This window comes from Giraffa tippelskirchi, chromosome Y, assembly GCF_054371585.1.
Source record: "Giraffa tippelskirchi isolate mGirTip1 chromosome Y, T2T-mGirTip1v1.2.pri, whole genome shotgun sequence".
Taxonomy (NCBI): domain Eukaryota; kingdom Metazoa; phylum Chordata; class Mammalia; order Artiodactyla; family Giraffidae; genus Giraffa; species Giraffa tippelskirchi.
The window spans coordinates 746,320-814,820 of record NC_137290.1 but is presented as its reverse complement, the minus strand read 5'-3'; the positions used below and the strand labels follow the sequence as shown (position 1 = coordinate 814,820).

The window sequence follows — 68,501 nt, the reverse complement described above, 5'->3', positions numbered from 1 at the left end:
GGTGGCCAAGAGTCTGACACGACTCAGCGACGTCTCAGCTTCTTTTCACTTAGAAATGAAAGACACTTACTTCCTGCAGTTGTAGAAGCTGGATGTCTGAGATCCCGGCGAGGGTGGGTTGAGTGTCCGGTGAGCACACAGTTCCTGGCTCCTCGATGGACGTCTTGTCCTCCCCTCCGTCCCTTGCCCTGTCACCCACACCCCTGCCCATCTGGTCTGCCCCCCTCATCCCGCCTAGCAAGCCCCACATGCTTAGTCGCTCAGTCGTGTCTGACCCTTTGGGACCCCGTGGACTGTACCCCGCCAGGCTCCCCTGTGCATGAGATTCTCCAGGCCACAGCACTGGAGTGGGGTGCCGTCTCCTCCTCCAGGGGACCTTCCCGACCCAGAGACGGAGCCCAGGTCTCCTGCATGGCCCGCGGACTCTACCGTCTGATCCAGCAGGGAAGCCCACGAAGCCCCCTGCCCTCAAGAGATGCCACCTCCAGGCCAGAGCACTGGAGTAGGGTGCCGTCTCCTCCTCCAGGGGATCTTCCCGACCCAGAGACGGAGCCCAGTCTCCTGCATGGCCCACGGACTCTTTACCGTCTGATCCAGCAGGGAAGCCCACGAAGCCCCCTGCTCTCAAGAGCACGCAGAACGTCATCCTGGGTGCAGGACTGCCTGTGCCCCCGGTGGGCCTCTCCTCAGATCCTGTTCCATTTCAGGCCCCCCACAAGCGGAGCACAGAGGCGACCCTGCAGTTCATGAGGGCCTCGCACGGCCTCAGCAAGCTGACTGCCCACCACGTGGTCACGACCTTCGACCTGTCCCCGTTCACCTCTGCCTGCCACCTGGGAGGTACATCCCTTCGCCCGTCAGGAGTCAGGGGCAAACGGCTGCAAGCGTTCCTTCTCTTGTCGGAAGCTGCGGGCGCCTTACCTACAGATAGGCTTCCCCGGTGGCTCAGATGGTAAAGAATCCACCTGCAAGGCAGGAGACCCAGGTTCAATCCCTGGGTCGGGAAGATCTCCTGGAGAAGGGAATGGCAACCCACTCCAGTATTCTTGCCTGGAGAATTCCCATGGACAGAGGAGCCTGGTTAGGCTACAGTCCGTGGGGTTGCGGAGTCAGACACGACTAAGCAACTAACACACAATACCTACTAACAAGACTTGGAAAATGGGTTTATGTCTACAAACCACCTAAGGATGTAAATGTATCCAGCATGGATGCGGGGCTTGGGCTGATATTCCCAAGTGCTAGGAGGTCCCAGGGATGGCTCAGGACCCTCGTAGAGGTTATAGGACCCTTCCTGGGGGCTGCCAAGCAGAGGAGGGGACCATGGAACCTCTCTGCTGTCATCTCATGAGGTCTAATTATGCCACACACACATCCTCCGTGTCATCCCAGCCAGTTCTTCCCCCAGGACGGCAGACAGAGGAGGAGCAGATGCCTTCCCAAGGGATGGAGTGGGATTGGGGTCCTAGGAGGGCTCCTGAGCTACCAGCTTGCGTTTTCCCATTCTCTGCACATCTTTCCTCCTGGTGGCCCAGAGTGGCTGCTGTGGCACCAGCCATCCCATCTGCATTCCCGCAACAGAACATAGAAGGAAAGAGTATAACTCTCTAGAACTTTGCTATAAGGATTCCCCGTGGATCACTCTCCACCCTGCTCACCTGGCTCAGGCCAGCGCTGAGTTTGAGACACCAGAGATCTACCCACTGGCTGACCTCATCTGAGCACACAGGCTCAGGTCATGTGCGAGAGCGCTGATTTGGTTGTGCCAGAGCTGGACCTCTGGAGACAGGCCAGGATGGTCCAGAGTCCACGTTTCTTCCCACAGGCTGCACGGGCGCCCTGGCCCACGAGCTTGTCCAGAGGCACCCGCATCTGCAGGTGACCGTGTTTGACCTCCCAGAGGTCATCAAGCTTGCCGGGGACTTTCAGAGCGACGCACGACCGTCAGAGCGGGTCCACTTCGTGCCAGGTCAGTGCGGCAGCCTTGTGTGCCAGGTGTCACTCTCTGGGCGACCTTATTTATCTCCTGTACGGGGTGAGTAGGGCTTCCCTGGTGGCTCTGCGGTAAAGAGCCCGCCTGCCAAAGCGAGAGACGCGGGTTCGGTTCCCTGGGTTGGGAAGATCCCCTGGAGGAGGCAATGGCACCCACTCCAGCATGCTTTCCTGGGAAATCCAGCAGACGGAGGAGTCTGGCGGGCTACAGTCCATGGGCTCTCAGAGAGCTGGACACGACTGAGCACGCACACACATATGGAGTGTGTGTGTGTGTGTCTCTGTGTATACATTTCTGTCTGTATCTGAGTGTGTATTGTGTGTTTCTGTGCCTGTGTGTGCATGTGTGTCTGGATGTGTGTATATGCATGCATATGTGGTCTGTGTGTGTCTAAATGTGTATGGACCCATGAGTTTATGCGTCTATATGTGTATTTTTCTGTGTCTTTGTGTCTATATGTGTGTGTATCTGTGCGTTGCTGTGTCTCTGTGTGTAAAGTGAAAAACTGTTAGTTGTTCACTCCATGTCAACCCCGTGGACTGTAGCCCACCAGGCTCCTCTGTCCATGGAATTCTCCAGGCAAGAATACTGGAGTGGGTTGCTGTGCCCTCCTCCAGGGGATCTTCCCCACCCAGGGATCGAACCCAGGCCTCCTGCATTGGGGGTGGATTCTTCATTGTCTGAGCCACCAGGGTGTTGGGTGTGCACGTATGTGTACATATGCGTGCTTCTGTGTGTTTATGCGTCAGTGTGTGTCCCTGTATATCTGTGGTCTGTGTATATCTGTGTTTCTGTGTGTGTCTGTGCATCTGTACTTGTGTGTCGCTGTGTGTGTCTGTGTGTTGTGTGTGTAGCTGTATGTGTGTAGCTGTGTCTGTGTATAGCTGTGTAGCTGTGTGTCTGTGTGTTACATCTGTGTGTAGAACGCTGGCTGCAGAAGCAGTCCCTGTAGCCTCCACGCCATGTCTGTGTGTAACCCAGGTGACCTTTCCAGCGACAGCCTCCCGCCCGCGGACCTGTACATTCTCTGCAGCCTCCTGCACGACGGGCCGGACGACAGACTCCACGGGCTCCTGAGCCGGGTCTCCGGCAGCTGCAAACCAGGTGAGACCCTGGACTTGCCTTTTCCTCGTGCACTTGCCTTTCTTCACACTCAAAGACAATTTCCCATCAAAAAAAAAAAGAAACCGAATGAATGTTACTCAGTCAGCCTCTCTACTCATCCAGCCCGCGGGCTGGTGCCCAGTGTACCGTCTGCCCGGGACTCAGCTGATTCCCAGTGGTCGGTCAGAACTCCTCCCACCTTCCCCACAGGGAAGTCCTCCCGCCGGGAGCCCCCGGGGCACCCGCAGGCTGGGTCCTGGGTCGCCTGCCCGTCCCTCCCGCCTTATCTCTGTGTCTCTGTCTCCCCAGGAGCTGGCCTCCTGCTGGCCGAACTGGCCTCCGCAGAGGAGGAGGGGGACGGCGGGGCGGCGCGGAGGCCCCCCGGCCTGCGGACCCTGGGGGTGGGGCGGCCCCCCCGGGGGCCCGGGCAGTACCGGCGCCTCCTGCAGCGGCTCGGCTTCCAGGACGTGCAGGTGGCGCGCGCGGGAGACCTGCTGCACGTGGTCCTGGGGACCCGGGCCCCACCCTGAGGGTCGCCCCGCGAGCCTGGCGGGGGCGATTCCCCCCAGAAGAGGTGTCCGCGCGGGGCTATTATTAAAGGAGGCGGAAGGCAGGCAGTCTCCGCGCGCGTCTGTAGGGGCACCCTGGACCCAGGAGATGCGCCCCCGACCCGGGAGGGGAAGGGTACGTGGGCTGGGAGTGCTTGCTGGGGCGGGGGTCGCCGGGACCCGGAGAGGGGCCTGGAGCGCCCCGGGGGTGGAGGCGACCGACAGGGGGGACCCCCGGGAAAGCAAGGGGGTGCGGTCCTTCTCCTGAGGGCGCCTGGTCGCAGCCGGGCTGGGCCCCTAGTGAGAACGAGGGACGTGCAAAGCCAGCCCTCTGCTCCCCCGGGGGCGTATGGGGGCGCGGCCCCTCCAGACACCAGGTTCCCTAGGATAAACTTGCCCTTCTAACCAGAGGGGTCAGAACACCCGCCCGCGGAGGAGGGGGGTACCCGAGCCCCCCACCCCAGCCCGAGAGTCCTTGCAGCAGTGCGCACACCCACAACCAGGCCCGTGAGCCAAGGACACGCCCGAGCGAGACGCCCAGCCGGAGGCTGACGGCAGCTAACGTCTGCGGAAGCGAGGGACGCCGGCCCGTGGGGGCCTTATTCGCCTCACGCTCCTTATGGTGATCGGACTCTTTGCAGTTAAAAAAAAAAAAAAAACATTAAAAGGCGAGAAGTGGAAATATGACTGACGGACACACAACCTGTCTCTTCATTACTTAGAACATCAACAAGCAGGTGGCGCTGGGGTAAAAAACACACCTGCTAATGCAGGAGACCTGAGACACAGGTTCGATCCCTGGGTCGGGAAGATCCCCTGGAGGAGGAAATGGCAACCCACTCCAGGATTGCTGCCTGGAGAGTCCCACAGACAGAGGAGCCTGGCGGGCTACAGTCCATGGGTCGCAGAGAGTCAGACACGACCAAAGCAAACTGAGCACGCAGACGTCCACAAGCAGTATTTTCAGGGACGTCTGAGTGACACGGGGTACACCTGAGGGTGCACACGCGTTCCTGTGTCCTTAAGTCCATAAGGATTTCTGGGTTAGAATTCGGCTGGGCCTGGCCCCACCCTCCAGGTGCAATTCATTCATTCATTCACTCACTCAGCAGATGACGGACTGCCCACTGCACAGAGGGCTGTCTGGACGCATCCCTGGCTAACATCTGCCCTCTCCACTCGTCTGGGGTGGCTGGGTGGGCAGGACAACAGGCCACAAGGGTGACTCCTGACTCAGCAGTGCATCCGGCCTGCCCACCCCACCAATGTTCCCTCCTAGGGTCCCTGAGGTCTCCACCAGACACCATCACCAAGCGGGCCACCCATCAATCACCAGACCAGGTCCTTTAAAGGCAGGGTCTGATCCCAGTGGCGCTAGTGGTAAAATATTAAAAAACAAAAAAAACCCACTTGCCAATGAAGGAGAACCGGGTTTGACCCTGGACTGGGAAGATCCCCTGGAGGAGGGCATGGCAACCCACTCCAGTATTCTTGCCTGGAGAATCCTATGGACAGAGGAGCCTGGTGGGCTACAGACCATGGGGTTGCAGAGAGTCGGACACGACTGAAGCTGCTTAGCACAGCACGATCCAGTCTCTGGCTGACACGGAGGACTGACTGACAGCGTGGTTTGTGCACCGCGCCCCCAAGTGCCCCCCTCAGCCCTTCCGTGACTCATCCGATCATCTTTAACCACCTCCGCATTTCTTTTAGTTAACCCACCCATCTTTCAGATGTCGCTGAGTCCTGTCCGGCTTTTTTTTTTGCAACCCACACGGACTGTAGCCCTCCAGGCTCCTCTGTCCATGGGATTTCTCAGGCAAGACTACTGGAGCTTCCCTGGTAGCTCAGACAGTAAAGAATCTGCCTGGAATGCGAGACCCGGGTTCGATCCCGGGGTCGGGAAGATCCCTTGGAGGAGAAAATGGCCACCTGCTCCAGTACTCTGGCTAGTCTGTGGGGTCGCGGAGTCGGACATGAGTTAGCAGCCAGATGGCAAAAACCATCTCTCAGATACGCAGCCTCTCATGCTGTGCACGTCGTAATTACCCCTTGGGATGGTGCTGAGGAATGGGGGCCAGCCCTCAGTCTCTGCACCCCAGCCCCCCGGAGTCCCAGAACATAACCCCTTCCTTCCCCACCCCCTCACCCACCGTCCCACCTCCCTTGACCATCCCCATCCCACCCCTCGGTCTACCTGGGTGCACAGTTCCGCGGGTGCACAGTCTTTTCCCCAATACCCGGGGTGTCTGTGGTCCTGCCGCCCTCCCGGGTCAGCCCTTAGTGGAGCGCACGGCCTGGGTCACCGATGCCCCCCACCCGTCCTCCCAGAACACACAGAGGGAGCAGACATCCATCGAAGGCCCACGTTCTAAAGGAGAAACATGTTCCACGCCCTAGTTAGCAACCAGGACAGATGTCACATTCGTTCGGTCCTTCCCGCAGACAGCAAGCTGCTGACCTGGGCGGGGGGCGGGGATGGGGTGGCCCCTGGAATGCTCGTGGGGCCACAGGGAAGGGGGTCTGTCACCCAGGGGAGGAGACAGAGTGGCCCAGAAGTTAACCGCCTCCACCACCGCCACCCCCGAGGCTGCAGAGAGCCGTCCTGGTGTGCCCAACGCCGACTCTCAAAGCAAAGTGCGGACTGCCAGGGCCTCCCAGCCTGAAGGACCAGCTCCAGCTGGCTGGCTGTTCCTCGTTGGCTCAGCGGGTGGTGCTAACCATCTCGGGGTCCCGCCCCGCCCAGACAGGCGGGTGCCCCACTGTGTACAAACTGCAGATGACAGGAGACACACCTTCCTCACCTGGGCGTGCCCCGGAGCCAGTGACCCGCCCCCGCCCAGAACCAGGGGCAGCCTCGCCCTCTCTTCCAACGCCGTGTGGTCGCGGCTGGCCAGAACCGGGCTGGGCCACCACCCAGCTCCGTCCTCCAGGCCCCAGGCCCCAGTGAAGCCTCAGAAAAGGCCAGAACATCAAGGCCCTCCCCACGCTGCGATCCTCACCCGCTGATCCTCACCTTCACCTGATCCGTCCCCACCCCTCTGGGGCCCGGCCACACCTCTTACCTGCCTCTCCTAGGAAGGCTGGCGGGGGAGGGGGAGGCTGGAGAAAGGAATGACCGGCTGGGAGTGGGGGGGCGGGCCTGGGCTCTTGTGGGTTGGTCCCTAGCATCCATCCCTCCCGTGTCACTTGGAGGAGAACCCCTCATGAGGAGGGCGGGGCGGCAGAAAGGACAGAGAGGAAGGGGTGAGACAGCAAAGACAGTGTCAGTCACTCAGTCGTGTCCGTCTCTCTCCGACCCCGTGGATTGCAGCCCACCAGGCCCCTCTGTCCATGGGTTTCCCAGGCAACAATACCTGACTAGGTTGCCATGCCCTCCTCCAGGGGATCTTCCCCACCCAGCGATTGAAACCTGCCTCTTCTGCGCTGCAGGCAGGTTCTTGACCATCTGAGCCAATGTGGCAGGAGGGGCATAAAGAAGAAAGAAGGGGATCGAAAGAGAAAAAAGCAACAGGGCAGAAAGAGGCAAAGTAAGAAATAATTCTTGCACCCGCATTGCTACAAAGACTTTTTTTTTCCTGGACCTGGCTGCTGACACACCCCGGCATTCGGCATTCGCTTTGTGGAAATTCACAGGATGATACACTTAGGACTTGGGCTGTTTAGTTCTTTATAATTCAGTAGAGTTCACAGGGGCTTCCTTTGGTGGCTCAGATGGTAAAAGAAGCTGCTTACCTGCTTGCAGTGCAGGAGATCTGGGTTCACTCCCTGAGTGGGTAAGATCCCCTGGAGAAGGGAATGGCACCCCACTCCAGTATTCTTGCCTGGAGAATCCCATGGATAGAGGAGCCTGGAGGGCTAAGGTCTACGGGGTCGTGTCAACTACAAATTGGCACTTAAAGAGCATTGCCGACGACTGAACAACATCTGCCTCTACGGAGTTTGAACCCCATGCTGCTATCAAACCCATGCTGCTATCGCTGCTGACCTTCAACAATCCCTGAGGAAGTTCAGGGTGGAGTGAGGCACTCTGTGCTCCAGGGAATGTGGTGGGACAGGTCTTTAGTTAGTTGGATGTTTTTAGGAACAGATTTTATGATCTCAATCCTTGCAATTCCTCATATCTAGCCGAGTTCAGCTCAGTTGCTCAGTTGTGTCCGACTCTTTGCAACCCCATGGACTGCAGCACGCCAGGCCTCTCTGTCCATCACCAAGTCGTGGAGTTTACTCAAACTTATGCCAATCGAGCCAGTGATGCCATCCAACCATCTCATCCTTTGTCGTCCCCTTCTCCTCCCGCCTTCAACCTTTCCCAGCATCAGGGTGGTTTCAAATGAACTCAGCTCTTCGCATCAGATGGCCAAAGGGTTGGACTTTCAGCTTCAACATTAGTCCTTCATACCTGCTACTGCTAAGTCGCTTCAGTCGTGTCCGACTCTGTGCGACCCCATAGACGGCAGCCCACCGGGCTCCGCCGTCCCTGGGATTCTCCAGGCAAGAACACTGGAGTGGGTTGCCATTTCCTTCATACCTAGAGAATCACTAAATCCCTTCACGGTGACATCAGATCTTCAAGACTAACAAAAACCTTTTGTAAACTGAGTGCTTCATGGCATTGAACTCCCCCTTCACCAAAACCTCATATGTTGACTTTCCCCCACTGCCGCTTTGGAGCAGTCTCTCAGAGCTACCTGAGATGCCGCCTCCCGGGGCTGCAGTCCTCATCTTGCCCCAAATAAAACTTAACTCACAACTCTCAAATTGTACTTTTTTTTTTTAAATTCCAGAGTCACAAAGGGTCAGACACGCCTGACCGAACACCATATGCACAAGGCCTTCAGGCCTTCCTAACATCAACGTCTCTGGACACGCCCTTGGAGGCAGGCGGCCTATACTGCTGTGTGACGTGTGTGCACACATGTCCGCGCACGGGCATGTGCTATGGCTGCATACGTGTGCATGTCTGTGGGCACACGTATACACACACGTGAGTGCACATGTCAGTGAGCCTGTGACATCAGCACACGGGCTCCTGTTCTTCTAAGAGACCCCCCCCTCCAACTCGCGGTGCCCGGCTTGACAGGGACACCAAAAGTGTGCGCACCACTGGGCCCTGGAAAGCAGCCGGGTGGTGGGGCAGCAGGACACCCCTCCCCCACCCCGGGGCCCCCATGTGCACCCGGAGTCCTCAGGGTTAGGGCTGCGGTGCCCCATGGCGGGGCGCTGGGTCCTCCGAGGGCGCTCTCCTGGGCGGACCCGGGTCTCCCGGGCTGGGCACAGGCAAACCCGGCTCCGAAGTCGGCCCGGGCGAGGTTCGGGGCGGTCTCGTACGCTGGGTCAGAACCCACACGCTGCATCGCTCGTCCAGCGGGGCGACGCAGGGCCTGGAGGGCGCCAGGGGTCATCAGCGCCTCTCGGGGCGGCGGGGATGGGGCGTGGGGGTCGCGGCAGGGACTCGAGGGTCTGCGGCGCGGAGCCGGGGCCTCAACGATCGGACCGGCCGTACTAGACGATCGCCAGGACGAGCCTGGGGACCCGAGCGTCCGGGGCTACGGTGGGGAGAAGAGAGGGCGCGGGGCTGCGCAAGGCCCGGCCGGTCCCCTCCGCCGCTGCCGCCCGTCGCGGCCGCCAGACCAAGCATGACCTTGACAAGGTCAAAGCGGCCCCCGCGCGCCCCACCGCGACCCGCCCCGGGCACGCTCTGCGCAGGGGCCGGGCGCGGCTCCCGACATGCCCCGCGGCGCGGCGCGCGGGCCCCGGGGCGGGGCCTGAATAGGAGCGCAGCCAACAGGCGCTGCGCACGGGGGTCGCGGGGCGGGGCGAGGCGCAGCTCCCGGCAGCCCGTGGGGGGGCGCGGCGCGCCCGGGGGCGGGGCCAGGGCGGCGGCGCAGCCAATGGGCGCGGTGCGCGGGGGCCGCGGGGCGGGGCGCAGCTCCCGGCAGCCTGTTGGGGGGGCGCGGCGCGCGCCCAGGGGGCGGGGCCAGGGCGGCGGCGCAGCCAATGGGCGCGGCGCGCGGGGGCCGCGGGGCGGGGAGCGGGCCCCTTAGCGGCTGCGCGGTGGCCGCCCCGTCTTTTCGGTCCCGGCGGCGGCAGCGCGGAGCCCGCGGCGCCCACCCTCCGGCTGTGTCCCTCTGCCGCTCTGCGCCTCCGCTCCGCTCTCCGCCCGCCGCCATGACGGAGCAGGCCATCTCCTTCGCCAAGGACTTCCTGGCCGGGGGCATCGCCGCCGCCATCTCCAAGACGGCCGTGGCCCCGATCGAGCGCGTCAAGCTGCTGCTGCAGGTGCGTGTCAGGCTGCGGGCGCGCGGCCGACGGCGCCGGGCCCCGGGGCGCTCGGGGGGCGCGCGCGGCCCCGGGGCCGGAAGCGGGGAGGCCCCGGCGCTTTGTCCGCGCGCGGCCGACCCGGCCGGCTTCCGGTGGGTCGCCTCACGTGGGCGCCGCCGCGGGAGAGCGCATGCGCGGGGGGCGGCCGGCGGGGGCGTCCGCATTGGGGCGCGGGGGAGCGCATGCGCGGGGGGCGGCGGGCGGTGGCGGTGTCCGCGCGTGCGCACTGGGGGCCTGCGGCGTTGGGGCGCGCATGCGCGGGGGGGAGAGCCGCGTGGACGGACCCTGCGAGGCTGGGGGTGGGGTCCCGTGCCCTTGGGCGGTGGATGGGGTCGCGCGAGGGCAGATCTCTCTTCCCCGTCCTTGTACTGGTGTTCTTGCCCACTGTTCGCACCTGTTTGCGCGGGTCTGACGCGGAATGAACTGCGCTGGTCTGTTTGGAGCGTCACAAATGGGGAGCCACTGGAATTAGCGTTGCAATGTGATTGCAACCCCTAAATAAAATAGGATTCCCCGGGAAGGATGCTAGGAGAGCCTAAAGGCTCCGTGCAAATGTCTTGTTAAGGACGCATCTGTTGTTGGTGATCTCTGCAGGTGTCAACTGCAAATTGGCACTTGTGGGCACCTGCTGTCTACCTCTGAAAGCGGTGCTACGACAGTCGTGTCCGACTCTTGCGACCCCATGGACTGTAGCCCCGCCAGGCTCCTCTGTCCATGGGGATTCTCCAGGCGAGAATACTGGAGTGGGTTGCCATGCCCTCTTCCAGGGGATCTTCCTGACTCAGGGATCAAACCCGGGTCTCCTGCATTGCAGGGTGATTCTTGACCATTTGAGCCGCCTCTATGAGTATTTTTTTTTTTTTTTATAAATTTATTTATTTTAGTTGGGGGCTAATTACTTTACAATATTGTAATAGTTTTTGCCATACATTGACAATGGATCAGAGCCGCCTCTATGAGTATTAAATCAGGTGCTGCTGACCTTCAAACCCCATGAAAGGACTTCAGGGTGGAGAGCAGGAATGAGGCATGCGGGTTCTGGGAAAAAGTGACAGGCTAGGTCATCAGACAGACGTTTCCAGTGGCTGATTGTGAGCCTGCTTCTTGCTTGCCCACCTCATGTTTCCGTTCAGTTGCTCAGTCGTGTCCGATCGTTTGTCGACTCCCTGGGCTGCAGCATGCCGGGCTTCCCTGTCCGTCATGTTTAGAACAGCACTCAAAACCTTTATGGTGACGAGTGCTCCTTGAGGCTATGAGAACGGCTCTGAAAATCTGTGATTGCTCTGTGAACTTCCCGTTGACCAGAATCTCCCTCAGCTTTTGGAGCAGTCTCTCAGCCTTCTGAGCTGCTTTGCCCCGGGAGCTGTAGTCCTCGTTTTGCCCCAGATCTTAACTTGCCACTCAGGTTCTATATTTTTTATAAGTGGACATGGAGGTCTGCCCGAGGCCCTGGGTAAAGCCCTGTTCCCGCACCACAGGGTGCGGCACGCCACGCTCCATCATGTTTGGAAAAGCACTAAAAACCTTCACGGTGACAGATGCTCCTTGAGACTGTAAGAAACGCTCTGGGAAAATACGTGCTTGCTCGTATGAACTTCTGTTGACCAGAATCTCATCCGTGCCGACCTTGCCCTCACCTCTTTGGAGCAGTCGCTCAGAGCTGTCTGAGCTTCACCAGAACCTCCTCTAATTCGGCACGGTGGTGTGCCCAGGCCCCGGGTAAAGCCCCGCGTCTCCCCCGCCGCCCCCCCAGGTACAGCACGCCAGCAAGCAGATCGCGGCCGACAAGCAGTACAAGGGCATCGTGGACTGCATCGTGCGCATCCCCAAGGAGCAGGGCGTGCTGTCCTTCTGGAGGGGCAACCTGGCCAACGTCATCCGCTACTTCCCCACGCAAGCCCTCAACTTCGCCTTCAAGGACAAGTACAAGCAGATCTTCCTGGGGGGCGTGGACAAGCACTCGCAGTTCTGGAGGTACTTCGCCGGCAACCTGGCCTCGGGCGGGGCGGCCGGGGCCACCTCCCTGTGCTTCGTCTACCCGCTGGATTTCGCCCGGACCCGCCTGGCGGCCGACGTGGGCAAGTCGAGCAGTGAGCGTGAGTTCAAGGGCCTGGGAGACTGTCTGGTGAAGATCACCAAGTCCGACGGCCTCCGCGGGCTGTACCAGGGCTTCAACGTGTCCGTGCAGGGCATCATCATCTACCGCGCTGCCTACTTCGGCATCTACGACACCGCCAAGGGTGAGCTCCCTGCTTGGGGTGCTGGGGGGGTGGCCCCGGGGAGGGACAGAGCCTTCTGCTTCCTGGGGGCGGGGGCCCTTCAGCTCCAGACACCTGTGGGCTTCCAGCGCTGGAGGCTGAGCCCAGGTGTGGGCGGGGCTCTCCTGGGCAGGTGGACGCCCTGAGTCCTCACGAGCTCCTCCCTCTGGGTGTGTCTGTGTCCTGACGTCTTTTCGTAAAGACCCCAGTCCTGTGGGATCAGGACCCACCTCGGTGACCCCATTTCACCGTCATTCTCTCTTGAAAGATCCTCATCTCCAAAGACAGCCACCTTCTGGGCTCCTGAAGGTTAGGGATTCAACATGTAAATTTGTCACCATTGATTAGAGGGATTCCTGACAGGCCTGGGCAGATACCACAGACAGGGCAGCTTAAGCAGCACAGGTTTATTGCTTCCAGTCCTGGAGGCTGGAGTCTGAGACCCCGAGGTGTGGGCAGGGCTGGTTCCTCCTGAGACGTCTCTCCTGGGCGTGTAGACCGCAGGCTGCTCCCTGAGTCCCCTCACCACTCGCTCATTCTTGTGAGTGTCTGTGTCCTGACTTAGAAGGACTCTAGTTACAGTGAATTAGAACTTACCCCTAAGACCTTGGTTTCGCCTATTTTATCGATATTTGATTTCCTGTACATACCTACAGTTACATAAGTAACGTCCCTACACGGGCAGTTACACCCTCTGGTCCTGGGATTTGGGGCTTCACCACAATCTGGGGGACTGCCTGGCTCAGTCCCTGTAGGTGAGCCGCCCCGGAGGCGGGGCCGGGCCGGCTGGCACCCTCTGCAGCGGAGCAGGTGTCAGAGCTCCCCTCCCAAGGCCCTAGGCAGGCCCCTCCCTGCCAGCTACGCCCGTCCCGCTGGCCGGCAGGGTGTGTATGACCCCAGTTCTGCCGGCCAGTGTCCCCCGTGGCGGTGTGGGCGGCCCTGGGGCCTCACCCCCGTGTCCCCACCCCTCTCCGGGCCCTGGGGCCTCACCCCGGTGTCCGCATCTCCCCCCACCGCCCCCCCGGGCCCTGGGGCCTGAGCGCACGTCCCCCCCCATCCCCCGGCCCTACAGGCATGCTCCCCGACCCCAAGAACACGCATATCGTGGTGAGCTGGATGATCGCGCAGACGGTGACGGCCGTGGCGGGCGTGGTCTCCTACCCCTTCGACACCGTGCGGCGGCGCATGATGATGCAGTCGGGGCGCAAAGGAGGTACCGGCTCCGCTCGGGGTGGTGGGGGTGGGCAGAGGATGTGCCGGCTCTGCTCAGGGTCGCGTTCTGATGGGCTCTGGGAAGGGCCGGGGGCCCCGTGAGCGGCCCTGGGTCTTCCTGCAGAGGCCACGGCCAGCGTCTGGTCCCAGAGAGAAGCAGTCTTCTTGGGGACAGGTGGGAAGAGTCCTCCAGGTGTCGGGGGTCTCAGGCCCCACGGGGTTGCCCGTCCACAGCGGGCTTCGTAGGAGCGGGGCAGGCTCAGGCCCCTTCCGGCATCCCGTGATCTGATACGGGGATCCCACCTGGGTGCTCGTCCGGCCCGCGGCTTCCTCGGTCTTGGCCCTGGCGTCCCCGGGCCTCGTGGGGGCTGGAGTCCTGGGCTTGATCCCCTCCCGAGAGTGCGCGCCCAGAGCTCCTGGCGCACAGACGGCTGCCCCGGGCTCGGCAGCTCTGCCGGGTCCCCGGGGGCCGCATCCGAGCGTGCCGTGACCCCGCCATCTCCCCACAGCCGACATCATGTACAAGGGCACTGTGGACTGCTGGCGGAAGATCCTCAAGGACGAGGGTGGCAAGGCCTTCTTCAAGGGCGCCTGGTCCAACGTGCTGCGCGGCATGGGCGGCGCCTTCGTGCTGGTCCTCTACGACGAGCTCAAGAAGGTCATCTAGGCGCCCGGCCGCCGCCGCGACCGCCCAGCGGCATCCCGCACTGGGACGGACCACCGACTTCGAGAAATTCCAGCGCCCCGCCGGGCTGGCCGCCCCGCGCCGGGGGCGCCTCGCCAGCGGACCACCGGCCCTGGGTCCACGCGTTGATTGGGGTGGGGGGAGAGGGCAATCGGGGGGTCTCCGTGGGTCCACAGTCGAGGCAGCTCCGCACACCAGACCTAGACTCCAGGTGCTTGTAGGACCGACCCGTGTTTAAGTATTTATTTAAGAAAATCATGTCTCCATTTGTACTTAAGCACTATCCTCTCTTTTGCACAGCCGAATACTCGCGATTATGTTTCTCCGTTGGGCATTTCCGCTGCGGAACAATAAAATCAGGACACAGCGGCACTGGTCTGGTTTCTCAGCAGAAAGGCCTCCGGAGTGGGAGACACTGGTGGTCAGTGAGCGGGCCACAGGGTCTCCAGCTGGGAGATCAGGTCTCCTTGTCTGTCCCTCACCAACTCCCGGAGCTGGCTCAAACTCATGTGCATGGAGTCGGTGATGCCATCCAACCACCTCACCCTCTGTCGTCTCCTCCTCCCGCCCTCAATCTTTTCCAGCATCAGGGTCTTTTCCAGTGAGTCAGTTCTTCACATCAGGTGGTCAAAGTACTGGAGCTTCAGTTTCAGCATCAGTCCTTCCAATGAATATTCAGGGTTGCTTTCCTTTAGGATGGACTAGTTGGATCTCCTTGCAGTCCAAGGGACTCAAGAGGCTTCTCCAACCCCACAGTTCAAAAGCATCAATCCTTCGGTGCTCAGCCTTCTCAACTGTAGCTGGGGTTTAACCACACAGGATCCCCAAGGTGGTGGCAGCTGTGTGGCCCGCCTGTGTCCAGGGCTCACTGGGGAATCCCCTCGAAGGTGGGCACCCTGGGGCTTCCCAGGTGGTGGTGGTTCAGTCGCTAAGTCTTGTGACCCCATGGGCTGAAGCCCGACAACCTCTGTGCATGGGATTCTCCCGGCAAGAAAACTGGAGTGGGTTGCCAATTCCTTCTCCAAGGGGTCTTCCCAACCCAGGTCTCCTGCATTGCAGGCAGATTCTTCACCAACTTTTAGGGTCTCGGCTGTCGCCCTTGCAATGCCAGAGACCCTGGGTTCGATCCCTGGGTGGGGAAGATCCCCTGGAGGAGGGCATGGCAACCCACTCCAGGGTTCCAGCCTGGAGAATCCCGTGGACAGAGCAGCCTGGTGGGACCACGGGGTGTCAGGCGACTGATGGGCTTAACACACACCCGCCCCCCTCCAGGTGTGCCTGACCCCCCAACCCCACACAGCCAAGTGTTTCTGCAGAAACCCAAGCCCTGATAACTCACTGCGGGAACAAAACTGAGAGTCCACCAGGCGGATGTCAGGGTTGTGGTGAGGGACATGATAGGGATTCTGAGGATGGCTTTGGGGGTCGGGAGTGTGTCTGTGAGGTCATCGCCAGCCTGAGCCGTCAGGACAGTGCACGCAATGTCCCCTGGCTCCACCTGCAGCTGCCAGCACCCAGTGACATTGGGGAGGTCGGGTGGAGGTCATCTGCAGGGCACAGCCGACCCACACACCCCTGCCCCCAGGCCGGCTTATGTCCTTGAAAGGCAGGGCTTTGATAATCTTCAGACCAGGGTGAGGTCACTCTGGGAACAGGAAGTTGGTGCCAGCTGTCCCCAAGGTCACCTGGCCCTCGCTGGCTGACCAGCCCGCACTCACCGAGGGGGTTTGTGCCCGGCGCCCGCCAGGCAGAGGTGTCCTGACTTCAAACCCGGCCGCTAGGGCGGAGTGACCAATTCAGGAACCTGTCAGCCCAGACCTGCGCCGACGGCGGGGGTCAGACCCGGGACACGGTGTTACCGGGTGCCTTCATCACCTCGAGTGGACGTTGCCCGTTAAGCTGGCTTACCTCCCTCGGGCTTGGCAACCCCGCTTCTGCCGTTTGGGGTGAATTCTTTGCAGCCAGAACTTGAAGCGTGGAAACAAGACTAAAGAGATCTGAGGTCCCTCCTGGGAAGCCCTGCGTTCCTGTGGGGGTTGAGTCCTTTCGCGTGGGCTTTCATGGGTGGGTGTGTGTGTGTGTGTTAAGTCACTTTAGTCATGTCTGACTCTGAGACCCCGTAGACTAGCCCACCAGGCTCCTCTCTCCGTGGGATTCTCCAGGGAGGAAAACTGGAGTGGGTTGCCATGCTCTCCTCCAGGGGACCTTCCTGACTCTGGGATCAAACCTGGGTCTCCTGCTTTGCAGGCAGATTCTTTATCTTCTAAGCCCACCAAGGGCTTTAAACGGGGTGGGTGTTTTCCCACGGGGCCATCCCCGCTGCCCACTCACTGTCTCTGGAGGCAGGTCCGCACCCCCAAATCTACCTGCCCCCTGTCCCACAGATTCACACTTGTTGCTGGGGGGCGGGGGGAGGTAGGGGTGTGTGTATACACGTGTCAAGTGATTTAAGGGGCTTAAAAGGGGGAAAGGAGAGACTAACACAGACACAAAACGAGAAATGTAACCATTTAAAGACAGCAGGCAAGCAACACGGTGGACATTTGGGCGTATCCAGGAGGCTGTGCGGCATTGCGGGGCGACCCCCCACCTCCAGAGGGCCCGAGACGAGTCAAAAAGTCCTCTATTTGACAAATAAGCACAAGACAGGTTTTGTTCTTCCGCCGAGGCAAACCTCCAGTCACGTGCACCGGGCTTTCCCACCTCCCCCACCCCCGACCGGGCAGCAAACGTCCGTGTCCAGCCGGGACCGGCTGTGCGCCTTCCTCCCGGGCGGAAAAACCAAGCCCCGGGCTGCGTACGTTTCATGTCTCCCCCAACACCTGCACCTGGACGACCGGACACTCTTCTTGGCTCTCCTGCTCGAGGTCCCAGGCCACCTGCAGGGCGCAGGGGGTGGGGGTGAGTGGGGGCACGGGGCGGAGGGGGTCGGCAAGTCCGCCCCGGAAAGCCTCGGAAAGCGCAGGGGCCTGGGCAGGGCACCCCCGCCTCGGGAGGGGCTCCCTGGGGCTCCCAGACCCGCGCCTAGGGGGCGACCTCCCCTGCCCGTCCCGTGGTTGGGCCACCCGCGGCGGCCAACGGGAAACGCGCCCCCCTCTGCCCCCGATTCCCGGGCGCGGCGCAGCCACTGCTCAGCGCGTACCATCCTCTCGTTCTGAAAGTTGTCGCCGACGGGGTCTTTCACGTGAGGGACACGGGGGAACAGCTTCTGCATCGCCGGCCACCTCGGAGGAGAAGGGCAACGCCGCGGGTGTGAAACGCCCCCCGAGGGCCCCAGCGAGGCCTGCAAGCACTCGGACTCCGTCCTCCGCTGGGAGGGGGTCTGCGTTCCCAAACCGCCCCCCCCCCACCATCCAGACACAGAAATCAGAGCCTTAGCAGAGCGGCGGCGGCGCGGTCAGCTCCCCCTCGGCACCTGCCCCGAGATCCTGTAAGGATGGAGGCCGCCCCATCCCAGCACCACGGCAACCTCCCCGCTCCCAGCGGCGTCCACGGGGAGCGGGTGGTCCCCCTCCTTTGGGGCTGCGGCCCATCCACTCCCAACCCTAGCCCCTGGCTGGGCGGTGTGTGTGTCTGTCTGTCTGTCTATATATGGGGTCATGTGTGTCTGTGTGGCTATGTGTGTCTGTGTGTCTATGTTGTGTGTCTGTGTTTGTGTGTGTCTGTATGTGTGTGTCTCTGTGTGCGTATCTATGTATGTATGTGTGTGTGTGTGTGTGTGTGTGTGAAACCAGAAGCTTCACGAGGCGGGAGACGCACCCGAGCCCTGGAGGAGGACCGAGGGCGGCGCACGGATTAGGCTGAGCGCGCAGACGTTAGGAAGGCTCCGCCGGGGCGCGGTCAGGGGTGAAAGGGCTGCGCGCCGCTGGCGTCCGCCTGCCGCCCGTCTGCTGGGCTCGGGAGGGCTCCCTGAGGCCAGTGCGGAGGCTGCTGGGGGCGGTGGGGTGGGGGCCAACAGCGTCGCGACGAGGTGTGAGGAGCACAGTGCGGGGGGCGTGCGGGGACCAGCCGCGGGGCCTGGCCGCAGACAGCGCGCCCGCGCGCACTGGGGGCCCGGGGAGGCAGAGACCCCGCGCCCCGCGGATGCTGCACGGTGGGCTCTGGGCTCCTTGGCTTCTGCAGGAGGCAGAGAACAGACGGGGGCAACCAGGGTCCTGGTGATAAAAGACCGCTGGGGAGACTGGAAGCGGCTGCCGGAGACCCGGCGGCGCGCGTCCCGCGGCCCAGACGCAGGGCGCACGGGTGCGGGCGGGAGCGCGCGCCGCCGGGCCTCCGGATCGCGCTCCACATAGTTTCAGCCGCTCAAGGGGGCTCCTGTGTCCGTGGGGATTCTCCAGACAGCGGGTACCGGAGGGGGTTGCCCGTGCGCCCCTCCAGAAAACCTCCGGAGCGCAAACCGGGGAAGGCGGGCGCGCGGGGGCCTCACCTGCGACAGAGGAACAGGAGCCCCACCAGGAGCAGCGCCCCGAGCGGGGCCAGCAGGTACACCAGCCAGAACGGGACGGACGCGTCCTTGCGGTCACAGTCTAGGCAAGAAGGGGCGGGCGGGAAACGTCGGGCGGGCCCGGGGACACGGCCTCCCTGCGGGGCGGGGTACTCAGGGGCGCACCCGGGAGCACGATGCACGCTGCGGACATAAGCCGCCTGCGCCCGCTGCCGGGGCCGCGCGGGAATCGTTCCCGAGTCGCCAGAGTACCACTACCCACCCGCTGCCCCCGCCCACTGACCACCAGATGGAGTCTGGCGCACAGACTGTGCCTGCAATGCGGGAGGTCCGAGTTCGATCCCTGGGTCGGGAAGATTCCCCTGGAGAAAGGAATGGTAACCCACTCCAGTATTCTGGCCTGGAGAATCCCATGGACAGAGGAGCCTGGCGGGCTACGGCCCATGGGGTCGCCAAGAGTCGGACACGACTGAGCAGCTGACCCTTTCACAGCACACGCCACTGGGATCCCACATGCAGAGGGGTAGCGCCAGGGCTGGTCTGTTTCCAGGTGAACCATCACCACCTCCTTCCCTGTGGTGTCCTGGGTGCGCCCCTGTGTCAGCCTTTGAATTTAATATATGGTCATCATGGACTTTTCACATCCCTTTGGATTTTTTTTTTTTTAATGCATCAAAAAGTTTATCTTCTGAGAGTTTCGGCGATGGCCGTCTCCAAGTGCACCTTGCGTATCTCCGTGGAACAACTTGGGCAGAGTCCACAAAGGATGGGAGGGAGGTGGTCACTAGCCCAGGGATGGATGCCTGGAGCCCCCAGAAGCTGGAAGAGGCGGGAAGGACCCTCCCCTGGGCCCTCTGGATGGAGCTCAGCCCTGGTACCCCTTGACCTCAGACGTCTGGTCTCCAGGACTCCGGGAGGGTGGGTGTCTGTTGCTTAAGCCCCGGTCTGTGCTCATTTGTTACAGCCGCCCACCACTGCCCCCCCCTCCCGGCCAGGACACTCACACCCACGGCCTCAGCCTGGCGCCCCACGTTTCCTGCTGGGTCAGGTCAGGAATGGGATGTGGCTTGGGGCCTGAGAGGAGGTGGGGCTTTGGAGCAGAGCTCAGGGACCCCCAGAAGCCCATACCTGGGAAAAGCCTTCTAACTGGATAGGAAAACCCGTCCCCAGGGCGACTTTGGGTGGAAGACACAGACCCCGATACCAGCCCATCCCCCACTCGGCTTTGGGTGGGAGATGCAGACCTCGATACCAGCCCATCCCCCTCTCGGCTTTGGGTGGGAGATGCAGACCTCGATACCAGCCCATCCCCAGGGTGACTCTGGGTGGGAGACACAGACCCCGCTAGCAGCCCACACCTCCCGTATGATGGGCTGGGCTGTGGTGAGTGGGGTCGGGAGGGGCAGGGGTGGTTCCCCGGGCCCATCTCCTGTCTCCTGTCCTCCGCGAGTCGGCCGTGGTCCCCGGAGCCCTCTCTGGGGGACCGGGTCGAGGCGGGTGGATGGTCCCCTCTCCCTGGAGCAGGCGCTTCAAGCAGCAGTGATGGTCAGCGTGTCCGGCAGGCTGCTGGCCGCCAGGGATCCATGCCTCCGTGACCCCCACCCCCAACATACACACACACACCCGCCACCCCCCCTGGGGAGACTCGAGGGGCCTCCCCCTCACCGAGGTGCTGCGGGGCACTCCACTGGCCCGGCGGTCTGCTCCTGAAGAACAGGGAGTCCATGGCCTTGACCTTCACTGTGTAGGGTCCCGGGTTCCTCAGCTTCAAGGTCGTGCGCTCCGTCTGCAGTTGAAAAGCAAGCAGACAGGGGGAGACCCCTGCAGACCTGGGGCTCCAGGACAGGGGCTTGGCAAGGGGTGCCGCGGGGCCTCCCCAGATTCACGTGTGTGGGGTCCTAATGCTCGGAGTCTCAGAAGACGCCTTTATTACGGAACAGGGTCTCTGCAGGGGTGATGGGGTGAAGGGTCTGAGATGAGGTTCCTCCTGGATGGGGCTGGCCCTACACCCCACGACAGGGACACAGAGGAGAAGCCACGTGGAGATGGAGGTGGAGACGGGAGGGAGAGACAGAGGCCAAGGAGACGGGGTCCTGGACCAGCACTCATGACTACGGGTGGAAAGGGCTGCCTCTGCAGGTTGAATGCAGTTAATTGGGCGCGATGATGCTGTCACCGAGTCCCGAGGGATGTAGCCGCGAAGAGGGGGTACGTAGGTGATAACGCCCAGGCCAAGCACCGGGGAGCTTCGTCTCAGAGGGTCTGGGCACCGATAGAAATAAGGAGCCTGCGCTTGGGAAGGCAGATTGCAGAGGGCGGGGGGTGGATACCCACCTCCTCTTTGTAGGCGAGGTCCGAGCCCTGTAAGAGAACACCAGGGCGTGGGAGCCTGATCCACACCCGAGAAAGGCTCTCCTTCGTCCGAGCGGTTTCACGGTCACAGAAAAGCCGACACTAATCAGTCACTGAACAGAAATCGTAGTTGTCATACATATAGGACGCTCCAGGCAAGAATGCTGGAGTGGCTAGCCTTTCCCTTCTCCAGGGGGTCTTCCCCACCCAGGGATCGAACCTGAGTCTCCCTCATTGCAGGCGGGTTCTTTACCGTCTGAGCCACCAGGGAAGCCCATGAAAATAGTAAATAGAGGTAACTGAGTATAATGTATCAATGGATGAAAAAGTACCTAGGGAAGGACAAATGAGGAGTTTGACATTTATATACACGAACTGTGTCTGTGTGTGTGTACACGATCATGTCCAACTCTGCGACCCCATGGACTGTAGCCTGCAAAGGCTCCTCTGTCCATGGGATTCTCCAGGCAAGAATACTGGAGTGGGTTGCCACGCTCTTCTCCAGGGGATCTTCCAACCCAGGGATCAAACCCAGGTCTCCTGCGTTGCAGGCAGATCCTGTACCATCTGAGACAAACTCCTTCCCTGTGCAGGCGTTAATATACAATACTTGTTTTTCTCTTTCTGACTTACTTCGCTCTGTATAACAGGCCCTAGGTTCACACACCTCTAGAACTGACTCAAATGCATTCCTTTTCATGGCTGAGTAATATTCCATTGTCTGTATGTGTACCACATCTTTATCCATTCCGCTGTCAGTGGACATCTAGGTGGCTTCCACGTCCAGGCTATTGTCAAATAGGACCCTCCAGTTCCTGGTGGATAGGATTCCACTCTGTGGCTATATTTCAGTCAACCTGTCCCACAAGTGGTGTCGAACTTGGGAACCATTATATACGTAGGTTCTGTAAACGCTTGGGAACCATATTCTGGGAGGCCTAATGATTTCATTTCTCGCACGGGAATTGCAAGCTCTGTAACATGCGGACAGGTGGCTCAGTGGTAAAGAACACGCCTGCCAGTGCAGGGACTATAAGAGACTGGGGTTCGATCCTGGGTGGGGAAGATCCCCTGGAGGAGGGCATGGCAACCCTCTCTGGTGTTATTGCCTGGAGAATCCCAGGGACAGAGGAGCCTGGCGGGCTGCAGTCCTCGGGGTCACAAAGAGTCGGACACGCCTGAAGGGAATTAGCGTAGAGGCGTGCACGTGATGTGCGATCAGAGGGTTTCCCCACTGTCTGTTTCAGCCTTGTCTTTCTCTTCCTATCACGTCATTTGTGTCCTGAAGGACGACAGCCGAGCATGTCTCCTCCACCCCAAACATGACAGAAGACTTTCTCGCACGTGCTGACTTCTTTTCCAAGGTCACCGTTGTCTTTCAAACACCCAAACGCTTGTTTTGTTGTTGTTGTCTTAATTTTTATCTTTTTCCTTGGCGTGGACCATTCTTAAATTCCTTATTGAATCTGTTCCAATTTTGCTTCTCTCTTATGTTCTGTTTTTTATTTTGTTTTTTTTTGGCCACGAGGCACATGGCATCTTAGGTCCTCAGCCAGGGATTGAACCCACACCCGCTGCACTGGAAGGGGGTGTCTTAACCGACAGACAGCCGGGGGAGTCCCAAACAACCAAAGGCTTTGGGTTTCGCTACCACTGTTTTCTTATGGTTCCTCTTTTCTTTGGACGCTTTGACTCCCCCCCAAACTCCAGAGTCCGGGGCGTCAGACCACAAGAGACGCCCACGCGGGAGGCAGCGTGCTTACCTTCTGGATCTCAAGTTCATACTTGATGTCATCAGTAAAGAGACTCCTTACTTCCCACTCCATGAATGAGTAGTTTTGGCTACACCACTTTTTTGTGATGTTTGGGGCAGCTAAGATTTCTAGGGGAGGAAAAACAAAAACACTTCTATGAGTAAAGCACATGAAAAGCAAACAAACAAACAAAAAGATTGTTTCCCAAAGATACTTTCAAAACAGGCCTCCTAGGACTTCTCTGTGGATCCATCCAGTGGATACGAATCCACCTGCCAATGCAGAGGACAGGAGTTCAATCCCTGGTCCGGGAAGATCCCACATGCCCTGGAGCAGCTACGCCCGTGGGCCACAACTGTTAAGACTGTGCTCTGGAGCCGGGGAGCCACAACCACCAAGCCCGTGAGCTGCAACGACTGAAATCCGAGCGCCCTAGAGCCCGTGGAAATCAGTCCTGAGTACTCATTGGGAGGACTGATGCTGAGGCTGAAACTCTAATCCTTTGGCCACCTGATGCAAAGAACTGACTCATTGGAAAAGACCCTGATGCTGGGAAAGATTGAAGGCGGGAGGAGAAGGGGACGACAGAGGATGAGATGGTTGGATGGCATCACCGACTCGATGGACATGAGTTTGAGCCAGCTCCGGGAGTTTGAGATGGACAGGGAGGCCTGGCGTGCTGCAGTCCACGGGGCCGCAAAGAGTCGGACACGACTGAGCCAGTATCACACAACCCCCGGCTTGAGGCGTTTGGTTACAAGGGTCTTGTAAGCAAAGACCCGAGGTGTTACCCTTAGGTTACCCTTTGGTTCCAAGGGTGGGGGGTACCCCGCCGCACCCTCCGCCACAAGATGCCAGCATCGCAAAGGCAAGGGGGAGGGGGGACGTGAAGGAGGTTTTCACCTTTTCTTACCAATTTCTTGTAATCTGTGAATCGTTTCGCGGCAGGGGATTTTGGAACTACCGCTGGTACCATTCACCAGGAAACGGGACTGAGGCTGGCTTAGAGGCTGAACGGAGATGTTGTCAAAATGGCACTGGACGTTTACGCCCTGCTGGTTCTGCATGTACTTGGGACACGGCCGTGTCTCCCTGGAGGGGCGGCGGGCGCGTGGGGCGGGGTCAGAGGGGACCCCGCAGCCCCGCCCCCGCAGCCCCGCCCCCGCAGCCCCGCCCCCGCAGCCCCGCCCCCTGCAGCCCTGGGGGTTTAGGGGGCGGGGCTTGAGGACCGGGCGCGGCGGTGCGCAAGTTCACACCTACAGGGTCTCCTTCAGGTAGAAATAGTATTGCACGTTCGCCGGGGCCTCCTCGCCCACCGCCCAGCTGCAGCTGAGCTGATCCACGTCGTGCACGCGGCATGTCAGGTTGTCTGCGGCCGCCCGGGGGTTGCCTTGGGGTTCGGAAAGAAGAGGGAGGGGTGGGGAAAGTGAGCTCCTCGATACACACCAGGGTCCGACTGTGTAGACCACAGGGAAATGCACCCACTCTTCTGGGGGAAACCCTCATGCAATATACGTATATACCATGGAGTCACTTTGCCGTACAGCAGACATGAACTTGGACGGCCAGGAGAGCTAACCAGTCAATCCTCAAGGACTCAACGGACACGAATTTGAACATCAGTTCAGCGCAGTTCAGTCACTCAGTGGTGTCCGACTCTTTGTGACCCTATGGACTGCAGCACTCCAGGCCTCCCTGTCCATCACCAACTCCTGGAGCTTACTCAAACTCATGTCCATCGAGTCGATGATGCCATCCAGCCATCTCATCCCCTGTCGTTCCCTTCTCCTCCTGCCCTCAATCTTGCCCAGCATCAGGGTCTTTTCCAATGAGTCAGTTCTTCCCATCAGGTGGCCCAAGGATTCGCGTTTCAGCTCCAGCATCAGTCCTTCCGGTGAACATTTGGGACTGATTTCCTTTAGGATGGACTGGTTGGATCTCTTTGCTGTCCACAGGACTCTCAAGAAATGGCCTTTCCCCCACAAAGCTACGTCACTGCAGACCCATGCATCCAAGCTAAAAATCATTATCTCGGTACTCAGAACGCTAACGGGTGATCAAAAGCAAAGGAAACCCCAAGAGAGCGTCTGCCCCTCACCTTGCTTTGGATACAGAATCCAAGCAGAGAACGGCTGACCTTTCACCACCTTCACGGTGTAGTTTCTGACTTCGCATGACAAGTCGCCAAGACTGCAATAGAGCCTCCCTTTTGCCTGAGAGAGATGGAGCAATCTATTCACAATAAAATCAAGTCATCTGGAGATCCAACCAGTCCATCCTAAGGAAATCAACCCTGAACTTTCACTGGAAGGGCTGAGGCTGAAGCTGAAACTCCAGTCCTTTGGCCACCTGATGCCAAGAGCTGACTCCTTGGAAAAGACCCTGATGCTGGGAAAGATTGAAGGCGGGAGGAGAAGGGGACGACAGAGGATGAGATGGCTGGATGGCATGACCGACACGATGGACATTAGGTTGAGCAAGCCCCGGGAGTTGGTGATGGACAGGGAAGCCTGGCGTGCTGCAGTCCACGGGGTCTCAAAGAGTCGGACACGACTGAGCGACTGAACAGCAACACTTTCAACTGGGCCTGTCTGTCCAGCTGCAATATCTCAGCCCCTTTGACACCAGTCCTGACCAGTAGCTACCATTGTGGATGTCTTGAGCTGTGGTGCCCGTGAATGACCCCTGAGCCCACGGGTGGAACCCATGTCTCTGTGATGCTAAGTACAGGGAAGACGGCTTACCTCTGCTAAAAGCTTCGAGTTGACGTAGCACTCGATTTCGGAAACATTTCCGTGCTGGTCCCAGACCAATCTTTTTCTTTCTGGATCTATCCTTAAGTTCTTAATCGGTGGGTCTGGATCGGAGATGGCTACAGAGTCAGAGAGAGACACACAACGCTTAAACTGTCTCTGTGGAGTCAGCCTTTGGGAAGCTGAGTTCTAGGCGGAGACGCGGTTGTCAGGAGCAACCACAAATTTGTACAAATTCAAAGTCTGGAATTTGTAGCATCTTAGTGATCCCACCTTCTCACCCACAAGGAGGCTATGGTGGGGTGGGGATGGGGGAAATGCCAGGAAAGCAGGTCACCTCTCCCATCCTTGTTGTTAGGAAATGCACCTTTCTCAGCCACACACGTCGAAGAAAGTTGTGTTCGTACAGCTGATTCACTTTGCTCTACGGCCGAAAGCAACACGGCATGTGTGCATACTAAGTCTCTTCAGTCGTGTCCGACTCTTTGCGACCCCGTGGACTGCAGCCCGACAGGCTCCTCTGTCCGTGGGATTCTCCAGGCGAGGATACTGGAGTGGGCTGCCATGCCCTCCTCCAGGGGATCTTCCCCACCCAGGGATGGGACCCATGTCTCTTACATCTCCTGCTTTGGCAGGTGGATTCTTTCCTGCTGTGCCACCTGGGAAGCCCAACCGTCTTTAAAGAGGGCAAGCAAAGCAGACCTTCACCAACCCAGCCTCTACAAGATGGGTTTACAGGATGGCACCTGATAAAATGTTACTAGACGCACGGAGAAGCAGGGATATGTTGGCCGTGACCAGAAGTATCAGGGCTTAGAATCATCCCGTTGGGACCTCCCTGGTGGGCCAGTGGTTAAGAATCCACCTTCTAGTGCAGGGGACGTGAGTTCTATCCCTGGTCAGGGAACTAAGATCTCACACACTTAGGGGCAACTGAGCCCACATGCCACAAGCATAGAGAAACTTAGAGAAACGATAGAGAAACTATAGAGAAACTTAGCCACAACTAAGACCCAAATAAACACTAGAGAAAGAAGTCACGCCATAAATGGCAGATGATGAAAGTAAGAGACAAGTCTGTTAAAACAGCTGTTCAGTTCAGTTCAGTCGCTCAGTCGGGTCTGACTCTTTTTGACCCCATGGACTGCAGCCCGCCAGGCTCCTCTGTCCACGGGATTCTCCAGGCAAGAGTACTGGAGTGGGTAGCTAGTCCCTTCTCCAGGGGATCTTCCCTACCCAGGGATAGAACCTGGTTCTCCCGCATTTCAGGGGAATTCTTTACTGTCTGAGCCACCAGGGAGGCCCAAAATAAATAATAATAATAAGTGAATAATAATAATAAAAGTAAACTAGAGACCCTCTAGTCAAAGCTATGGTTTTTTCCAGTAGTCATGTATGGATGTGAGAGTTGGGCTATGAAGAAAGCTGAACGCAGAAGAATTGATGCTTTTGAACTGTGGTGTTAGAGGAGACTCTTGAGAGTCCCTTGGACTTCAAGGAGATCCAACCAGTCCATCCTAAAGATCAGCCCTGGGTGTTCATTGGAATGCTGGGAAAGATTGAAGGCAGGAGGAGAAGGGGATGACAGAGGATGAGATGGTTGGATGGCATCACCAACTTAATGGTCATGAGTTTGAGTAAACTCTGGAAGTTGGTGATGGACAGGGAGGCCTGGCGTGCTGCAGTCCATGGGGTCGCAAAGAGTCGGACACGACTGAGCAGCTGAACTGAACTGAAACTAGACCAATATGCCTATCACATAGATACAAAATTCCTTTACAAAATGCGAGTACATAAAATAGGGCAATATATAAACCTGGTAATACCTCTTGACCCAAGACATTTACTCTAAGAATGCAAGGTTATTTTAACCATCACTATAATTCACCTTTTTAAACAGAAAACTGACAATCTGCTCAACAGAAGCAGGAACTATTTTGACAGTTTTTTCATTTATTTTTTCTCTTCTGGCCATGCCACAAGGCATGCGGGATGTTCGGACCCAGAGCAGGGATCGAACCCGTGTCTCATACACTGAAAACAGGGAGTCTTAAGCAGTGGGCCCCCAGGGAAGTCCCAACTTTTGTTTTTCTTTTCTGAATATTTTGACAGCATTTTAACACCCCTGAGGATTAAAAGCTCTCAGCAAACTAGAAATGGAAGAAAACATCCTTCCCCTGATTAAGCTATGAAAAATCCATGCGCTAATTAAGACTCGGTGGTGAAAGACTAACCACTTCTCCATATGACTCAACAAGAACATGTGTGTGGTCTCCTGCTTGCTTCTCTTCCACCGTCTCCTGTACCCACAGCCCCTCTAATGCAGTTCCACCAAGGTTGTATTTTTAGGGAAGGCTTGAAGGGTGGGTCATGTTACAATGTTGCAGCTTGCAGCCTGCTTCTTTCACTGCCTCCTAGAGAGGAGGTCACTTCCTGCCTGTGGTCATTGACCCCTCCATACCCCCGGTCCTGATGTGATCCCAAAGGGGGCGGCAGGCTCGGCCCCAGGACAGTGGGGGCAGACAAGAGGCAGGACATGGGAGGCAGCATCCTGAGACGTGAAGGAAGCCCCCTTCCCTTCTAGAGCTCCCGCATCTCCCAGCCCCTCTGGTCACCAGCTGCGGCCACAGGACTGATGTCGCCACGGAGAGATGGACAGAGGCAACCTGTGGTCCTTGTGGTTGCCGCCCCTGAAAAACCGCCGTGTGAGGCCTCTACACACTCCTCCGAGGAGACGATGGAGCCGGGGGGGCTGGAATGAACCCCACTCTCTCTCCACCCTCCCCGACAAACCATACTGAAGGCCTAACTCGCAGGGCCTGAGAATCGGACCTTCCATGGAAACAGGGTTCTTTGTAGGTGTGATGGAGTGAAGGGCCTGAGACAGGGTCCTCCTGGATGGGGGTGGCCCTAAACCCCATGACTGGTCCTTGTAAGAGACAGAAGAGGAGAGACACGGACACAGAGGAGACGCCACGTGAAGAGACGCGAGGGAGGCGGCCACCAGCCCAGGGAAGGACGCCTGGAGCCCCCAGAAGCTGGAAGAGGCGGGAAGGACCCTCCGCTGGAGCCTCTGGACGGAGCTCAGCCCTGGGACCCCTTAACCTCAGACGTCTGGTCCCAAGGGCTGTGATAAATAAATCTGTCACTTAACCCCCCAGACTATGGTATTTTGTTAAGGCAACCCAAAGCTGCGTTAGCCAGTAGCCCACAGGGAGACTGATACGTACGCCCCCAACACACATATACACACATACATATATACACACATACAATTATGCACGCATATACACATACACATGTACATATACACATACACACCCAGACACACATGAACACACACACACACATAAATCAGTTCAGTTCAATTCAGTTCAGTCGCTCAGTCGTGCCCAACTCTTTGCGACCCCATGAACCGCAGCACGCCAGGCCTCGCTGTCCATCACCAACTCCCTGAGTCCACCCAAACCCATGTCCATCGAGTCGGTGATGCCATCCAACCATCTCACCCTCTGTCCTCCCCTTCTCCTCCAACCTTCGATCTTTCCCAGCATCAGGGTCTTTTCCAATGAGTCATCTCTTCGCTTCAGGAGGCCAAAGGATTGGAGTTTCAGCTTCAGCATCAGTCCTTCCAATGAACACCCAGGACTGATCTCCTTTAGGATGGACTGGTTGGATCTCCTCGCAGTCCAATGGACTCTCAAGAGTCTTCTCCAACACCACAGCTCAAAAGCATCAATTCTTCGGGGCTCAGCTTTCTTTATAGTCCAACTCTCATATCCATACATGACTACTGGAAAAATCATAGCCTTGACTAGATGGACTTTTGTTGACAAAGTAATGTCTCTGCTTTTTAATATGCTGTCTAGGTTGGTCATAACTTTCCTTCTGATGGACACATACAAACACACTCATACACATATGCACACACATACAGCCATACACATACATACACACATACAATACACACAGGAATACCTAAACACATACATTCATACATGCATGCATGCATACATATACACACAACACACACATACATGTATGGGGTGGGTGTATATGTGTATACAGACACACATGTATACACATACAGACACATATACACGCACACACACGCACACATCCATACACACATGCACATACACGTACACACACGTATACACAAAACATACACATGAAATGTATGGGGGTAAGTGTATATGTATATACACACATGCGGACACATATACACAGATATACACATACACACATGTGTACACATCCACACACATGCATACACATACATACACACAACATGCACATACATGTATGGGGTGGGTGTATATGTATATACACACTTGTGCACACAGACATACATATACATACATACACGCAGAGAGACACATACACACACATATACACAGCTGCACACACCCTCTCCATTCCACTACCATTTGAGGAAGGAACAGACCTCGCAGTTATGCAATGTTGTGGCTGTCACCGCAGGCAGGTCACCCTGTCTGATGCAATCACAGAGCGTCCGTGGTGAGCACCTGGCCCGGCTATGCTCCCGTCTGTCACCCAAAGCCTGATCCCTGTCCGCATGCAGTGGGCGTCGGACAGGAGCCTGAGGTGCACATCGACCCTCGGCGCCAGTGCGAGGTCCGCGGGTCAGCCAGAGAAGTCCGCATGGGATGGGCTTCTGCTGCAGACCCCCGCCAGGGCACACGCCTGCCTGGTGGGCACCGTGCCTCCTTGAAACCCACCAGCATCCCCGGGTTTGCAGCTGGAGCTGGGTGCGCTTACTGCTGGGTGCCAAAGCAATGTACAATCTCTGTGCCTGGGGCGGTTGAGGGCGGGGGTGTCTCCGGGGAGGACGTCTCCTGCAGCAGCTGCCTGGCTCCCCTCACCCCCACTCTGAATGTTCTCCACCAGCCACAACCGCCATCCAAAATCAGCCAGACTGTCAGAGATGGGCACGCGGTGTGACAATCTCCATCACCCATTCTCACGTCTTGATCGATTGTTACCCCTGAGGAGTCTCACGATGGTTTCGTGAAGCGTTCACTATCCACCATCGTCAGTGACGATCCTGGGAACCTGAGACCCTGGTCTGCCCCCTACTCCCTTAAATCTCCAGGAGGAACATCAGAAGAACAGGATGGGGTTGCCCCCAAAGCATCATTTTTTTTTTCATTTTTCGTGTGGACCAGTTTTTAAGTCTTTATTGAATTTGTTACAATATTGCTTCCGTTTTTTGTGTTTTGGATTTTTGGCCATGAAGGCATGTACGATCTCAGCTCCCCGACTGGGGATCGAACCTGCATCCTCTGCATCAGAAGGCAGTCTTAACCACTGGACCGCCAGGGAAGTCCCAAACTCCGTCCTTTAAGCCCCACCCTAGAGCCCATGCTCCACAGGAAGAGAAGCCACTGCAACGAGAAGCGTGCACCCCGCAACTAGAGAGACGTTCCCCCGCTCGCCGAAATTAGAGAAAAGCCCGCGTGCTGAAACGAAGACCCAAAACAGCCAAACATATACATATATATATTATATTTAAAAGGAGCATGCGTAAAGACTCTATTTCCAAACAACTCCCATTCTGGGATTCTGTTGGTTACGACTTGAGTGCATGAATTTGCTGAGGACAGAGTTCAGCCCATCACCTTCATTTTCCCACAGACGTCTCCCGACCCAGGAAAAGGATGACAGGAAATCAAAGGTAAGAGATGGATCCCAGCGCCCCAGCTACAACAGCAGCTCTGGCTGTAGCCTAGTGACCGTATCAGTATGAACATCCTGGCTCTGAGGTCCGAGTTTTGCAAGACATACCCGCCAAGGCGGCTGAGAAGCGGGCTACACGGGAAGCGGCTGATTATGTCGCCCGGCGGCCAAGCGGCTCGGCCGGGACCCCAGCGACGGCCGTTTGACTGAAAAGCAGCACAGCCCCAGGGACCCCAGCACACTGCACGGGGCCATTTTCCCTCTGGCTTTTCCTACCGTGGTCCGTGGTCATCGAGCAGCAGATGAGAGTCAGGAGCGCGGCCGGCCAGGGAAGGGCCATGGGCGAGGCAGTTCCCACAGGAGGGCGGGCGTCAGCTGGAGAAGACAGTGACCAGTGGGGTGGCTGGGGGACGGCTGGGGGAGGGGGCGGGAGGGGACCGAACCCCCTGGGGGTGTCCGGCTGGAAGGGCAGGGAGCCGCTTCGGGAGGGGAGCCTCCTGTGTGTGTGCATGTGTGCACATGTGTGGGCACTGAGTGTGCATATATGTGCATTGTGAATCTCTGTGTATGTGTGTGCATGAGTATATATGCATGAGTGCGCATGTGTGCGTGTGCCTTATAAATGTTTCTGTGTGCACTGCAAATCTGTGTGTGTACGCATGTGTTTATGTGTCTGTGCACAGTGTATACATATATATACATACATGCATGTGTGTATATGCATGAGTGCACATGTGTATGTCTTATATATGCATCTGTGTACACTGTACGTATGTGCCTGTGTATGCATGTGTGCACATACTACTTGTGTTTATGTATCTGTTGGGACACAGTATGCATATATGTGCATATGTGTGTCTCTGTGAATATGTCTGTGTACATGTGTGCACCTATGTATGTGTCTTGTGTATGCATGTGTGCAAACTACATGGCTCTGTATATGTGAGCACACATTACCTGTGAGCACACATTACCTGTGTTTATGTGTGTGCGTGGCATGTATGTATATGTGTGCATCTGTGTGCACACTGTGTGTGCATGCGTACATGCATGTATGCATGTGTGCACACATGTCTGTGTGCTGTGTATGCATGTGTATCTGTGTGCACACATTACACATGTTTGTGTGTCTGTGTCCGTGTGTTTGTATGTGTGTGCTGTGTATGGCAATGGCAACCCACTCCAGTACTCTTGCCTGGAAAATCCCATGGACGGAGGTGCCTGGTAGGCTGCAGTCCATGGGGTCGCTAAGAGTCGGACACGACTGAAGCGACTTAGCAGCAGCAGCAGCAACTGTGTATGGATATGTATCTGTGTGCACATATGTATATGTGTGCATCTGTGTGCACACTGTGTGTGCATGCGTACATGCACGTATGCATGTGTGCACACATGTCTGTGTGTGCTGTGTATGCATATGTATCTGTGTGTATCTGTGTGCACACATTACACATGTTTGTGTGTCTGTGTCCGTGTGTTTGTATGTATGTGCTGTGTATGGATATGTATCTGTGTGCACACATTACATGTGTTTTTGTCTGTCTGTGTGCATGTCTGCGTACACGTCCGTATGTGTGCACCTGTATGTCTGCATGCCTACATGTGTGTCAGCCTGTCTCTACAGCGCTCCCGCCCTGGGTTATACATCGCCCTTGGCACCACCCCATACAGGAGCCCAGACAGCACCCTCCACGCGGCACCAGGAACCGCTGGGCTCACAAACAGTGGAAGGAAGTGCAATTAAAGGCATGAAATCAACACGGACCCAGTTTCCTGCTCACACAGAGTTACGGTAAAGCAATCCGTGCTGTCTCACCGCCCCCACCAGAATTCTTCCCCGGGGTCCCCGTGAAGCGCCCCCCTCAGCAGGCCAGCTCTCCTGAACCTTCCCCAGGGGGGTCCGCCTTCCGCACTTCCCGGGCCCCAGCCATGGGGTCTCCACCCACCCCTCCCCAGCTGCCTGAGTCACTCACGCAAATGCCGCCACCGGCGCCTGCGGGCCAGCGGGGGGCGGCCACACAGATGGAGCCTCATACGCTCCTCTGACTGGGGCCGCCCCTCACCAGGGCCTCAGGATTGCTCCCCCCAAAATGTGCCCCCTGCCAGGGCACCTCAGCTCGAGAATCTAGCCTGGAAGTGACGCGGAGGGGCGAGGACTCTCGTCCCCCATCCTTCAGGGCCTTCTCAGCTGCTGCATCACGACACCCAGCCTGGACTCCAGCCATCCAGCACCTCGCCTGCTCGCCCAGCCCCGTCCGGGGCTCCCACGAGACTCCCCAGGACTGACCTGTGCCCCTCCCCTCCCCAGAAGTGCCAGCTTTCACACACATTTGATCCCCGAGGCTGACTCCTGTTGTAGTTCTTGCTGAACTCGGGGGGGAAGCCTGGAGAGACTCCTTCTCAGGACAGGTCAACAGGGAAGACCCAAGACTTGGTATCACGGGGACGGACGCCTGGCTGTCCATCTGAAGCACAAGGATCAGGGTGTGGAGAGTGAGGCAGGAGGCACCCAGTTTGAGAGGAGGGTAACCTCCAAGCCCAGCGTCACAGTCCAGGACAGCTCAACGCCCTGCCCGTGAGAGTTCTGGCTCCCTGGGTGGCTCGGCGATAAAGAATCCGCCTGCCCATGTAGGAGAAGCAGGTTCGATCCCTGGGTTGGGAAGATTCCCCTGGAGGACGAAATGGCCACCCGCTCCAGTCTTCTTGCCTGGCAGAATCCCCATGGAGAGAGGAGCCTGGCGAGGCTCCCGTCCACGGGACCGCAGAGTCGGACACAAGTAAGCAACAACAAATGGTCCAGGCAGCAAGCTCACGGGGAGAAAATAGAAAAATCCCAGCAGTGAGCAAGCATCAGATGAGGGGCTCAGCTGGGAAAGAATCCGCCTGCCATGCGGGAGACCCTGGTTCGATCCCTGGGTCGGGAAGATGCCCCTGAAGAAGGGAACGGCTATGTACCCCAGTATTCTGCCCTGGAGAATCCCACGGGCTGTACAGGCCACGGGGTCGCAAAGAGTCGGACACGACTGAGCGACTCTCACTGATCACGATCAGATGAGGAGGGCGCGGGGCCCGTCTTCATCTGTGCAGACAGCCCTCGGGGAAGTCCCGGGAGGGGCGGCGGCGGGCTCCTGGCTTCTGCTCAGGTGAGCCGAGCCACCCCCCCGTCCCCACCGGCGTACACAGGGCTCCAGCCCCGTGACATTCATGTCCACCCACAGGCTTCCCTCCTCGCCCGGAGACGCTCACATCTTTCAAGACCCAAATGGCATGAATGTGGTCATCGTCTGCCGCTGACCCCAAAGGACGAAGGGACGCGGCTGTCTGGACAGACCTGGGCCCCCAGAGGCTGGGACCAGGGTTCGCAGAGTTGGGGGAGAGACGGTGGAGCTCTCGACATTAGCAGCCCCGCCTTGCCTGGGTTGGGGGTGGCAGGAATTTGAGCCAGAAAGAGTTGGTGGGCGCTGTGGTTACTGGGAGCCTCTCGTCCTGGGAAGGGCAAGACCCAGCATGAAAGATAGACCCGCTGAAGACACACCGCACATCCAGGCTCATACAAGGGTGAAACCAGCGTCCTCTCCTGTGCTCCGTCATGTCTGACTCTCTGCGACCCCCTGGACTGTAGCCCGCCAGGCTCCTCTGTTTGCGGGATTCTCCAGGCAAGAACGCTGGAGTGGATTGCCATGCCCTCCTTCAGGGGATCTTCCCGACCCAGGGGTCGAAACTGCATTGCATGCATGAGTTAGTTAGACCCTCCATCATTGGTTCTCGGGCATAAAGTCTTTGGATCCAGCCTGTGCTGGACCCCGGACGACACCTCTCAGGGGCCACAAGATGCATTCCAAATCCTGGTGTCCCCCAGGAGGTGGTGCTCAGTCCTGAGTCTCCAGGGGCAGCTGTCTGCCTTCCCCACCTCTTGGGTGAGGGGTGTGGGGTGGTCTTACCTGGGATGCAGAGCAGAGTCCGACGTCAGTGGGAGACAGGCGGCCCCCTCCTGGTGCAGGACCTGCCAGCCTGGGAGTGGATCCTGGGGCTTGATTTCCCGGCCGTGGGCTGGACTCTGCTTCCTGAACGAGAAGCAAAACTGGTATTTTGTTTTCTCTCCCCTATTCAGCGCTTTTATAGCCTCCGGTGGAGGGGGGCGGCTCCACCCCATCGGGAAAAAATAAAAATTCATCAACCCCACGAGGGTGTGACCGAGTCTGGCATCTGGCCCCTCGTCCCCAGCCCTCGAGTCAGAATTAGAATCTGGGGGTCAGGACCCTGGCAACAGTTCTGGGTTTTTCCTGGAAGAAACACTCTCTCTTTCAAAGTATTTCTTTTCCTGTTCTCAGTTCTCATTTGCAGCTTCTGCTTTGTCACGACCCCGGTGGCCGCTCACCCCTCCACCTCGATCTTGGGCAATTTCCTGGAGCTGGCCCCAATGAATGTCAGGGGGGCCCTGGACACCCCCTCTCTGTCGAGGTTCCCGTGGGAGTGACCCCTCGGGCCCGAGGGGACAGGAGGGGGCACCCGGGTGCCCCCACGTGCTGGCTGCCTGAGTCTCAGTCCGCCATGTCCACCTTTCAGCCCGGAAAGCCGACGGGGACGCTCCCAGGCGCCGTCTCTGACTTCCCGGCGCCCGGCACATCCTCCTTGCCCTCGCTCCGCATGGGTCACCCATCCGTCTGTCTGTCACAGCTCCTGGGTTCCAGCCCCGCGCGCCGGTCCCTCCTCCTGATGGACCCTGGACGACACATCTCAGCGGCCACGAGATGCGTGCCAAATCCCGGTGTCTCCCAGGAGGTGGTGCTCAGGACTGAGTCTCCGGGGGCAGCCGTCTGTCTGCCTTCCCCACCTCTTGGGTGGGGGTGTATGTGTGCGGGGGGGTCTTACCCGGGATGCAGAGCAGTCTGACGCGGCTCCACCCCATCAGACCGGTCTGATGTCGTGGGCCGGGTCGTCCCGTCTGCCTCCCTGTCTCCTGTCTGCTTTCCCCCCACCTAAGCCTTGCACGTCCACCTGGAATCTCAGAGTGTGACCTCTTGCGGAAGCGGGGCTCTCTCGCAGGGGTAAGGATGGGGGTAGCACAGAGTCCAGCTCGGACAGGGCGGTCCCCACGTCCCACGGCGTCGCCGTCCTTATGAGCAGACGGCCGCTCGTAAACGGGCACGTAGACAGACAGGATATGGCCGCTTGCGGACGGAGGCAGAGATGGGAGGGGGGCGGCCACCTGCCCAGGGATGGACCCCTGGAGCCCCCAGGAGTTGCAAGAGGCGGGGAGGACCCTCCCCTGGAGAATATTGGAGGGAGCTCAGTCCTGGGACCCCTTGAACCGTCCTGGGACCCCAGGACCTCAGACGTGTGGTCCCCAGGACTGCGGGAGAGGAGGCTTTCCTCTGGATTGCAGCCGTCCAGCGTGGAGTCCTCTGTGACGGCCGCCCGCCAGCCACAGAGCAGGAGTCTTGGTTCCCGAGTGCCCCCTCCAGGAGACGAAAGCCACTGTCTCCCCCCAACCAGGGAAAGGGTCAGATCCCTGATCCCTTCGCCCCCCCTCAGGGATGATGACCATCTTGCTAAGCACTAGGGCGATTCCAGAATGCCTGATGGACAATGACCGCCTGGGGTGGACGCCTCTTGTCTCCGGCCCCTCTTCCCTAGGACGGAAGCAGGATGACTGGGAGCTGGGGGGGGGGGTGGTTCCAGGGAGACGGAGGAGGGGGACAGATGACCCAAGTGAGGGGTCGCCGTCAGTCCAGAGAGGACGTGGCCCGCGCGGCGCTGAGCCCCAGGCGGACCCCTCTGCGGGCAGCGTGTCCGTCCTGCGCCCCGACACTGGGCTCGGGGTGCGGGCGGGAGCCGGGCAGTTCCTGCAGAAGCGGGGGCGGCGGGGTGGCCCGCGGAGACAGGAAGGCCGCGCTCACCTTGGAGCTGGCCCCGCGGTTACGACACGCGCCCGCGGGCCTCGCGCCGTCTGGGGCCCTGACGAGGAAGTGCGGCTGCCTCGGAGAAGGCGGTGCGGGCTGGGGGTGCAGACGCAGGCGTTCCCCGAATTCCAGCGTCAGCAGTGAGGGGGGCCTGGGGAGCGGCCGCGCGGGGGGCTGCCCCGCCTCACTGCTTTCAGCCTCTGTTCCTTGCCCGTCCCTTCTCTTTGCTTTTTTTTTTTTTTGCTTTCTTCCTTGCTTCCTTTCTTTCTGTCTTTCCAACTTTCTTTTCTGTCTTATTTATCTTTGTTTTTTTCCCTTTCTGTCTTTTTTCTTTTCCCCTTTCTTTTTTCTTCCTTCCTGTTTTTCCGTCTTTCTTTTCTTTCTCTCTCTTCTTTTTTTCATTTGTTTTCTTTCTTTCCCTTTTGCTTTCTTTTTTCTTTTCTTTTTTAAATAAGACGTGTTTTCTTTGGACAATGGAACGGGGCATAGTCCCACGGTCATCATTGTTGTTTAGTTGCTCAGTCCTGTCTGACTTTTTGTGACCCCGTGGACTGTAGCCCGCCAGGCTCCTCTGTCCATGGGATTCTTCAGGCAAGAACACTGGAGCGGGTTGCCATGCCCTCCTGCAGGGGATCTTCCCCACCCAGGGATCGACCCCGGGTCTCCTACATTGCCGGCGGATTGTTGACTGTCTGAGCCACCTGGCAAGCCCGGATGTGCGGTGAGGGGAGCACCCAGGGACTGCCAATGAGAGGTCTGCTTCAGGAAATGTACACTCCGAGATCTGCTCACAGCCCTGCCGGCGTCCCCACAAAGTGGGAGGTGCTGAGGTTCAGCATCTGGGTCTGAGGCACAGAGGCCTGTGGGCATGTGCGGGCTGAGCCCTGACCCTCCCTGGCATCGCAGACCTGCTGGTCCCCCGCTCCAGGGGCCCTGGCTCCATCCCCACCTGCCTTCCCTCCACCCACCACGAGCTTCCCCATCATCTGTTCCCTCCCTCCGGCTAGAGTGCCCTCCGATCTCCACTGACCGGCTTCACAAACGCTGGCACAGAGCCAGGCACAGAGCCAGGAGTGCCAGAGACGCACGTGCGGCCGGAATGCGGCCCTGGAGGCGGGGCGGGGTCCACGGGGAACAGAAACGGGGAACCGGGAGCGGGAGTGGGTGAGCCCGGGGCCCCGAGCAGCTGGGCCGGGAGGGAGACCAGAATCGCGGCTTCTCAAGCTCCGGCGCCGGGCAGCTGTGCCCCTGCCGTCCCCACACCCCCCGCCTCCCGAGAGCGCGGCCAGCAGGGCGGAGCGGCCACAGTGCAGGGAGCGGGGGGACCCCTTCCCCGGGGTCCGAGAGCGACCCCGTGGACCGAAGCACGCCGGGCCTCCCGTCCATCACCGACTTCCCGGAGCTGGTTCAGACTCACGTCCGTCGGGTCGGGGACTGCAGCCGCCGAGAGCGTGCGTTTCCAGGTTACCTCCGGCCAATCCCTCTGAATCGGGGTCCCTCCCGTTGCGCAGGCCAGAAGGGTGCCCGCGAGGATGATCCCGAAGGACCGGAGGACACGGGGCGTCTCCTCGTGACCTTTCCTGAACTCTTCCAGCGGGTGGTGGCCCCTCACTTCCTTGTCCCTTCTCAGGATCTCTTGTTGTAAAAATAACTCGTGCACACGGTTACCAGGCTGCCCCGACCAGGGCGGGCAGTTTCCCCCCGGGCATGTCCTCTAACGGGTACATCCTGGGAAGCCTGTGGCCCCACGGGTGACAGACATCAGCCCAAGGCCCCGTGGGCATCGGGAGCCGGACAAGAGCTCTGTCTCTCTCTGAGTTCCCAGGCAGACGGGTGGTTCTGAGCGTCCATGGAGGTGCTGGACAGGTGGGTAAGTTCCCGGGGACGGAGGTGGGGAGGGCTCCCTCTATGTTCCCAGAAGCACAGCCCCTAAACCCCGCTCCCACTCGGCCTCCGGCGGGACCACACGCCCAGAACTGAGACCAGAGGACACACGGCTGGCCTTGCCCCTGGGACTCAGGCCAGCCTGCTCTCTGTCAACTAAAAAAAAAAAAAATACAGTCACGACCTGATAGTAGACAGTGCTTTCTATTCGGGCATGTTTAGGACTCAGAGCCCCGGGAGACAGCATCTTAGGTGGTCTGAGAAAACTGCTCCAAGGAGGCGGGAGGGGAGTCAAGTGCTACACAAGTTTGGGGGGCAGGCCCTGTGGACATGAAAGACGAGATACCAAGTTAGCCAACTGATGGTTCTACGTACGGGAAGGTGCAAGCCTCTGGGCTCACTGAGTTCATTCCTATCATGTGCATCTCAGCTGTCTGGGGCCAACCCTGTTCCCGGGTTCGCCTTCACGAGTCACAGATATCTCCTTCTTGCATTCCCTGCCCCACGGCCCCCAGAGCCATCACCACGGGGAGCGGCGGATCAAAGTTTCCGGAGCCCACCTTCACGCCTGGAGCCCAAAACTCGCTGCTGGCTGGGACGTTTCTTGTTTACGGACATGGCAGGAGATACTATCATTTGGTATCTCCCCAACCGTCGCCCGTGGAATTCCCCTGAGACGAGGGGCTTCCCTGATTAATTTATCCGGCAAATAACGCCACAGTGGCCAAGCCATCTTCCTCGTGTGTGTGTTGGGGGGTGGTGGGTGGCAGTGGGCGCTCCTTGCTCTAAGATTTGCCCTCTGTGACCTCCGGGAACTTGCATACATATGCCCCCCTGCCCCGCCCCCACAGAGTGGCTCCAAGCCCTGCTTCTGGGCATGAGGCACTTACGATGCCCCAGCTCCCTGGCTGTGGAGGTAGATCTTCGCTGCAAGGTTTCCCTCTGCCCTATTTTGAAATTATTTTCATTTACAAGTAGAAAACATCTCGGAAGGAAAAAAAATGAAAGAAAAACATAAAACGCATAAACCAATTTTTGCTCCCTCAGCTTCTGAAACAAGTGAGGACTTGTTCACCAGTCCCCAAGATGAAAGATTACTTTTCTTTTTTGTTTTTAAATAAATTTATTTCTTTTAGTTGGGGGCTAATTACTTTACAATATTGTAGTAGTTTTTGCCATACATTGACATGAATCTTTCTAAAAAGGTACTCAGCCACCAACAATGATGGTATTCATAGGGATATGGATCAGTTTCACAGAAAAAAAAAAAGCCAATGAATCCCATTACAGCAAATCCTATTGCTGCTACGTTGGAAGGACTGATGCTGAAGCTGAAGCTCCAATCCTTTGGCCACCTGATGGGAAGAACTGACTCTTTGGAAAAGACCCTGATGCTGGGAAAGATTGAAAGGGGGAGGAGAAGGGGATGACAGAGGATGAGATGGTTGGATGGCATCACCGACTCGATGGACATGAGTTTGAGCAGGCTCCGGGAGCTGGTGATGGAAGCCTGGCATGCTGCAGTCCATGGAGTCGCAAAGAACTGGACAAGACCGAGAAACTCAACAATAACAACAGTTTTTAAAGGCTGTATGCAGTTTGTTACAGTATTGTTCTGCTTAATGTTCTGGCTTATTGGCCTCGAAGCACATGTGATCTTAGCTCCCGGACTAGAAATCAAGCCCACACCCTCCCTGTACGGGAAGGCAAAGTCTTCACCACTGGACCGCCAGGACAGTCCCTGGGCTCTGATTTTTAACTTACTCATAAACCCATCCCTGTCAACCAGAGCGTCCCGGGGTCCAAGCCCATCTTCAGCCAGAGCTGACGCCTGAAGAGAAGCCGATCTTTCCGAGTCCAGCCCGCTCACAGCCAGAGCTGGGAGGTCTCCAGTCACACCCGCCCCCCCCCAACCCCGGTGATCACAGGTGGCACCTCGTCCCGGAGACCCGCTGGGGTGACCGCACGGCCTATCTCGCGGCTGCAGGCTCCGCGGCCACAGCGATTGCAGGCATTTTTCATCTGATTCCATGACCTCATCTTTCTCTATTTTCTTGAAACTCCGCAAGCGTTTCACAAGACGCTCTTCCTGAGCGCTGCGCCAACCCCAAACGCATAAGTTTCGCAACGAGATCTTACCCGCGGCTTCTGTCTCTTGCGAAACGCATCTTTCTCCGTAGCGTGGACTTGGGACGGGCTCACGGTGTTTCCGGGAAATCGGAGCTGAGTGTCTCTGCTTCTAGCATTGCTGGCCGGCAGCCCGAGCGTGAGATAGCTGTGTCTAGGAGACGGGTCCCTCCTGGACGTGGTTGGAACCCAGCAAGATGCTTCATGTGTGGTTGTTGAGAGACGCAACGCAAGAGAATCGCGCTCAACTGGACATCTTCCATCCTCATCCTGTGTCTGCTCCCTTCGCCCGAAAAACGGATAGAGGCCGTTGATTCACTTGGAGAAGCTTGCTCACTTTCTCCTAAACCCTCCGTCATTTTTCAGGTTGTCTGCTTGGCTGGCACCCTTCAGTTCAGTTCAGTTCAGTTGCTCAGTCGTGTCCGACTCTTTGAGACTCCATGCACTGCAGCCCGCCAGGCTCCTCTGTCCATGGGATTCTCCAGGCAAGAACACTGCAGTGGGTGGCCGTGCCCTCCTCCAGGGGATCTTCCCGAACCCATGGAGACCAGACACCCCGTTATTTCTTCGTCCCCAAGTCTGTGCTGTTATGGGCAAGTTCGGTGCCCATCTTCACAGGGACAACCTGGACCAGAGTTTGAGCCGGACTCTGCCAATATCCTCACCCACCTACGGGGCACATCTGGGCGACGGGCTGGTGGCCGGTCCCTCCTGCAGCTGGGAAAGGTGTGTGTGGCGGTGGCCAGCAGGCGGGGAAGCAGGCGGACGATGTAGCAGAGGCTGAGGCAGGGGGATCGGACGGCAAGCGGTGGGAGAGTCGAATCAGAGTGCTCTCAGTGGCTGCGCAGAGGACGCCCAGAAGGGATGTTTCTGTACAGGTTGGGGGCTGGGGCTGGACCTACCATCTTGGCTGGTCCGCTAGCCAAAGACTGGTTTCCTCCACGGTGAAGATGTCCTCGGGGTCCTGGGAGGCTGATGGTGGGTGGCCTCCGCACGAGGCCGTCTCCTAGAAGAGAGGACGCAGCACACAGGTGAGGCCACACTCTGTGGAGTCCCTGGTCCCCCCAATCAGTGGTACTCGTGATGGCCAGAGGGTGGAAAGGGCCCATGTATCCACGGGTGGGTGAGTGGATGGATTGGTGGATGATGGATGGATGGATGGGTGGATGGATGCTGGATGGATGGGTGGATGGACGGATGATGGATGGATAGATGGATGGATGGATGGATGATGGATGGATAGATGGATGATGGATGGATGATGGATGGATAGATGGATGATGGATGGATGATGGATGGATGATGGATGATGGATGATGGATGGGTGGATGGATGGATGATGGATGGTGGATGCATGGATGCATGTGTGGATCGATGGATGGATGATGGATTGATGGACGGATGGATGATGGATGGATGCATAGATGAATGGATGATGGATGGATGATGGCAGATGATGGCAGATGATGGATGGATGATGGATGGATGTTGGATGGATGGATGGATGGGTGGATGGATGGGTGGGTGGATGGATGGATGGATGATGGATGGATAGATGGATGATGGATAGATGATGGATGGATGATGGATGGTGGATGATGGATGGGTGGATGGATGGATGATGGATGGTGGATGCATAGATGCATGTGTGGATCGATGGATGGATGATGGATTGATGGACGGATGGATGATGGATGGATGATGGCAGATGATGGATGGGTGGATGGATGGATGATGGATGGATGGATGATGGATGGATAGATGGACGGATGGATGGATGATGGATGGATAGATGGATGATGGATAGATGACGGATGGATGATGGATGGATGATGGCAGATGATGGATGGGTGGATGGATGGATGATGGATGGTGGATGCATGGATGCATGTGTGGATTGATGGATGGATGATGGATTGATGGACGGATGGATGATGGATGGATGATGGCAGATGATGGATGGGTGGATGGATGGATGATAGATGGTGGATGCATGGATGATGGATGGATAGATGGATGGATGGATGGATGATGGATGGATAGATGGATGATGGATAGATGACGGATGGATGGTGGATGGATGATGGCAGATGATGGATGGGTGGATGGATGGATGATGGATGGTGGATGCATGGATGCATGTGTGGATCGATGGATGGATGATGGATTGATGGACGGATGGATGATGGATGGGTGGATAAACAGCACGGGGTCCACCCACACAGTGGAATATTACACAGCCACGAAGAGGAGAGAAGCTCTGACACAGGTTACAACGTGGATGGACCTCAAACACACGATGTTCCCTGAGAGAAGCAGACACAGGACACATTGTGTGTGACTCCATTCATAGGAAACTTCCAGAACAGGCAAATCCACGCAGACAGCGCTTGGCTTTGTGGTTGCCAGGGACTGGGGCAGGCAGGGGAGAAGTGACTGGTGATGTAGACAGGGTGTCCTTGGGGGCAATGAGAATGTTCACGATCCAGACAGAGCTGATGGCTGCACAATGTTGGGAACTTGCTAAATGCCCCAAACTGTTACTTTAATGGGTGGATTCTACGGCATGTGAGTGAAACCTCAATAAAGCTGTTTTTTTTTTTTTTTTTAAAATAAAGAATGAACACATCATGGGTACAATCATCTCTGAGATGCCTGCAACCCACGTGGAGGGATGAGTCTTCGCCGGCTCCTGGGGAATCAGAGAGAGACAGCTCCCTATTTTGAACAGACCCTCCCCTGTCTTGGCGTTACCTCTCGTGGACCGCACGCCCCCACCTCGCCGATGTGCCCAGACCCCAAGCATGGAGGTGACCAGAGGGGTCAGTGGCCTGGGGAGCCAGGTGGGTGGCTGACTGAAAACTTGGGGACCCCCACTCCCCCAGTTTAGGTAGTGGGTGATCCTGGCTGGCCTGAGGCTGAGCGTCAGCGCTGGGGGTGGTAAGTTCACAATTCCACCCTCCAGGAAATGAGGACCCTTGATGTCAAGCCACTGAGTCCCACACAGAGGACCATGCATTTGAAGGACCTAGGGTTCGCCTGTGCAGGGTAGGAGGCTTCCCAGGTGGCACTAGTGGTAAAGAACCCGCCTTTCAATGCAGGAGACCTGGGTTCTATCCCTGGGTGGGGAAGATCCCCTGTAGGAGGGCATGGTAACCCACTCCAGCATCCTTGCCTGGAGAATCCCATGGACAGAGGAGCCTGGCCGGCTACGTTTCAGAGGGTCGCACAGAGTTGGACACAACTGAAGCGACTTAGCACGCATGCACGCATGTGGAAGGCAAGGGGGTGAGGTCAGCACGCAACCTCTGGAAGGTTCAGATGGTTGACAATCTGTGGCTTCATCTCATTATCTCAACAGCGCTAAGCACGGTGAACCACGGTCACGCACAGATCAAGAAATGCAAAATTCGGTTTTGGGGTCAACGGGCTCCACCGAAGAAGCCCAGGGGCACTGGAAGAAGGGGGGGGGCTTCCTGGGGAAATGGCTTTGGGCTCAGAACACAAGCCATGCTTTTTATGGGCATCTCTGCTTTCTCACGGGTGCGGAGGCACGTGTGTCGATGGGAAGATGAGGTCAGGGGCGCAGAGCTGCCCCCGGGAGGGTCCCTGCCTCCAGCCACCACGGGGTGGGGGAGTGGGTGGGGAAGGTCATGTGTCACACAGGCGCCCTCCAGCCAAATTCAGCATCCACCCAGGAGCGCACACGGGGAGTCTGGATGGGAAATGCGGTCTTTGCAGACCTCACTCCTGGAAGATCCCAAGGTGAGCGCATCACGGTTTCCATGGAGACCCCAGAAAGGGACAAAAACAAAGCTCTGAGGTTTCTCACATGGAGATAAGTCGCCCTGTGGCGGTTTCTCTACTTCGCTGCAGACACACCTGTAGGTGCAGACAGCTGGGCACCCGTGTCCCCTCCACTGCACGAGCCCTCGGCCCTCCCCTCCCCGCCTCTCCCCTCCCCGCCCGTCCCCTCCCCGCCCCTCCCCTCCACTCCGCTCTCCTAGGCCCCCCCCACTACCCTCCTCTACTCTCCCCCTCCCCGCCTCTCTCCTCCCCACCCCTCCCCTGCCCTCTCCCTATGCCTGCCCTAGGCCCGTCCCCTCCACACTCCCCTCCATGCCCCTCCCCTGCCCTAGGCCCCTCCCTGCTCTACGTACCTCCCCTCCCCTCCCCCTCCACGCCCCTCCCCTGCCCTCTCCCTATGCCTGCCCTAGGCCTGTCCCCTCCCCTCCCCCTCCACGCTCCTCCCCTGCCCTCTCCCTATGCCTGCCCTAGGCCTGTCCCCTCCCCTCCCCCTCCACGCTCCTCCCCTGCCCTAGGCCCCTCCCCACTCTAGGTACCTCCCCTCCCCTCCACGCCCCTCCCCTGCCCTAGGCCCCTCCCTGCTCTACGTACCTCCCCTCCCCTCCCCCTCCACGCCCCTCCCCTGCCCTAGGCCCCTCCCCTCCCCTCCTCACTCCCCTCCACGCCCCTCCCCTGCCCTAGGCCCCTCCCCTCTTCTAGGTACCTGCCTCCCCTACACCTCCACGCCCCTCCCCTGCCCTAGGCCCCTCCCCTCCCCTCCCCTCCCCTCCACGCTTCTCCCCTGCCCTAGGCCCCTCCCCCCCTCCCCTCCCCCCCTCCCCTCCCCCTCCACGCCCCTCCCCTGCCCTAGGCCCCTCCCCTGCCCTAGGCCCCTCCCCTCTTCTAGGTACCTGCCTCCCCTACCCCTCCACGCCCCTCCCCTGCCCTAGGCCCCTCCCCGCCCTCCCCTCCCCCTCCACGCCCCTCCCCTGCCCTAGGCCCCTCCCCTGCCCTAGGCCCCTCCCCTCCACGCCCCTCCCCTGCCCTAGGCCCCTCCCCTCCTCTAGGTACCTCCCCTCCCCTCTCCCTCAACGCCCCTCTCCTGCCCTAGGCCCCTCCCCTCCTCTAGGTACCTGCCTCCCCTCCCCTCCACGCCCCTCCCCTGTCCTAGGCCCCTCCCTGCTCTAGGTACCTCCCCTCCCCTCCCCCCTCCACGCCCCTCCCCTGTCCTAGGCCCCTCCCCTCCCCTCCTCACTCCCCTCCCCTCCCCTGTCCTAGGCCCCTCCCCGCTCTAGGTACCTCCCCTCTCCTCCACGCCCCTCCCCTACCCTAGGCCCCTCCCCTCCCCTCCCCCTCCACGCCCCTCCCTTGCCCTAGGCCCCTCCCCTCCTCTAGGTACCTCCCCTAACCCTCCCCCTGCTCCCCCCTCCCCTCCCCTCCCCCTGCTCTCCCCTCCCCTCTACACTCCCCTCCTCTCCCCTGCCCTCCTGGGGGCACTGACCTTCCCAAGCCGCCCGCAACGCCGCTGCCGCAGAGCACGCTCGCCCCCCCACCCCCGCGTGTCCGAGCGCCCGTCTCTGAGCCCAGGTGGCGCCTGCCCGGGAGGGAGGCAGCCTCCCTCACCTCCTGCAGGAACGAGCCGGTGAGTTCGTGCTTCACCCGCGGGATGGGCGGAAACAGCTTCTTCTTCAGGGAGAACCTGTCGGGAAGAGACGGGAGACGCTTGCGGCCCAGCCTCAGAGCTGCGAGGGGGTCTGTCCTGTCCGAGTGCCCCCGGCCCCGTGGCAAGGCCGGGCCTGCGTGTGGCGCGGCCAGCCTCAGTGGTGAACGCGCTGCCCGAAGAGCTTTCCCGCCTCGCCCGGGGCGCGGTGAGGACCTGGTGCCCACGTGGCTGGCACTGGCCACCGTCCCGAGCTGGAGGGTCGGTGCTAGGGGCGCCCCCATGGGTCTAGGCAGGCAGGCCGGGCGTCCTGGGGACCGGTCACTGCCTGACGGAGCTGCTCGCCTCAGCCCCGTCTGCGGGGCGGGCCCGCGAGGACAGACAGCTGAGACAGGAGACACTGTCCCCCGCGAGCGAGGAGCCCTGGACCCCAGGCCCCACGCCGCAGCCAGAGCGGAAACCCAGAGGCAGGCGGCCACGGGACCTGGACACGCCCGGCTCCAGCCACCCCACCAGCCTGTCTGCGCAAACTCGCTGACAATGTGACCTCAAGACCCTCCAGGGGCCTGAGCCCCTCTGAGCGCCCCAACTGTCCCCCCTCCAGCCCCCCGAGCCTCCTGGATGCCGTACAAACACCACCAGGACATCCCCTGTCCTTGTGTGCGTGCGCGCGCGCTAAGTCGCTTCAGTCGTGTCGGGCTCTTTGTGACCCCATGGACTGCAGCGCGCCAGGCCTCCCTGTCCATCACCATCTCCCAGAGCTTCCTCAAACTCGTGTCCGTGGAGTCGGTGATGCCATCCAACCCTCTCACCCTCTGTCGCCTCCTTCTCCTCCCGCCTTTGGTCCTCGGAGACTGGGAACCCAGGGCTTGTAAACGGGCGAGCAGCTCGCTGCCTCCCTCGTGTGGCAGCTGTGGCCATAGCCGGGTTCCACCACCTCCTCCGTTGAGCCAGGAGGGTGCCCCTGGGAGGCATTTCTGCATTGTGACGCCAGGGACTGCCCCTAACTGGGGCGCTCGCTTTGCCCAGCCACGTGCTCGGGACCCATCTTCCAGAGAGGCTTGTGTTCTCTGCAGAGACGCCTGGCCTCACCTCTCTCTTGGAAGCCTCTTTTTAAAGTTCACTCCTTCAGGCACAAAATCAAGAGTGCCTTTGGCACCAAACAGGCAACCCCCAGGAACACTGGAAAATTAAATTGTGCCGTGACTCGGACCCACGACAGACCAATGTCGAAACACGGGCCCCTTAGTAACAGCCACTCCCTGTCCCCATCCCCTCCACCCTGAGCAACCTCCAGGCTGCATTCTGAGTCTGGGATTCTGGCCACTCCGTGGGGCTGCAGTGACAGGCGTGGGCTCTTTTGTGTGTGGGTTCTGACGTGCCATTTTCGAGTTTATTTAAGTGTGTGTGTGTCTCACCTTTTACAGAGGAACATGACGGCCATGCCAAACAAAACCGCGGCCCCCACCGCCAGCCCGATCGAGACCATCAGGAAATTCGTCTCTGGGACACCTGGTGGGCAGACAAGCAGAGGGTCAGGAGTGACTGGAAGGTCCGCTTTGCACACATCGGTCCTGCCCGCCCATCCCTGGCGTCGGACGACAGGGCGGGGGACGTGGTGGGGGAAGCAGGGCCGGAGAGGAGGAAGGGGGAACTTCCAGACAGAGGGACCCCAGGGAGGTGAGAAGGATGGCACCAAAGAATCTATTTTTGTGGGATCCTGTGCCCACCACACCCCACTGTATGTCACTGTCCCCCAGCCAGTCCATCCTAGAGGAAGTCAACTCTGAATGTTCATTCGAAGGACTGGCGCTGAAGCTGAAGCTCCAACCCTTTGGCCACCTGATGCTGAGAGCTGACTCATTGGAAAAGACCCTGATGCTGGGAAAGATCAAAGGCGGGAGGAGAAGGGGACGACAGAGGATGAGATGGGCGGATGGCATCACCGACTCGATGGACATGAGTTTGAGCAAGCTCTGGGAGGTAGTGAAGGACAGGGAAGCCTGGCGTGCGGCAGTGCACGGGGCCGCAAAGAGTCGGGCACAACTGAGCAACTAAACAGCAAATCTCCCCACCTCCCCCCTTGCCACTCTCAAAAGATGATGCACCAATTACTTTTCCAGGAAGGCACAATTAATACTGCACAATGCCTTCCTGGTCAGTGGATATTAACTTTCCGTTCTGCGCTGCATAGCCAAAGGAATGAATGCATAATTGTGAAACGTCAAGGGCAAGAGAAAGAGGTGTGTGTGAGCAACTGAACAATAAAAATGAAGGTGAACTGGTTTGAAATAAAAGAGAAACTGTAGAAAAAAAAAAGGAGGATCGGACAGCAAAGGAAAGGTCATTCCTATCCCTCCCCAGGCTCATGTCAGGATCCACGGGTGTTTCTGGGGGACTCACCGAAACGGTGCGTGGAGCTCCACTCACTCCAGATTTGAAACTGCACGTGTTGCACCCTCATGCGGACGGTGTGCTCTCCTGTCACACCAGAGCTGGGCAGTCTGTACTCATTTTTCCACTGTCTGCTTAGAAAAACCTTGGACAGTAAAGAGGACCTCGTGATGGCCACAAATACCAGACTGGAAACACGGAGAAGGCGGAAGGTGTGCCCCCGACAGCTGGAGGCACAGGGGACCTGCCGCCTCTGGTCCATCCCTCCCAGCCCACTGTGGGGGCCCTAAGGGGCTTTGCTGTCTCGCATCCGGGGCTCCCATCACTTCATGGCAAACAGGTGGGTAGAAAATGGAAACAGTGGCAGACTTTATTTTCTTGGGCTCCAAAATCACTGCAGATGGTGACTGCAGCCATGAAATCAAAAGACGCTTGCTCCTTGGGAAAAAAAAGCTATGACAAACCTAGACAGCGAATTAAAAAGCTGAGATATCACATTACCAACAAAAGGTATGTGTAGTCAAAGCTACGGTTTTTCCGGTCATCATGCATGGATGTGAGAGTTGGACCATAAAGAAAGCTGAGCGCCAAAGAACTGATGCTTTTGAACTGTGGTGTTGGGGAAGACTCTTGAGAGTCCCTTAGACAGCAAGGAGATCCAACCAGTCCATCCTAAAGGAGATCAGTCCTGGGTGTTCATTGGAAGGACTGAAGCTGAAGCTGAAACTCCAATACTTTGGCCACCTGATGTGAAGTCCTGACTCACTGGAAAAGACCCTGATGCTGGGAAAGATTGAGGGCAGGAGGAGAAGGGGACGACAGAGGATGAGATGGTTGGATGGCATCACTGACTTAATGGACAGGAGTTTGAGCAAATTCCAGGAGATGGTGAAGACAGGGGAGCCTGGCGTGCTGCAGTCCATGGGGTCACAAAGAGTTGGACATGACTGAGCAACTGAGTAACAACAACAGTCGGGGCTCTCAGCTGTCCGTCTGTGTCCGTGTGTCCTGCAGGGCCCCCATGCCCTTGGGATGTGGGCTTGTGGTTATTCTGAGTCTACACAGAGAGGGGACTGTGTGGTCCAGTCATTAAGACTCTGTACTTCCACTGCTGGGGATGCAGGTTTGATCCCTGGCCCGGGAACTAACATCCCTCGTGCCTCGCGGTACAGCCAAGATAAATAAATAAAACAAAAATGCTTTAAAAAAATTGTTGAAAGAGAAAAAAAGGGAAAGGATTCTACACACAGGACTCGGGGTAGGACAGGTATATTTCAGGCACAGCAGGGCTCAGATGCCTCTGAATGCCTCACCCACACTCGGACACTGGACAGTCCTTTTCTCAGAGCAAGGCAGTCCCTGGACGACACCTGGGCTCTCCTGGGACCTGCAAGTCTGGAGAGGCTGGGTGGTCAGGGAGGAGAGGGGGGCCTGGCCTGGGGGCGCCTGGTGGCCACAAGGATCTGGGGCTGAGCTCCATCCAGAGTCTCGAGGGGAGGGTCCTCCCCGCCTCTTCCGGCTTCTGGGGGCTCCGGGCGGCCGTCCCTGGGCGGGTGGCCGCCTCCCTCCCGTCTCTGCCTGCGTCTCCACGTGGCTTCTCCTCTGTGTCCGTGTCTCTCTTCCTTTGGCCTGTCACTGGGTTTAGGGCCACCCCCATCCAGGAGGACCTCATCTCAGACCCTTCACTCCATCACCTCTGCAGAGACCCTGTTTCCAAATAAAGTCCTGTTGTGTGGCTCTTGGTGGACCTGACTTCTTGGGGGACCCTTTCAGCTCACTACATGTGCCCTCAGAAGGTGCAAGGAGGTCCATTCAGGACCATGATGTTATTCCATCCACGAGGAGGGTGACACCAGGCTGCCTGAGCTGAGTCAGAAGCATCTGGGAAACCACAAATTCTCCATCGGTCCCCAGAGCCTGGTGACCCCTAAACGGGGACACAGAGGGACCCGGGGCTGAGCTGAGTGCCCTGCCCGCCGAGGGCGGGGCTCTGAGCATCTATGACCCAAGCCCGGATGTAGCAGAGAAAGGAAGGCATACTTACGGGCTCTCTCTTAGAAAAGCTGCCCTGTAAAGAGAGAGCAAAGGAGAGATGGTAAGTGCCTGTCTTTATGGCTTTGTCTGCAAACGCGAGAACCCCCTGGGAATCCCACGAGGGCTGTGAAGGTTATTTCAAGCTGGAGATAATGGCGATTCCACAGATGCAGGGATTTAAAAGAGGCTTCTTGGAGTTTTCTCTTATCAAGCTGAAAGCAAAAAGCTTCTGGGAGTGAGTGCTAAGTCGCTCAGTCATGTCTGATTCTTTGTGACCCCATGGACTGTAGCCTGCCAGGCTCCTGTGTCCATGGGGTTCTCCAGGAGAGAATACTGGAGTGGGCTGTCATTTCCTTCCCCAGGGGATCTTCCGGGCCCAGGGACTGAACCTTGGTCTCCTGCACTGCAGGCAGATTCTTTAACGTCTGAGTCACATACTCCATGGGATTCTCCAGGCAAGAACACTGGAGTGGGCTGTCATTTCCTTCTCCAGCAGCAACCCTGGTGTGCTGGTGGTTAGGACTCTATGTCTCCACCGCTGAGGGCAAGGGTTCTATCCCTGCTCGGGGACAATGACCACAGAAGGTGTGTGGCCAAAAAGGAAAAGAAGGAATACATTTTTTTTACATTTTCCCCCCAGAGAAGGTTTTCTCTCCTCTTGCTGCCTTTCCTCTATCCATCTGGGAAGGAAAGATGCTAACTTCTGGTATGTGAGCTCCCTGCCGGAATGAATGAAGGCTGATTTATTTTTTTGTTGGGGCCCCTGCTCTGAGGGAACTTGCCTTCCAGCGGGGAGGAAGGCAGACAGCAGACGTGGATGAAAGCCCTAAACGGAACCTCTAGAACCACGAAACCCTGAGACTCACACACCAGCACCCTCTTTATGACCTCGGGCGCTGCAAACCGGTTTCCTAGGTACGACCGCCAAGAGCATCGACAACAGAAGAAAAAAAAAAAAAGCTCGTGAGTGAACAACGGCAAAAATGAATGAGGACGGACTTCCCTGGGGAGGTCCGCGGTTAACGCTCCGCCTGCCAATGCAGGAGACGTGGGTTCGATCCCCGGTTCAGGAAGATCCCGCGTGTCTTGCGGCAACTAAGCCCGTGCATCGAAACGACTGACCCTGAGCAGCCCCCGCTGTCTGCAACTAGAGAAGAAGGCCACGTGTAGCGACACAGATTCAGCGCAGCCAAAAATAAATACAAATTTTTAAGAGGGATGAGCGGCACTTTTAGGACAAAGAGAGTACAGGAGGAAGCACAGAAGAGACGCGTGAGGCAAAGAGGGGCCTCCGAGAGTGAGGCGGCTGGACCCCAAAGCGAGCGGAACAGAGGGGAGGCAGTCCGTGTTTCTCCACGAAGGGTCAGGTCCTCACCATCTTCTGGATGTCCAGTGCGTAATGCAGGACGCTATTGGACAGGCTGTATCTGATCGCGGGGGCATCCCAGCGAATCATGTAATGCGATCCGTTGTCCCTGACCGTGATGTTCGCTGGCGGGTTATACTTTTCTGAGAAGAGACCCAAACAGGAAACAGGGTTAACAAACCTGCAACCCACAGGAGTCAAGCGGCTGAGAGGCGGCGGAAGGACATTCCCCGGGCACCTGGTCCTATGTCGGTGTTGTTGCATAAAACCAGACAAAGCCTGAATCTGGAGGAAGCAAGACCTCAGGTCGGCTGAGCGTGCATGCTGGGCTCGTGGGCTCCTGGCCGGGTCCCCCGCCCTCTGTCTCTACCTGGCAGAATCGCTGGAGCCCCAGGCAGAGATGCTGGCATGCGAGCTAAGTCGCTTCAGTGGGGTCCGACCCTTTGTGACCCCGTGGGCTGTAGCGCCGCGGGGCTCCTCTGTCCATGGGGATTCTCCAGGCAAGAATACCGGAGCGGGTTGCCATTAGGACAATAGTGTCTGGGCGCATCCCCTGCCTTTTGCAGGATATCATATAAGCAGGAAGTAGAGTCACCCAGCACATACATGGACCAACCAAGCAGCCAGACTTGGTGTCAAGTCTTGGAGTCACTCGAGATTCCCAGGGGGCTCAGTGGTAAAGAATCCTGCTGCCAATGCAGGAGACTCGGGTTCGATCCCTGGGTCAGGAAGATCCCCTGGAGGAGGGCATGGCAACCCACTCCAGTGTTCTTGCCTGGAGAACCCCACGGACAGAGGAGCCTGGCGGGCTACAGTCCGCGGGGTCGCAAAAAGTTGGACACGACTCAGTGACTAAGCCACCAGCACCATATGTCTTTATCTGTCTGAATTAGCTCACTTAGCATAATAGCCTCCAAGCCCATCCATGTTGTTGCAAATGGCAGAATTTAATTCTTTTTTTAAGGCTGAGCAGTATTTCATTGTGGGATCCCCAGGTGGCGCTAGTGGTAAAGAACCCGCCTGCCAATGCAGGAGACAGAGACGTGGGTTTGATCCCTGGCTTGGAAAGATCCCCTGGAGGAGGGAACGGCAACCCACTCCAGTGTTCCTGCCTGAAGAATCCCATGGACAGAGGAGCCTGGTGGGCTACAGTCCATGGGGTCGCTGACAGTCAGACACGACTGAGGCGAGTTAGTATTTCATTGTATATATGTACTGTATCTTTTTATCCATTCACCGGGTAATGAACCCTTAGATGGCTTCCTTATCTGGCACTCGTCAACCACGCTGCTATGAACATTGGGGTTCGTGTTATCTTTTTGAACGAGCATTTTCAGTTTTGTGTTTTTGGTGTCTTATTTTTTTAAGATATGTAACCAGCAGTGGACTTGCTGGGTCACATGTTAGTTCTGTCTTTAGTGTTTTGAGACACTTGTACACCGTCTTCCACACCTCCACGCAGTTTGTACAAAGAGTCAGACACGACTGAGGGACTAACCACACGCACCCCTGAAGTCACCCACGGGCCCAACGCAAGGTAAACACAACGGCCCAAGCAGCGAAGGGTCTGTCTGGAACCAGACTCTTTGGCGTTGGAGAGTCCCCCAGAAGGACACTAGGTCCCCTACACAGAGAGGAATTCCTTTCCAAGACTGCGTCCGTCAGTCCAATTTGTTCACCTTCGACTCGAGAGTACACACCCCACCCCTCTCTGCACCTGTGGTTGTTGTCCAGCCGCTCAGTCGTGTCTGACTCTCTGCGACCCCGTGGACCGCAGCACGCCAGGCCTCCCTGTCCATCACCAGCTCCCGGAGCTCGCTCAAACCCACGTCCATCGAGTCGGTGATGCCATCCGACCGTCTCATCCTCTGTCGTCCCCTTCTCCTCCCGCCCTCGATCTTTCCCAGCATCGGAGTCTTCCACCCCAAATATCGATCCCGCCTCTTGCTGAGGCCAGTCTGGAACCCAACGCCACAGTCTCCAGACAAATGCAAACGCCATGAAGCAGACGGCCAGCAGAGGAGCAGAGGCATACCAGGGGAGCGAGGGACCGTCTTACCCAGGCTGGGGCCGTTCACGCTAGGAGAGTCCAGAAACTGGATGTCCGTGTCGCTACTGGTTCCGTTCACCAGGAAGAAGTAATCGTCTGTGGCGTGGCCTTCGCCGAGCTCGTGGAAGTGGCACGCCACGCGCGTCCCGGCCGAGTCAAGGACGTACTGGTCGCACTCGGACACATTTCCGTGCCTGCGTGTTGAGGTCCAAAAAAGACGCCAAGGAGCAGCTCAGCAGTGTGTATCCTCCTGGGGTGTTCTTGCTCAGGGGCTCAGGCGTGTCCCAGTCTCTGTGACCCCGTGGACTGCAGCCCGCCAGGCTCCTCTGTCCCTGGGATTCTCCCGGCGAGAATACTGGAGTGGGTTGCCATGCCCTCCTCCAGGGGTTCTTCCCAACCTAGAGATTGAACCTGCATCTCTTACATCTTCTGCATTGGCTAGAGGGTTCTTTACCACTGGCACCGCCTGGGAAGCCCACATATATATATGTGGTGTGTGTGTGTGTGTGTGTGTGTGCTGTGTACCTGAAACTACTGTACTTCAGTTCAAACTATACTTCAGTTGTTAAAAAATAATACAAAATTGATAACTTCCTGACACTCTCAGATCACAGGGGCATTCACAGCTCGGAGCGACGAGCCAGATGAAGGAGAAAGGGAGATGGGTGTTTTTCTCCCTGGATGTTTGGACGTTGTTGATCGATGTCCTCGAGTCTCAGAGGACACATTTCTGGACTATGGGACGGGCTCCTGCGTTATCCAGCATTTAGCGTCCGATCCCCTGGAGGAGGGCATGGCAATCCACTGCAGTATGCTTGCCTGGAGAATCCCTGAGAGGGCCTGGGTGGGCTAGAGTCCATGGGGTCGAAAAGAGTCAGACATGACTGAGTGATGAAGCATAGCAAACCTCCAGTGAGGCCTCGGAGCATGGCCCAGCCCACGCTCACCCAGCATTCAGCAGCAGGAGCCTGTGAGTCCCTGCACCATGGGGGCCCAGGGCTCACCCAGCATTTACCATCAGGACCCCTGTGAGTCCCTGCACCGTGGGGGGCCCAGGGCTCACCCAGCATTCAGCAGCAGGACCCTGTGAGTCCCTGCACCATGGGAGGCCCAGGGCTCACCCAGCATTCAGCAGCAGGACCCTGTGAGTCCCTGCACCATGGGGCGCCCAGGGCTCACCCAGCATTAAGCAGCAGGACCCTGTGAGTCCCTGCACTATGGGGGCCCAGGGCTCACCCAGCATTTACCATCAGGACCCCTGTGAGTCCCTGCACCGTGGGGGGCCCAGCGCTCACGCAGCATTTACCATCAGGACCCCTGTGAGTCCTTGCACCGTGGGGGGCCCAGGGCTCACGCAGCATTCAGCAGCAGGACCCTGTGAGTCCCTGCACCGTGGGGGGCCCAGGGCTCACCCAGCATTCAGCAGCAGGACCCTGTGAGTCCCTGCACCATGGGGGGCCCAGGGCTCACCCAGCATTCAGCAGCAGGACCCTGTGAGTCCCTGCACCATGGGTGTCCAGGGCTCACCCAGCATTTACCATCAGGACCCCTGTGAGTCCCTGCACCATGGGGGCCCAGGGCTCACCCAGCATTTACCATCAGGACCCCTGTGAGTCCCTGCACCATGGGGGGCCCAGGGCTCACCCAGCATTAAGCAGCAGGACCCTGTGAGTCCCTGTACCGTGGGGGGCCCAGCGCTCACCCAGCATTTACCATCAGGACCCTGTGAGTCCCTGCACCATGGGGGGCCCAGGGCTCACCCAGCATTAAGCAGCAGGACCCTGTGAGTCCCTGCACCATGGGTGCCCAGGGCTCACCCGGCATTTACCATCAGGACCCCTGTGAGTCCCTGCACCGTGGGGGGCCCAGGGCTCACCCAGCATTCAGCAGCAGGACCCTGTGAGTCCCTGCACCATGGGGGGCCCAGGGCTCACCCGGCATTTACCATCAGGACCCCTGTGAGTCCATGCACCGTGGGGGGCCCAGCGCTCACCCAGCATTCAGCAGCAGGACCCCAGGGAGTCCCTGCACCATGGGAGGGGGCCCACAGCTCACCCACCGTTTAGCATCAGGACCCCAGTTGGCTTACAGAGAGGTCCAGATGTAGAGCTGATACCGCACGTCTGCAGGGGCGGCTGGGCCCCGCGTCCAGCTGCAATTCATGAGTCGGATGTTGTAGATGATGCACGAGAGATTCTGGGCTCCGGAGCCCTCCTTGCCTGGGAAGACAAGACAGCCACATCCTCACCGACAGCCGTGTCGTCACAGCGCCCCGCCGGCCACACGGATGCCAGGCGCCGTAGGAACATGCCCAGTGGCCGAGGAGACCTCACCTGGGTTTTCAAAGGTCAGCTGGTGCGAGAACTCCTGGCCCTGAGAGGTGGCGTTCACGGTCAGCGTGGCCCCCATGTGCAGGACAGCGCTGGAAAACGTGCAGAAGTAGGTGTCGTTGTTTCTGACCTGCAAGGGGTAGAAGCGAGAGTAAACGTATAACCTGTGGTGTGGGCATTCCCTGGTGGGTCAGACGGTAAAGCGTTTGTCTGCAAAGCTGGAGACCTGGGTTCCATCCTTGGGTTGGGAAGATCCCCTGGAGGAGGACATGGCAACCCACTCCAGTATTCTTGCCTGGAGAATCTCATGGGCAGAGGAGCCTGGTGGGGTACGGTCCATGGGGTCTCAAAGACTTGACTATGACTAAAGTGACTCAGCATGATGCAGCGCTCCGTTTTTAGTTATGATATAATATTGGTTCAATTCCCTGTGTTGTGTAATATATCCTGGCAGCTTACTGAATCATAGTAGTTTGTTCCCCTTACTCCTTTTCTCTTAGCTTCCCCTTCCCACTTCCCTCTCCCCACTGGTCTCCACTAGTTTGGTCTCTGCATCTGCGAGTCTCCTTCTGTTTTGCTATATTCACTAGCCTGTGGCGTGTTTTAGATTTCACATACAAGTGATAGCATCTATTATTTGTCTTTGTCTGCCTGACGTATTTCACTCAGCATAAGACCTTCCAGGTCCATCCATGTAGCTGCAAATGGCATCTCTTTGTTCTTTTTCATGGCTGAGTAATATTCCATTGCACGTATGTACCACATCTTTATCCATTCATCTGTCAGTGGACACCTAGGTTGCTTCGGTGTCCTGGCCAGCATGTACAGGGCTTCTGTGAACACTGGGGCACATGTATCTTTTCAAATTAGTGTTTTGGGGAATCCCAAAACACGCCCCTTTGGCAAAAAGATTTTTCAGAGCTAAAGGCAATTAAGAATCAATAAATGCAGAACCAGTTGTTATCTGCATAAAAGGAGGTGTGGATTTCCCTCTGTGAAGGTAGCACAAACATCCTATCTTATCCACATCAGGTTGAGGACCTTGATCTTTACCACTCAGATGGGGAAGTAGCTTCCAGGTGACCTCTTAAAAGAACATTTTTCTTTCTTACGCTGAACTGTGCAGCTTGTGAGATTTCAGTTCCTTAACCAGGAATTGAACAGAGCAGTGAAGGCCCAGAGTCCTAACCGCAAGGAGCTTAAGGAACTTAAGGAAGTTAAAGGAAGTTTAACTTGAGGAACTTAGGGAACTTAAAACAATCTTCATCTTCTTCAGTTCCTTTACATATTTCTTCGTCACTCCCCCACAATTTTTCAGCCCCAGAAACCCAAATCCCGTTTTGTCTTCTCATGTTTTTGTAACTCATTACTTTTTGTTAAAAAGCCACAGAAACCCCCTAGTCTGATCGCTTCATTTCTTTTCTGTGAAGCCCCGTTTATGTAAAAATTAGAAATGTCGGGATTTCCCTGGTGATCCATTATTAAGACTCCACACTGGCAGTGCAGGGGGCCGTGGGTTCGATTCCTGGGGGAAGAACTGAGCTGCCATATGCCGTGTGGCCACAAAAAAGAAAAAGTGAATAAACCGGGATGCTTTTTCTCCTGGTAATCTGGCTTTTGTCCACTTCATCTGCAGACCCCCTTCACTGAACCTAAGAAGGTGGAGGAAAGATGTTTTCCTCCCAGCCAAGAATGTTAAAGAGTGAGAGGCTCAAAAGACATTTTACAGGGAAATTCAAGATTGACAAGGAGCAGACCCACAGGACGTGAGCCCGTGAGCACCCACCTGTGGCTCTTGGCTGGTTTCGGGCTCGAGAGGCGTGACTATCGCACATGTTTGCTGAGTCACGATTCTCCGGCAATTCCAGCTTAGTATTTTTTTCCTTGGATCCAGCGTCACGTTAGCAATAGGAGATTCCTTCTCTTCTGCTGTAATTAAAAACAGAACAAAAAAGGACAGTTAGGGAAAATCAGGGCTTCCCCGGTAGTTCAGACGGTAAAGAATCCGCCTGCAATGCAGGAGACTCAGATTCTGTCCCTGGTTCTGGAAGATCCCCTGGAGGAAGGGCATGGCACCCCACTCCAGGATTCTTGCCTGGAGAATCCCGGGGACAGAGGAGCCTGGAGGGCTGCAGTCCACGGGGTCCCAAAGAGTCGGACATCACTTAGCGACTAAACCACCACCAACTTACAAATATATTATGCGAATTTATTGTAATGTATAAATAAATGTATAGTATATAAACATGTTATCTTTACATTATAATATATAAATAAATATATCTTTATATTATTAATTCTGTTATTTCATACATTATATAACATTGTATATGATTATGTTAAATATATTATATAATAAATATAATTATAATAAAAATATATAATATGTATATTTATATATAAGTAAATATAATTGTAAATATAACGCAATATATGAGAGTACAATATATACAATATATATGTGTGTATAATATATGTTACTATATAAGTACAACATAGTGATTCACGACTTTTAAAGGCCGTAATTCATTTGCAGTTATTATAAAACGTGGGACGTATTCCCCGCGTTTCACCATCCATCCTCATGTGTTACCTGTTTTATACCTGACAGCTCCCTCTCCCGCCTCTTATAAACCGCCGCCCCATCTTGCCGCCCGCTTCCGTCTGCACGCCGGGAACCACTGATCTCTCTGCTACGGCTGGGGTCGGCTTCTCTTTAGTTACACTCACTAGTTACTGTTATCTCTTTTCGATGCCACATATAAGTGACACCACACAGTACTTGTTTTTCTCTGGAATTAGCTATTTCATTCTGTTGGGGACCATTTTTTTCCTGTCTTCTATCGAATCTGTTACAACAGCGCTTGTGTTTGACGTTTGGCTTTTTGGCCCCGGGGCACGTGGGGGCCCTTAGCTCCCCAACCAGGGATTGAACCCAAGCATCTACCGTCTCCCGCATTGACAGGAGGGTTCTTTTAGTGCCACCCGAGAAGCGGTGCTGTAGTGATGTCTACCTATCGTAATAATTTGGAGAACCAGAAGGTAATTGTTGGAGAGGATGTGTAGAAGCTGGAACCCTCCACGTTGTCGGCGCAGATGCCAGGCACTGCCTGATGTGTTGGTTTAACTGCGCGGCTGCCCCTTTCTGGGCATTCAGGATGCAGGAGGGGACGGGTGAGTTGTGTGTATGTGTGTGTCTGGGGGTGGTGGTGTGCTGCCTGGAGAGTCCCCTTCGGGCTGGGGACTGGAGTGAAGGCGGGGATGCTGGCGAGGTACCACCTATCAGGACAAGCCTGCCCTGAACGAGATTCTCACCACCCACCTCACCTCCTCTCCTCTTTTCTCTGCTTGACCTTTTCAGGTGCATCTCAGTCTTTTAACTGGGCTCAATAAAACCCTGGCCAGAGACGACCCTGGAAGAAAGGCATGCCCACCTCCCCACTTTCCTAGGAGGAAAGAGCCCACCTACAGCGGAAGCTGGCTCCAAACGGCGAACCCACCGGAGGTCAAGGGTTGTTGTTGCTCAGTCACCCAGCCGCGTCCGACTCTTTGCGACCCCAGGGACCACAGCACGTCGGGCTTCCCTGTCCATCACCAGCTCCCGGAGCTTGCTCAAACTCATGTCCCTGGAGTCGGTGATGCCATCCAGCCATCTCATCCTCTGTCGTCCCCTTCTCCTCCCGCCTTCAATCTTTCCCACTTTCAGAGTTTTTTTTTTTCCCAGTGAGTCGGCTCTTTGCATCAGGTGGCCTAAGGATCGGAGCTTCTCGCATCAGATGATGCATGGTACTTGGTTCTGTCCTGGGGTGAGGTATCTTTCCATCTGAGTGACCTCATTAGTGAGCTGCCTGTGATGCACAATTCTGGTTCTGGGCTTATTTCACAAGAAGAGTGTTATCTTTCTCTGCCCGCTTCACAGAGAGGCTTCCCAGAGGTTTTCAGGGGATTTTGTTTTCAATGATGGAAAGCTGGCCTAAAACTCAACGTTCCAAAAACTAGGATCATAGCATCCCGTCCCATCACTTCATGGCAAATAGATGGGGAAAAAAATGGAAACAGTAACAGACTTTATTTTCTTGGGCTCCAAAATCACAGTGGACGGTGACTGCAGCTGTGAAATGAAAAGATGCTTGCTCCTTGGAAGAAAAGCCATGACAAAACTAGACAGCATCTTACAAAGCAGAGACATCACTTTGCCAGTAAAGGTCCATATTGTCAAAGCTATGGTTTTTCCAGTAGTCACGTACGGATGTGAGAGCTAGACCATAAAGAAGGCTGAGTGCTGAAGAATTGATGTTTTCAAATTGTGGTGCTGGAGAAGACTCTTGAGGGTCTCTTGGACTACAAGGAGACCAAACAATCAATCCTAAAGGAAATCAACCCTGAATATTCATTGGAAGGACTTATGCTGAAGCTGAACCTCCAGTACTTTGGCCACCTGATGGGAAGAGCCGACTCATTGGGAAAGACCCTGATGTTGGGAAAGATTGAAGGCAGGAGGAGAAGGGGACGACAGGGGATGAGATGGTTGGATGGCATCACCGACTCAATGCACATGAGTTTGAGCAAACTCTGGGAGATGGTGAGGGACAGGGAGGCCTGGCGTGCTGCAGTCCATGGGCTCTTAGAGTTGGACATGACTGAGCATCTGAACGACAGCAACCCTAATACAGGCAGCAAATCTGACATTCCAGGTGAGTTTGGGATTTGGGGCTGGAGCTGTAGGACTCTCCCTCACCTTTGAGTCCCTGATTCTGCTGAATGATAAAGGTATCCACCTCTAGAATGATTTGCAAGGAGACCCCCTTCACCTCACAGCAGTGGTAGGTACTCCAGGTCACGAGAGACTTTCTCTTTTCAGGGGTTAGGAGGGCGGCAGCCCCCACTACACACGGACCCCCTGGCGTTGGAAGACTCTTAGGCACTTACCCAGGACTATGGAGCATGCTGAGTTCAGGAGTACCAGGAGGCTTACGAAATCCAACAGGACCACCATGCTGCAGACCTGAAACTGGACCTAAACCTCCAAAGAGGAGACAGCAGTTCAGAAAATGGATTCCAACCAAGGCAGGAGGACTTCCTTTTTCGCACAACCTCCAAGGAGTCATTGGGAATCAGAACCTAACTGCTGGAGCCTTTGTGAGTAAGAGAAATGGTAGGCCCAAGGCACTTGGCTCAGGGCCAATATTGCCTCATATCCCAAAGTGGCTACCATGGACCTGCATTTTCATTACATATCCCTTCTTCTCTTCACTGGTGGCCTCACCTCTTCCACCCCTCTAAAGGGCTTTTGGTTTGTTCGTATGTCCCTATTTGGTCAGCAATATTCCATCAGAGCATAGTGTGAGGTTACCATCCTCCTTGTACACCTCTGGGTTACCTGGCATGATCAGATTCCACTTTTCTAAAATTTTTTACTGGAAGATAATTGCTTTACAAAATCGTGCTAACTTCTGCCATACATCAACATGAGATTCCTTTTTAAATTCTGTTTGAAACGCTATCCAAAGCATCAAAAAATTTAACACATATTCATGATGACAAGTCTCAGCACACTGGGATTAAAGAAACATTTTCTGGGCTCTACCCACCCTATTTTTCTCCCCTCAGCCCACTACCACTGGTCCACATTACTGGGGCTGAGAGGTATACTTCGGAGTGGCTAATCAATATTATTTTAAGCTGATCCTCTCTTCAGTGGGTCAGTGAGGGTCAGGAGAGGTGACACTCTCAATGAAAAGAAGGGATGTATGATGAGGATGCTGGATCCACAGCATCCGCTTTGGGGCATGAGGCAACCGTCTGTCCCTGAGTCAAGCACCCTGGTTCTTCCATTTTCTTCTGCTCAAAAAGGACCCCGCAGGTAGGAACACTCCCAGCAACAACCTAGGGGATAAACCATGCCTTAGGAAGATCAGCTGACTCCTAAATACTTACCTCCCCTTTGAGAAAACTGCTCCTTCCATCAGGGCAGCAAGAAAAAAAAAAGTCTATAAGTTCTAGAATATTCTGATGGAGGTTTTTTTATGTTTGATGATTATAGGGCTGGGTTTTGTGCATTTGAGTAGATTTTTTTTTCCCCTGATGTCTTCACAACACTACGAACACAAAGAGATGGGCACGCCCTTGCTGGTTGCACAGAGGTGATCAGGAGGGAAGCTGCAGGTGACCTGCCTGACAATGAGACACCTTTGCAGGAGGAGCTGATAGCAGCCAGGAGGCCACCAACAGTATGGGGCACAAGGACCCTCGGCATTTCGGCTCCTTTTGGGAGGCGGCTACCAACCTCCTTTGGAGACAAATTCATCTCGGTATCCGGGGTAGCCTCCTCTCTGCCCCGCGTCTCAGCAGTGAGCCAGAAGTCTTCCTATTTAGGGCAGACTGAGGCAGGGAAGGACAGACAGGCAGGGAAGGACAGGACACCCCACCGTGGCAGAGTCACAACTCTGCCGTCACGACCCCAGGAGACGTGCTGGGAATCCCCCGCGGGCTCTGCGAACTTCGTTCTGTCCTGACCCTGCAGCATCTGGCGGGTCGTGTCCTCACATCTAAAGGACAGGAAAGCTTGTGCTGTGGACGGATGGCACAGAATGGCAGGCAGGGCTTCAGGAACCCACAGCGTGTGTGCAAACTGGACGCCTCTTCCCTGGCGGGTGGGGAAGAACAGGACATGGTGGCTGGGTGGGGGTTGCATTGGCTGTGCCTTCTCCGTTTTAATAGATTCTGTCCACAAGGAGTGGGGCTCTTTTTATCCACGTGGTCCACACGCCCACGGCCATCTTTTCCACGAAAGCTTCCTGTGGCCGAATCTTGTGCAACATCCCAGCGTTTGGAGCGGTGTCAGCTCTGCCCACGTTGCTTTCAGGGGGTGTGTGCAGAAGTCCCCCCACATGTCTCTGAGCATCATCACCTCAGCCGCCACCTGTTTCCTGCACATCTCCACCAAATCAACTGCCTCCCGGGCCACTTTTGCTGCAAACGCTCATTTCTTTCCTTCTCCTTTATTTAGCTGAGCTGGGTCTTAGTTGCCACAGGTGGGGCCCAGTTCCCTGACCAGGGACGGAACCCACGCCCCCTGCATTGGGAATGCGGAGTCTTACAGACTGGGCCACCAGTGAAGTCCCAGACCCTCACCTCTTCTGCTTAGTGGCTCAGCCGTGTCCGAGTCTTTGCGACCCCATGGGCTGTAGCCCCGCCAGGCTCCTCCGTCCATGGGGTTTCCGAGACAGGAATACTGGAAGGGGGGTTGCCATTTCCTCCTCCAGGGGCTCTTCCCGACCCAGGCATCGAAGCCACATGTCCTGTGTCTCCTGTGTTGGCAGGCAGATTCTTCACCCACAAAGCCATTGGGGAAGCCCCTCACTTCTTATCCAAGGACAAACATCTCCAGCTGTATTTTTTTTTCCCATCTGTATTTCTAAGTCGCGACGGGGACGCTTTGAAACGTAACCCTAGCATCTTGAGCTCCCCGAAACAAGGAAACGTCATGAAATGAGTCCTGAAGATGGACTCAGCCTGGTACCCATCCCCTTTCTTCCTGCGGTCCCGTGTGTGTGCCTCCTCAGTCACTCAGCCGTGTCCGACTCTGCGACCGCGTGGAGTGTAGTCCGCCAGGCTCCTCCGGCCGGGGAATTTTCCAGGCGAGAATACCGGAGCGGTTTGCCACTTGCTTCTCCACCAAAGGAACCTAAACGTCCCCACCGGCTACAGATGGCTCCCAGATGCTTCGTAGCGAAAGGCACAGACCAGCTTCCTGGGGGACTTTGATGGTGGTCCAGCAATGACAACTCCGCACCCTCACTGCCGAGCATCTGGGTTCTATCTAAGATCTGACAAGCTGCGCGGCCAGGAGGTTAAAACAAAGCTTCGCTTGGCTCTGAGCACAGCCTGGCATCCCCCACCCCTTCTGCTAACTTTCCTGAGGACGGAGTGAACGTGACCTCAGTTTTGCGCCTCCAGGGAAGAGACCCCCCTGGCCCTTGCCGGGAGCCGGATCAGAGGGAACTACGTCCCCACTATGTCTGTGTCTAGACTATGTCTCCCCAGCGAGACCGAAGGGGTTGGGAGTGGAAATCAGTCCCGCGTGTTGTCCTGTGAGAACAAATCCGTCGAGGACTTCATAGCTGAAAGACGCCCCCAAAGGACACGTTTCACAGGTTGATAGCGCGGGCTTCCCGGGTGACGCTAGCGGCCAAGAATCCACCTGCCAAGGCAGGAGACCCAGGTTCGATCCCTGGGTCGGGAAGATCCCCTGGAGGGCATGGCAACCCACTGCGGTGTTCTTGCCTGGAGAATCCCAAGGACAGAGGGGCCTGGCAGGCTACAGTCCAGGGGGCTGCAAAGAGTCGGACACGACTGAGTGACTGAGCGTGCGCGCAGATAACAGGGCGTACAGAGGAATCGGACCCCACCAGCCGGTGACTCCTCCCCACGTCCGTCGGAAATGCAGAAGAGTCAGTGTCCACCCTTCTCTTCCTGCAGCTCGGGTGGCGTGACGTTCACCCCAGTAGCTTGTTTTTCCAGCCTCCCCCGGGGTGAGGCCGTCTCTCCACGATTCCGATCTCCCATCCCATCACTAACCCACGTGGTCAGAGGATCCTACCGGCCAGAGCAAGCCCCCTAAAGATGGGGGAGCCGTCCACTTACCGGTTCGTCAACCTTCTGGATCTTTCTCGCCCAACTGTCCGAATCTGGGGCTCCTTGAAGCCGCTGTCCTGCCCGCCCGGGGTACGTGGCTGGTGGGCAATGCTGGACGCCTTGGTGGCGGGTTCTCCAGCAGGAGAGCCCCCTCAATGCCCTTCCGGATGTAGGATCTGGGGGACAGTTATGAAAAACAGCCTGAGCAGATGGTCATCCGCACGAACACACTCTCTCTGTCTCTCCTTCCCTCCTTAAATGGAGCCTCCCCCAGGTCAGCGATTGCAGAAATAATCTCCTATCAGCGGAGCCTTCCTCATCACTGAGGGACCAGCCGGCTGTTATCATCATCTCAAGGAACAGGAAGTGTCCTAACACAGTCCACGTTCCCTCTCAAGCATGTGGCCTGCCCCTCGGGTTTTTTTTTTTTTTTTTTGGTTTAATCAGCCTCCTAAGGTTCCTCTTTTAGCAGCAGGGGGCTAGATGGCCACTTGGCTTTCCTGCATCTTCTGGTCGGGGATGGCAGGCTGTTGGGGGTCACCAGGGTGTCAGCTCGGTGTCCCTGTGTTCGGGGAACTGGCTGCTCCTTAGAGCATCCTCCGCGTCCACTGGGAGCTGGTTCCCTTTCCGCTCGGAAGCTCTGCCAGAGGTTGTGACCGGCTCTTGTCAGGGTCTGTGTCCTCCAGGGGCCGGGGGCGGGAAGAACTGAGCTGGCTTTCAGTCCGCTACTCCCTAAGGAATGACTCACACTCCTTGGCTACCAAGCGTTAGTCACTCAGCCGTGTCCGACTCCCTGCGGCCCCACGGACTGTAGCCTGCCGGGCTGTTTCCACTGTTTGCCCATCTATCTGCCATGAAGTCATGGGACCGGATGCCATGATCTTCGTTTTCTGAATGCTGAGTTTGAAGCCAGCTTTTTCACTCTCCTCTCTCACTGTCATCAAGAGGCTCTTTAGTTCTGCTTCGCTTTCTGCCATAAGGGTGGTGTCATCTGCATATCGGAGGTGATTGATATTTCTCCCGGCAATCTTGATTCCAGCCTGTGCTTCCTCCAGCTCAGCGTTTCTCGTGATGTCCTCTGCATAGAAGTTAAATAAGCAGGGTGACAATATGCAGCCTTGACGTACTCCTTGTCCGATTTTGACCCAGTCCGTTGTTCCATGTCCAGTTCTAACTGCTGCTTCCTGACCTGCATCCAGGTTTCTCAGGAGGCAGGTCAGGTGGTCTGGTGTGCCCATCCCTTTATGAATTCTCCGGTTTGTTGGGAGCTACACGGTCAAAGGCGTAGTCAGTGAGGCAGAAGTAGATGAAGAGGGATTGGAAAATGGCTGCTCTGGCCCTGAAGCTCCGGGGTGGCAGGAATTGCAGGCACCTAAGTGTGCGACCTGCCTTAGCCCTGCGGGATGACACGTGGGACCTGCCTCAGGGGAGGAGACAGACGAGGCGCGGAGGCCGTGAAGCTGCCGGTCCATATCCTGTTTCCGCCTCTGCTCCGGCACACACACCCACGGAAGGACCGGGGATGCCCAGCGTGGGCCCCCGGAGCCGGCAGGTATCACCGTCGGCAGAGGCTGTCCCCCGTGTCTCAGACAGACAGAGGGACAGAGAGACGGGGCTCCCCGGGACCCTGAGACCCTAAGCCGTCAGCCGCTGCCACTGGGAGCTCGTCAGAGAGAGACAGACGCCTATAGACACAGACGGAAGCAGCCCAAGTTAGCAGTGACCCAGTTTGTACTGCGGTCCGCCCACAAATGACATTTCCTGAAGTCTCGCTTTTCTGTGTTAACTTCTGTGCCTCGTCACCTGAAAGAGAGACCCAGTTTTGCCGCAGAAGACCCTGATATGCTTTGTCGATGCCGGCTGTTTCTGTTCTCCCTCCTGGCTTCGATCATAATTTCACACCGTCGCCGTGTGCTCACTTGCTCAGCCGTGTCTGGCTCTTTGCCGCCCCGTGGACTGCAGCCCGCCAGGCTCCTCTGGCCCTGGGAGTCTCCAGGTAAGAACACTGGAGAGGGTTGCCACGCCCTCCTCCGGGTGATCTTCCTGACCCAGGAGTCGAACTGTTGTCTGCTGTGTCTCCTGCATTGGCAGGTGGATTATCACTAGCGGACTCTATCTTTTTCACATTTTTGGCTTTTCAGATACCCCTGGCAGGAGGCACAGAGTGCCCGTGGACCTCTCCCCCGCCACCCCCCATTCTCCCGTGAGCCCCTTACTATGAACATCCTGCAGCAGGCAGTGCATCTGTTACCATGGAGGTGCTGAGAGTGTGTGTGGTAGTCACTCAGTCGTGTCCAACTCTTTGTGACCCCACGGACTGTAGCCCACCAGGCTCCTTTGTCCATTGGATTCTCCAGTCAAGAATACTGGAGTGGGTTGCCATTTCCTTCTCCAAAAAGGCTGATGAAAGTGTGTGTGGTGTACATATTCCTGGGGTGGTCAGTTCATGTGTCCATCTATCCGGATGACAGCCTCATTCGTTCACACACTTGCCTAGGGGGTGGTTGGGAACAGCCTTTGTAGGTGTGACTCAAGTTCACAACCAGCTGGCTTAAAGCAAAAAGAAGAGGCTCCAGTGGTGGCGGGCCTTGTCTAATCAGGTGAAGTGGGTTTTTTTTTTTTTTTTCCTTTAAATGTGTGGGGAGGGGGACTTGAAGGAAAGAAAAAAGTGCTCCATCTAGTGGTGGGCCTCATCTAATCAGGGGAAGGTTTTTTTTTTTTTTAAAAATTGGGGGGTCGAAGCAAAGAGAAGATACTCCATGTGGTGGTGGGCCTCGTCTAATCAGGTGAAGTTTTTTTTTTTTTTTTTTTTTAATTTGGCCACACTGCACAGCGTGTGGGATCTTAGTTCTCCTGACCAGGGACTGAACCCTCGCCTCTTGCACTGGAAGCAGTGAGTCTTAACCACTGGACCAACAGAGAATTCCAGCTGAAGTCTTAAAAGCAGACACTGAGGTTTCCCAGAGAAGATGAAATTCTGTCTCCAGACCGCAGTGTCAACTCCTGCCTGGGGGTCCAGCCTGGCCCCCTGACCTGCAGACTTCAGACTCACCAGCCCCACAATTGCCGAGCGAATTCCTTGGAATGAACGTCTCTCCATACTTAGGCATATCTCTCAACATATGCGTCTACCTTTCTCCAGATGGATATGTGTAGCTGGATCTCTTTCTATATATAGATAGATATCTGTATATCTACCTTTG

The 68,501-nt window shown here is 57.0% G+C and overlaps 4 protein-coding genes across 7 annotated transcripts in view; 2 read left to right on the top strand and 2 right to left on the bottom strand.

Annotated features, from left to right (window-relative positions):
- LOC145537801 (putative bifunctional dTTP/UTP pyrophosphatase/methyltransferase protein) overlaps positions 1 to 4,332 on the top strand; it is an 18,519-nt gene extending 14,187 nt beyond the window's left edge. Inside the window, exons 10-14 of one of the 3 annotated variants that reach the window (XR_014076426.1) lie at positions 708 to 840; positions 1,826 to 1,969; positions 2,988 to 3,097; positions 3,407 to 3,781; positions 4,149 to 4,332. Coding sequence is in view for 2 of the 3 variants with exons in the window: in XM_081568669.1 (XP_081424795.1) it covers positions 708 to 840; positions 1,826 to 1,969; positions 2,975 to 3,097; positions 3,407 to 3,627 (621 nt within the window). In the remaining variant the exon portion in view is untranslated. Of the gene's footprint in view, positions 1 to 707; positions 841 to 1,825; positions 1,970 to 2,974; positions 3,098 to 3,406 lie in introns of all 3 variants that reach the window. The other 2 variants (XM_081568670.1, XM_081568669.1) reach the window with 2 other exon arrangements.
- Positions 4,333 to 9,521: 5,189 nt separating this feature from the next.
- On the top strand, positions 9,522 to 14,493 carry LOC145537511 (ADP/ATP translocase 3). The gene is made up of 4 exons (XM_081568187.1): positions 9,522 to 9,927; positions 11,723 to 12,209; positions 13,300 to 13,440; positions 13,949 to 14,493. The coding sequence occupies exons 1-4, from the start codon at positions 9,646 to 9,648 to the stop codon at positions 14,104 to 14,106; spliced, it is 1,068 nt and encodes a 355-aa protein (XP_081424313.1). The 5' UTR covers positions 9,522 to 9,645; the 3' UTR covers positions 14,107 to 14,493.
- A 2,127-nt stretch (positions 14,494 to 16,620) lies between these two features.
- On the bottom strand, positions 16,621 to 35,440 carry IL3RA (interleukin 3 receptor subunit alpha). Of its 2 annotated transcripts, none has more exons than XM_081568185.1 (12): positions 35,069 to 35,440; positions 31,404 to 31,502; positions 25,419 to 25,546; positions 24,773 to 24,887; positions 23,935 to 24,064; positions 23,588 to 23,766; positions 22,684 to 22,802; positions 20,903 to 20,929; positions 20,234 to 20,354; positions 18,551 to 18,650; positions 17,267 to 17,348; positions 16,621 to 17,003 (listed from the first exon to the last, which is right to left on the bottom strand). In XM_081568185.1, the coding sequence occupies exons 2-12, from the start codon at positions 31,465 to 31,467 to the stop codon at positions 16,929 to 16,931; spliced, it is 1,140 nt and encodes a 379-aa protein (XP_081424311.1). In that variant the 5' UTR covers positions 31,468 to 31,502; positions 35,069 to 35,440; the 3' UTR covers positions 16,621 to 16,928. The 2 variants fall into 2 exon arrangements, with proteins under 2 accessions (XP_081424311.1, XP_081424310.1); XM_081568184.1 differs by lacking the exon at positions 35,069 to 35,440 and adding an exon at positions 33,101 to 33,253.
- A 4,572-nt stretch (positions 35,441 to 40,012) lies between these two features.
- LOC145537662 (granulocyte-macrophage colony-stimulating factor receptor subunit alpha-like) lies at positions 40,013 to 66,770 on the bottom strand. Its single transcript, XM_081568516.1, has 13 exons — positions 66,716 to 66,770; positions 65,308 to 65,474; positions 61,591 to 61,678; positions 58,448 to 58,590; positions 56,665 to 56,791; positions 56,421 to 56,550; positions 54,341 to 54,525; positions 52,291 to 52,424; positions 50,926 to 50,949; positions 48,891 to 49,026; positions 47,906 to 47,999; positions 46,451 to 46,526; positions 40,013 to 42,047 (listed from the first exon to the last, which is right to left on the bottom strand). The coding sequence occupies exons 1-13, from the start codon at positions 66,768 to 66,770 to the stop codon at positions 41,940 to 41,942; spliced, it is 1,467 nt and encodes a 488-aa protein (XP_081424642.1). The 3' UTR covers positions 40,013 to 41,939.
- Positions 66,771 to 68,501: the final 1,731 nt, after the last annotated feature.

Coding starts and splice junctions, on each gene's coding strand:
- LOC145537662 (XM_081568516.1), bottom strand. CDS start 66,770: ATGGACCGGCAGCTTCACGGCCTCCGCGCCTCGTCTGTCTCCTCCCCT. Junction 54,526..56,420: donor CTCTACATCTGGACCTCTCT/GTAAGCCAACTG, acceptor CTCAACACGCAG/GCACGGAAATGTGTCCGAGT. Junction 48,000..48,890: donor GAGCTCCACGCACCGTTTCG/GTGAGTCCCCCA, acceptor TCTGCCCACCAG/GTGTCCCAGAGACGAATTTC.
- LOC145537511 (XM_081568187.1), top strand. CDS start 9,646: ATGGGCGCGGCGCGCGGGGGCCGCGGGGCGGGGAGCGGGCCCCTTAGC. Junction 9,928..11,722: donor GCGTCAAGCTGCTGCTGCAG/GTGCGTGTCAGG, acceptor CCGCCCCCCCAG/GTACAGCACGCCAGCAAGCA. Junction 13,441..13,948: donor GCAGTCGGGGCGCAAAGGAG/GTACCGGCTCCG, acceptor ATCTCCCCACAG/CCGACATCATGTACAAGGGC.
- IL3RA (XM_081568184.1), bottom strand. CDS start 33,161: ATGAGGCTCCATCTGTGTGGCCGCCCCCCGCTGGCCCGCAGGCGCCGG. Junction 24,888..25,418: donor ACTCGAAGCTTTTAGCAGAG/GTAAGCCGTCTT, acceptor CATCTCTCTCAG/GCAAAAGGGAGGCTCTATTG. Junction 17,004..17,266: donor ACTTTCAGAACGAGAGGATG/GTACGCGCTGAG, acceptor TGCGCCCTGCAG/GTGGCCTGGGACCTCGAGCA.